The 72,089-nt window shown below is 35.0% G+C and overlaps 2 protein-coding genes and 1 long non-coding RNA gene across 3 annotated transcripts; 2 read left to right on the top strand and 1 right to left on the bottom strand.

The window, feature by feature from the left end:
- Nucleotides 1-34,350: 34,350 nt before the first annotated feature.
- On the bottom strand, nucleotides 34,351-45,148 carry LOC133335030 (uncharacterized). The gene is made up of 3 exons (XR_009754509.1): nucleotides 45,125-45,148; nucleotides 34,528-34,646; nucleotides 34,351-34,434 (listed from the first exon to the last, which is right to left on the bottom strand). It is a non-coding gene; the product is annotated as an uncharacterized LOC133335030 (long non-coding RNA).
- LOC133335031 (putative hydroxypyruvate isomerase) lies at nucleotides 40,038-40,823 on the top strand. Its single transcript, XM_061543323.1, has one exon. It carries the CDS (start codon nucleotides 40,038-40,040, stop codon nucleotides 40,821-40,823), a length of 786 nt encoding a protein of 261 aa, XP_061399307.1.
- Nucleotides 45,149-50,256: 5,108 nt separating the features above from the next.
- On the top strand, nucleotides 50,257-52,317 carry LOC133335029 (membrane metallo-endopeptidase-like 1). The gene has a single exon (XM_061543322.1). It carries the CDS (start codon nucleotides 50,257-50,259, stop codon nucleotides 52,315-52,317), a length of 2,061 nt encoding a protein of 686 aa, XP_061399306.1.
- The last annotated feature ends 19,772 nt before the right edge of the window (nucleotides 52,318-72,089 follow it).

The following is a 72,089-nucleotide window of genomic DNA, read 5'->3' as shown; positions in this document are numbered from 1 at the left end:
TATTTTCAAGACCTATAAAATCCTTATTTTTTGAAATGTTTCCAAGACCTTATAAGTCACATGCGTGGATTTTTAATATCACTTTTTCCAGAAGCTTCAGAGCGTGCATTTTTACTATTTTTCAAAATCTTCAGATCCGTAGATATGAACTTTTAAGAATATTTTAGAAAACTTTTTTTTGGAATTTTATCTGAAGCTTGGGCTGGTCTTTGTCTAAGATTTTTTTGTCTCATAGAAGGTCAGCAGGCATTTTCATGAAACTTCAAAATGTGTCTTCATAGAATGTCAATAGGTCTTCTCATAGAGGACCGGTCAGTGATGCTTCGCATTGAAAAGCACAATCTGTACTCCTAGGATGAGTTACAGAATTTATTCTAATCAAGATCAGTCGTAGATGACTATGGCACGAATTTCCTTACAGTAGGAATGTTTTCTCAATACAATATGGGTCTATTAATTAAAAGCCAGATCATCTGCTCATATAACAATAAGAAATGTTCTCTGGAAGACCAGAAGTTATTCTCATCGAATATCAGATTTATTTCCATTCATAAGAAACTTGAAGGCCTTCTCGGAGAAGTCTTAAAGAAAAGGTCTTTCATTCCACATTTTTATTTAATTATTTAAATTTCTTCCAGAAGGTATTCTGCTGGTCGCAAATATGAGTAGATATTTCCATTATTTTTCATCACTTAATTTCCTAAAGTGCCGAGGAAAGAAGGACATAAGGGTTCTCTTCATATAAATTCCAAAAGTTTTCTTGTGTAGGAAAATCAATGAAAATCAAAATCGAAACCCTTGATATTATACCCAGCAATTGGTAGTTGTGGCAGATGATTGTCAACTGATACATTTTAACAAATTATTACAACTTATTATTATTACTTAATTTGTTTACTTTTGTTGTAAAATGTAAGCTTATTCAATTTGATTAAAGCTCAGCTGACCACAAACTGCGCAAATTCCAAGCATCCCTTTTTTGAAAACCACAATTTTTGTGTGTTGTTGTAATATTTTGATCTTTATTTTGAATGTCTCCATTAGTGAAAACCAAAAAAAAGTATCGAATCAATGAAAACAAAATTGTCACCAGCAGCTAACCCCAATGCATTCACAAACATATCTTTTTGTTATTACAAACAGTTAACAATTTAATTAACTGTTAATAATTATATTGAGTTCGATTGATTGCAAAACGATGACGATAGCGCTACCACCAGCATCGGCATTGATTCTGTAGCTTTTTTTGTTTGGTTTCCGCTCGAAATGATAATTTTATTAACAGTCAACGTGTTGTTATTTATATAATTTTTGAGGTTTTCTTTGATCGTCGCTTGGAAAACCGACCGACTGACTGGCTGGCTACTGACGAGCGAACAATCGTGTAAGACATTTCAGATCATTTTGATTTTGTGGTTTATATTCTTCAATGAATGATAACAACAGAAATAAATTGACCTAAAAATTGGTTTTTTGAATTTGCGAAATTTGAAATATTTCAATACCGAAGGATGTTACATTACACTGAGAGAAATAAATGTGCGATTTGAGTATGACAAATTTGGTCTGCTGGGAGAGGACCTTTCGGTCTTCTGGGAGAAGAGCTTCTGGTTTTCTTTGAGAAGATCTTCTGGTTTACTGAGAGAAGACCTTCCGGTCTTCTAAGAGAAGACCTTATGGTATTCTAGGAAAAGAACATGTGGTCTTCTATGAGTAGAACTTTTGGTCTTCTTTGAGAAAACGTTCCGATCTTCTAGGAGAAGAACATATGGTCTTCTAGGAGAAGCCCTTTTGGTCTTCTAGAAGAAGATCATCAGGTGTTGTAGGAGAAGAAAATCTGGTCTTCTATGAGAAACCCTTCTTCTATGAGTAGACCTTCTGGTCTTCTATGAGAAGACCTTCTGGTCTTCTATGAAAAGACCTTCTGGTCTTCTATGAGAAAACCTTCTGCTCTTCTATGAGAAGACCTTCTGGTCTTCTAGGAGAAAGCCTTCAGTTCTTCGGGTCTTCTGGGAGGAGACCTTCCGGTCTTCTAGGAGAAGAAGATCTGACCTTCTAGTAGAAGAACTTCTGGTCTTCTGTAAGAAGATCTGGCCTTCTAGTAGAAGAACTTCTGGTCTTCTGTAAGAAGATCTGGTCTTCTATGAAAATTACTTTTGGTCTTCTGTGAAAATTCCTTCTGATCTCCTGGGAGAAGGACTTCTGGTCTTCCGTGAGAAGAAAACACGTTCTGGTTTTCTATAAGAAATTGTCTTCTGGTCTTCTATGAAGTGAACTTCTGGTCTTCTAGGAGAAGAACCTCTGGTCTGCTAATAGATGGGATTCTGGTTTTCTATAAGAAAACCTTTTGGTATTCTACGAGAAAACCTTAAGGTCTGCTATGGAAACACCATCTGATCTATGAGAAGACCTTCTGATCTCCTATTATACCGTCCGGTCTTCTTTAAGACATTATTTTTTCTATAAGATGACAGTGTGGTATTAAAGGCCTTCCGATCTTTTATAAGACCTTCAAGTCTTTTATAATTCCGTCTTCTCTTCTCTAAAACCTTCTGGTCTTCAAAAAAACGTTCTGTTTCTATAGGACATTCTGGTCTTTAGTCAGACCTCCTGTCTTCTAAAAGTCTTCCCAGTCGAGTGAAAATCTTTCTGGTCATCTATAGACCTTTGGTCTCCTATAAGCCCCTCTGGTTTAAAAAACCTTCTGGTCTTTTATAATCTCTTCAGATTTTCTTCGAAATATAATTTTTAGATCTTCTATAAGGATAACATGTGCTCATCTATAAAAGGCGCTGGACATTTGTAAGAAGTCCTTTCGACGACCCCTTCTATGAAAACTTCCTGCGTTTTCTTTTCATTTTTTTAGAAGTTCCGATTTTAAGCCATATAACTAACCTAAAATCTCCTCCAATCCATGAATGAAATCTTAAGGCAAAAAAAGCAAATCACCCAATATGTGCGATGAGCATACTAAACATCAGTGTCCAGTTATTTTTATACCCTAACACTGTCGTCTTCTTTCGATGTTGTCTCATATTTTACACTTTGTGTTACATCGTTGACATTGTCGTCGTCTTCGTCGCCGTTCCGCTCAATCAATTAATTAATATGCTCTAGAGGTTGGGATCAAAAGGCTTGGCAGTGTTTTTGCCTTAAGACAAATAAGCCAGCGGGTGGCATGGGCTAACAGACGGACATACGTACCGACATTCGAAGAGATAGACTGACTTACATTTCATAGTAGTCGTGCGTTATTGCTATTTTTTCCAATTAAGCACAACAAGTGTCAGTTTACAATAGAATTATTAGCAAATCAGAAACAACAACAGCACAAATTCACTTCGCTAATCAAATCAAATAGTTTTTGTTTTTAGAAAATATTAAATAATTGCTGCAGCAGCATTCCTTCCACTTAAGTATTGCTGACTCGCTTTACACTTGTTCACTTGAGCTGGGATTCGAGAGCAGCTATTCAGAACAGAAGAAATGCATAAATAATGTATTAGCTAAATGTGTGTGTATGTTTGTGGCATTGTAATGCGCTAGAATTTGTAATCGAATAGTTGTAATAAAATTCTGATTTAATTAGATTATTGATTATAATCTATGATTTAATCAGAAAACATGTAGAGATCTACATATAAATTTATAATTTGATATTTGAAGATAATGAAAGTGGTAGTAAAGGCTTATAAGATTAGCACGTAATATATTTTCGCCACTTTATGTTATTTACTACAAAAAAAATTAAAAAGGGAAAAAGGTAATAAGAAATATAAATTCGTTTTCCAACATAATTAATGGACCAAAAAACGATTGAATAATTTGTAACAATTGAATAACATGTACCCGATTGGACTTAAATTTAACCCGATCGATGAGAAGACTCTCTGGTTCTGTATATAAAGGACGATCGACCTAGTTTTAATAGAAAAATTAATTGCTCATAGGGTATTCTACAAAAAATACCTCTTAGTATATCTAGGTTTGGCCTTGTCCGATAGAAAGTTATAAATATCAATATATAAATATAAAAGGGACCAGTACCAATATTTTGCGGTGATACCAATTCTTGGGTCAAAAGAAACCCATAGACTCTCACAACAACAACAAAAGTCAATCACTGTATAATATAATTTAAAATGTTGCATAAAAACTTGGACGATGCATTGCAGGATTCATCTCCTCCATATAAAACAATATATACACGCAATCGTGATAAAACAAAATTGTAAGAGCTCCAGATATATGATTTAATGTTCAATGATCTTAATCCATAAACTACAAGTAAATACAATACCAATGTCAAAACAAGTAAAAACGTTCTTAAGTGCGGTCGGATCAAACTTTGTATTCCCTACACCATGAGTAGGAAATTTAAAATACCTGTAATCGTTTGGGATCACTATATGTGGCGAGAAATGTCCTGTTAAATGTTTATTAGGAAGATTTGAAACCCAATGAAAAGGTGGAGCTTGCTACCTATTGATAATCCCAAATTCTAAAATATAGCCAAATTGTATCCAAACTTTTAAATGACCTTATTGGTCATCTATAAGGCATTATGGTCTCCTACAATACCCTCTGGTCTTCTAGAAGAACTTCTGATTTTCTGAAAGACCTTCTGGTATTCTAAAAGACGTTCAGGTTTTCTGAAAGGCCTATTTTCTTCTTAGAGACCTTCTTGCCTTCTAAAAGACTTTCCGACCTTCTAAAAACCTTCTGATGTGTTATGAGAATAATTTATGCCCAGATACAAAAACATCCCGGTCAGAAATTCTGTTGTTAGGGAAGAAGATCTTCTGGTCTTTTAAAATATGCCCAACTGGTAATATATATGAAGACCTTGCGGTCTTCAATGAATGGAATTTCTCACCATTTATAAGAAAATTATCGGGTCATCTAGTCGTCTATAAAAAACACTGTGCTTTTCTTATTGCCTTATGAATATACCATCGTTTCAAAGAAAGAAGCTTCTCATCTTCTATGAGAACGTATAATGCGATATTTTATAATGTGATATTCTGCTCTTCTATATAAAGAGCTTCTGATCTTTACTAAAAATACCTCTGGTCAGGTCTGCCATGAGGAAGAACTTGTTATGGTCCCGTAATACCGACATTTGGGAAGAACCGTTTTATGGGAGATATCCTAAATAGTTGACCAAAATTAAGCATCCTAATTAAAGCAAACTTTTTACAACCTAATATTTAATTATGACTTTATATTGATGGAAGATGGGTCTTAGCAGTTAACTCCTTCTAGTAATTCCCCACAAAGGAGCGAACGGAATATCTAATTTCATCTAAACTTTGCACACCTTAATATTTGTAACTTTCCTAAATCGAATCCGAAAATGAGGAGTCCCATTTTTTATCCCGTCCTTCTGTTACCTCCCCGTTCTGTTACCCTCCTCCCTTCTGTATACCTAAAATATGTTGGCTGGGAAATATTGCCACGCCTTTTTAGGTTACCTTACGAAGTAAACTTTCAAAATGCTGATACACGACTCTTCTGTTTTTAGCCCCTATACAATAACTTTTTTGGAATTTTCCGATAATTATCAAAAAATTTGAAGTTTGTTGCACAGTGTAATTATATTAGGTTGGGGAAAAATAAATCGAATAGATCGAAGTTGGCCGGCATGTTAGCAGACGTAACATCGCCCAGGTGCTAAAAATCGGCCATAAAACTGTTTAAAGTTTGGGTGCCAGACCAATAAACAGAAAAAAATAGGATGGATCGAATTTCCATCTGCAAAGCCTTGGCCAAACGGAATGAGAGAGACCCATTTTTTAGACGGATGGTGACTGGAGATGAGAAATGGATCACATACGATAACCCTGTGCGAAAACGATCTTGGTCAAAGAGCGATGAAGCAACTCAAACGGTGGCCAAACCAGGACGCCAGGAAGGTTCTGCTATGCATTTGGTGGGACTGGAAGGGGATTATTTATTATAAGTTGCTTCCCTATGGCCAAACGCTAAATTCTGATCTCAACTGTCATCAATTGGACCGTTTGAAGTTAACAACGCCAGAATTGGACAACGGGAGAGGTGTCGTATTCCACCAGGACAAAACTAAGCCACACACATCTACAGTGACTTCCAGAAACTTCGGGAGCTTGGTTGGGAAGTTTTAATACATACCGGCATACAATCCGGACTTGGCACCAAGCTATTATCATTTTTTCTTGTATTGCAAAATGTCTTTAATGATAAAAAAATTGGTATCTAGAGAGGATTGTGAGGATTGCAGGACTTCTATGAGAGAGGCAATATGAAGGTACCTTTAAAATGGCAACAAACCATGACATATTTGGCCCAAATCGGATATTCCGAAGCATGTTAAAGAAGTCCTATAGTTCATATAAAAATAATGAATATCTTTATCCCCAACCTAATACAAAGGATTTTCATCATTCCTAACTCAAACACTTGACCTATGGCGAATTCTGGCTTATTAATATAATCGCCAAGGAATTTCAACCTCCTAAAGTTCTTTGTATCCCTCTGTATAAATAATAATTTTCATGGAACTTACACTCGTATTTTTGAACATAAAACATTTAATGACATCCAACGTACTTACCTAAAATAAAAAAGAAAAAATAGATTTGTAACTCAATAAATTAAATTAATATAAAATAAATTAAAATTAAAGAAATAAACTTCGATATTAAATAATCTTAGAAAAGTGACAGATGACAAACTATATGGAAAAAAGTTTTTTATATATAAAAACAATATAAATCACAATATTTATTTTATTAGTATTAAGTATATGTTAACCACTCAAAACTTCCTTGTACGCATTATTTACGGAAATTTGCAATTATTTACACGTCTTATAACTTTATTACACAAAATGTAATCCATACATTTTACAGACAACGCCAATAACAACAACATTCCTTAGCCTTAAGCCTCATGTCACTCAACCATCGCCGACGAAGACAACAAATGATGGGAATTTAATCAATCAAAATACTTTATGCTAAATTATAAATTTTTATTAAACAACAAAAAGCTGTCAGAGAAATATTTTAATTACTTGTGGGCGGGTTAATAGCCTCTAACACGATCGACGCCACTAGTGCAGCACAAGTGGACTACAAAATGTGTGACATTGTCGTCCGTCGCTGGTCGATGTGTTGTAAAACTGATTATCTCGATAGAGACAGTGTTTTTCCTTTTACATGAGAAATTTGCATATATGGTGAGATAAACAGGCTATTGATGCCAGTGAAACAAGACACAAATCAGATGACAATGTTCGACGGCGACGACTATTGTTAATAATTAATGTTGTTGTAACCAGTATTTAAATCATAGCTAACTTGTAGAATGTTTTTGTTATTTTAAGTTGCACAGTGTTTTTTAGAGAATTTTAGAAATTTACAGAAAATATTTAACAGGTCATGTAACCCGAAAATGTATAATATTATGAAAAGAATATGTAATATTTAAATTAATTTTTATATATATCTCAGAATTAAGAACTGATCTACGTATTAACAACCCCCCAGAATTCAGGATGGACTTTTTCTATAGAATAGAATTCCTCAAAAATTTTGGAACCAAACGTTGAAACCGATTTGAACAAAACACCGTAGAACCTATCTTTTCTTTACTAAGCTTAGATCAAGTCCCAAGATGGGACCCATTAGTTCACTCCTTCTGGTACCTACCCCAAAAATGGCTAAAAATTTCAATATTTATAAATCCCATATCAGCGGTTGGAATGTCGGATTTTAACCGACCTTTGTACAATATGTTATCTTTACAAAACCGATAGTACAAAATCAACGTCTCCTTGAATTTTATACAGTGGTTCCTTAGTGTTTCCATTTTCCTTTCGGTGGCGTTATTTCCTCCCATTCCTCTTTTATGTGGAGAAATATGGCCAGACTCCCGAAAATACCGAATTCTTGGAGGTACTGTTATGTGGGGGCTATCCCAAAAAGTGCACAAATATTGAGCATTGGGCTTAAACATCATGCTTGATTTGGGCTTGGTCTGCCCAACATTTTGGTCGTTGCCGACATTTTTCACTATAGGTCTATGTTTTAAATAGCCCCCTATAATGGCTCCTCTTCTATTCTAGGTATTTTTATTGTCCTAGGTGAATTTTCCAATAGAAATACTTGTAATTTGACATTACGGGTTTTTTTGTTGGTGAAAGACATCTCTGCACAAAATTTTCAATATATGTCAATATTGCTTGTAGACCCCATGTTTCTTTGGACCAAACACATTTCAGATAGTTCGGAGTCGATTTACAAATGTCCTTCCATCTGTCTGGCTGTTTAGCACGATATCTCTGGACTGAAGTGACCGAATTTATACAAAGTTCGTATTATGTTCTTCCAAACAAAAATCAAGTTCGAAGATATGGAATATCGGTGCAATCTTTTCGTACCTCCCCAAAAAAATAGTTTAAAATACGAACGGAGTTTCCGATTTGGTACCAAATATTACACAACGTAATACTTTTCTATAAAGACGGGAACAATTGGTCTAACCCTTGTACATGCGGTCCAAATTTGTACATCGTGATGTGTTTATCATGCCTGCGTAAAATCTGAAGATGGAGTCTATCGACCCACTTCTTGTTAGGCACTCTCCATACATTGTTAAATGATTTAAATGGAATATTCGATTTTGTCCAACTCGTAAATATTTTTACCACCCCTATGTATAAAATTAAGTTGTAACTATTGCACCACTCGTACCTCCCCAACAAATTTATGCATATTTTTAATATAAATTTCTGAATCACGATTTGTGCCACAGTGATTACTTTGTTTAGCTGTAAAATATATTTTTAATTTTCCAGCACAAGAAAAAAAAGCGCATGATACAAACTAAACGCTCCAACAAATGAGCAACAGTAGCAGATTGTGTTGCGATAAGATGGCGACAAAAATGCTGCATTAACGCCAGCCAAGGCACACACAACAAAAATATCTGTGGAAATTGTTGTTTGCGACAACATGTGTTGCTTATAATTTGTTGCTGCAACAGGCCGGTAGGCAGGCAGCAGAGCGTGTTATGTGGCGGATTTTCATTTTAATTACAAGACTAGCGCAATTGTAGAGTCAAGGCAAGACGAAACAAAAAAATACAGAATTAACAAATTGCTACCAAAATAAGCTATCACAATGACAAATTGCAGGCAAGCATGTTACAGATATTTTTTAATTTCAAAAAATATGCACAAGCGAAATAGATGATTATAATATAATTTTATATAATAAAAAATAAAATTTATTTTATGTTTTCAAAAATACTATTAAAACAAAGGAGTCGTGATCCTCAACAATTCGAAGAATGTATTTAGGAGTTTTTACCAATACATTATTTATTCCTCCTAGACCAGAAAAATACCAATCTGTTCTGATGTTACCAGTTGTGTATTGACATATATCCATATTTGGTTGAGTTGTCCTTCAACTTGCAACTCACGTACTTAGTAGCAGCTATGGACAAAACAAAAGATGAAGAATAGCCTTGAAGTTGTAACTCATGAAATGGGAGAAGACGAAAAAACAATGACTTATTTATCTGTTTTGATTCTTTTGTTTCCCAAAATCCCAAGTCATGAAATTCTAAGCTGTATCAGAAACACGCAACAAAGATGCGATGTGCGCATTACACCACAAATCTATAAATAGTTTTCATTATCATTTCTTTTTTATTCCAAGCATGAACAGCTTACAATGATTTTTGTTTTGTTTTGTAGACAATATTGATCATAAGTTTTAGTAGGGTTATATTTTGTAAAGGCGTACTTTAAACGTGCAATGTTATGGGTAATTCCTTGTAAAAAGAAAAAATAGAATCGAATCGTAAGATGTCTTTAAATGAAGATCAATCATTTGAAATTGATTGAAAACCTGCATCTGGAGCTATTTGTAAAAATTTAATATTAATATACAGTCGAAATGCTTATACTGAGGGTCAAGGAACCGCTGAAATAGTGGTTAAAACAAACTTTTCTCGGGACTCGGGAAATATACACTTCGTTAAGACACAAATGAGCCTCATCGAAATATCAGGTTAATACCCCATGTTTCTTTAGACCAAATTCATTTCAAACAATTTGGAGTCGATTTACAGTTCTTCCACAAAATGCTCAACATTTTGTTGACCATTAAAGTGTATCGAATTTCAACCGATGTGTGCACAACACATAATATGTTAACGAAGCTTTAATAATGCTCGAAGATAGTGCTTATCGAAACATGGCCAAAAGCATTGCAGCGGCAATAACGAATACCTTGGAGAAGTTCATTGTTGTTACAGATTTGAGAAGACGAGTCTAGAACTAATGCCAGTTGTGCATAGCCCCACAAAGGATGGAAATTTCTAAAATATGTAAATCTCGTAGAAGCTAACGGAAAACCAAGTGCATCCAAACTTGACACATCGTAATGTATTGACCAGGCCCAAAATCAAGTCTGAACCGAATTCATATCTCATTTGGTAATAACAATACAAAACACAAACCGAATCGGTTATATAGGTTCATTATCTCGGATACCTCTCCAAAAAAAGTCAGCTTTTGTGTATACAGGTTTAGTCATAGGCTGAGGGTCAAAATTTAGATAAAATACCAAATCCACAGCTACTTCCTATAAGTTTTATAATAAAGTGTAGCAATATTAAAACCCTCAAATATCATGTCGATCGACTGATAGAGTAAAAAACAATAAGTGCAAATAAAAACCTGATTTAGTTCGGCCGGAGCAAACTTTTTATTCCCTCCAAAATGCGGTGTGCATTCAAAATCCCTTTATATGGGTACTATGTTGTAACAGTAATTCAGGATGGAAAAGTTTACGAGGAACTTTAACATACGGAACGTTAAGGCTGAACTGTCAGTAATCCGATATTGCAAAATACACAAATTTTTCGATGGGAAATGATGGAACTTGGTTCGGGACCATTATGTGAAGGCCATGTAAAAATATGGATAGAAATCTAAATTGTTGGCAAAAATAGTTTTCACCCTGCAGCCACTTCTATAACAAATGAAATTTGTATACAAAGTTTATATGGAAGCTAAGTCAAATGGGCTTATATCAAAAATTTTCTGCAAACATGTTTTCCACCATTCAAGAATCCGAAATTCCATATTACAGTCACTTAGGCAGGAAAATATGGATAAAACCTTCAGAATTTCAGAAAAGGGTTTTAACTTTATATGGAAAGACATCTAGAATTTATATACTTTAAGGAGTCTCTGACTAATATTTCGAGATGTTATAGGATCGTCAAAGGTCACGATTCATGGATCTATGCGTATGAGTCGGTAACAAAATAGCAAACGACCATGTGGGTCATAGAAGACAAATAAAAAATAACGAATGTTCCTCGTATAAGTAGCAAATTGTGGACTGTCTCTCCGATTGCATGACGGTCCAATCTGGATGGTACACCACAAATTTGTTTGCCTGAAATCTTCGGAGAAATTCGAGAAACCAACAATAGAGGACGAATCGGCTCAAACCACCGAATATATTTATCAGCTAAAATTTGTAATAGAATGTGTCGAAAGTATTCCGGGTGGAACTCCAAAAAGTTGGGAACTTCTTTTCATCCACAGAATATAGCCGATACTACTAAAATTATGCAGGCTTTCTAGAATGGAACAAATGTGAATGGGGATAAAATCATCATCTATCATCATCCGACAGGTATAACTATGTTGCCCTCAAGTCCATTAAACGATTGTTCCACAAGTCTGTTGCTTCGGTAATAGTGACCGACATTTTTGCTTCTGTACGTTATGGTAGTCGAATCAACTAGTATTTTAATGGAAAGCAGACAAAGAGACAGACGTGCAAACTTTCCCAAACTACCCCAATTTTTTTGGTCCAAAGATCGGAAAAATGATCGAAGTTGACCGCCAAGTTAGCAGTCGTAACATCGCCCAGGAGCTTAAAATCGATCATAACCATCAAGCTAATATCATCATTTTCTTGCATTGCAAAATTTCTTTAATGATAAAAAAGTTGGTATCTAGGGAGGATTGTGAAAATCGACTACTAGAGTTTTTTGCAAATAGAGAGCAGGACTTCTATGAGAGAGGTATTATGAAATTACCTTTTAAATGGCAATAAATCGTACAAAGAAACGGTGCATATTTGGCCCATATCTGACATTCCGAAGCATGTTAAATGAAGTCCTATAATTTATATACAAATAATCGATTTCTTTTTCCCCAACCTAATATATACTTAAGGGGGTCCCCGTTGAATATTTCGAGGTTTTGCAAACAAAAAACAAATTTAATATACACTTCACCTTTTGTTGGTCAGACCTCGTTTACACTGCTTAGTCAACCAACACCCAAAAGTTTTTGTATAAAAACTTCACATATCCTTCAATTGTTTAACAAATCACAAAATTTCCATTAATCAACTTTACATAAATCCGCAAAACAACAACAAAAATGTTTATGCAAATATGTATACGACAAAGGAAAATAATTCAAAATAACCCCCAACCACAAATTAAACTCCCATAAAAATAATTAAACATTAATTATATTTTTGTTGTGTGGTGGTAGGTACATTGTCATTAATATTTATGAATCATTAACGCCAGATGATGGCGATGAGGAGTATTTAATTTTGTTAAAATTTAAAAAACCAACCAAAATAAATAAAAATAAAATAAAAAATTGTGCACTTAACATGCCATACAGTGACATTAACGGTGACAACTTTACAGAGTGAATGAGTGTCCGATTCTTCTCTCACACATGATATATGAGAGAAATCTGTAAAAGACACAATCAAGTACAAAAAGTCAAACATTGAACAAAATACTTCCTTGCTGGGTGATCGAAAAACAAAAACACACACACAAACCAACAACGCCTCCGCAACATCTTCATTAAAAGTCGTAGCAGAAAAGGAAACAGTTAAACAAAATAACGAAAACTATTGAGTGGATAAGTGTTGTTGCTGTTATTGCAGTCAACAACTCCAACAACAAACAAAACATTGCATGTTTAAACAGCGGTAACTTCTACAAGAAGTTATAGTAGTAAAAATGTGCTTAAAAATACAACTGTTGTCTGTCTGTTTGTTGATTTCAGACAGACATACAATGTCATAGACAGCAACAACAGCATTCGTTCGTTCGTTGTCTGTTTTATTGTTCCGTTTCGTTCATTTCAGTTCCTTTGTTCTTCGGTCAAGTTTTATTCCTTTTATGGTTGTAACAACATTTTACTGCTACTGACCAGCCAGCCAAGAGCTGCTTAGCTGAAACAATAACTACTTGTCCAACTGAAAATAACAGACACTTTCGAGGGGTATGCATACATGTATGTTGTAGTTGTTGCTGTTCAGTAAAAATTTAACGAGGATTAACTTTAAAATATTCGTTAAATCCATGATCAGATCGATAGAGGACAAATTGAGTGCCCAACTGAAGATAAACAAGTAGAACCAGGAACCAACAAAGGAAAGTCTTTGTCCTCTAAATACCAATCACTCTTGGAAGCCATCTTATTCGCTAAGCTTGTTTGTTTTAGTTTTTGCATCTTCCCATCCATGTAAGGCTATTTTGACTTCTTGGCCGACCTCGATGTTTGTGGTCCATGGGGATTCAATTTATGGGTCATTCTGGTTATGCTATAGACATTTTTAAGATGTGGTCAATCCATCTCCATTTCCTACGTTTGATCTGCTTTTGTATGAGTTCCTGGTTCGTTGGGATCCTCAACTATACATTACTTATGATGTTAGGCCAGAATACTTTGAATAAAATCCTGAGCCATTTGTTTGACTTTTTATACCCTATACAACTATGTTGTCAGGGTATTATAGCTTTGTGCAGCCCCAAAAGTTTGTAACGCCGCGAAATATTGGTCCTAGACCCACCTTTAAGTATACCGATCGTCATATCACGACTAGCTGAGTCGATCTAGGTGTCCGTCCGTCTGTCCATTATAATTTGTAAACACGCTACAGGCCACAGTTATGGACCAATCTTCACGAAATTTTGCATGTAGGATGGGTTCTGGCCAATGAAGACCCCTATTGTTTTTGGTAAAGATCGGTTAATATTAAGGGGATGAAATGGACCATAAACTTTATTTTTGTCGGTTTTTCTAGTCGCTCCAGAGGCCGCAATTATGGCCCAAATACCGCGAATTTTTGCATGGAGAAGGGGATCGGGCCAAAGAATAAGCATGCCTGTTTTGATAAGGATCGGTCAATATTTAGCGGGTCAAATGGACCCTGACTTTTGTGTGAAAAATGACAAAATTTGTATTATATAGCGTATATATTTACTCCTGAAGGACATAGGCGCGAGGAGTTGATAGTATATCCAAGAGGAGTGGTTGGCCTTTAAATTGATAATAATTATATTGCCGTATGTACTAAGATGTGGGAGTTACACGTAAATATTTACACGTGCTTACTTATTCAGATATTATTTAGTAACACATTACCACACTGGAGGTTTCAGGTGTGAAGGGAACCTGGATAAGTAATTAGAAGGGCTGTACTGAATATTGGAAATATTCGGAAAATATGTCAGTGTAAGGAAGAGATGCTGTTGACCTCTAATCGGGCAAGAGAGTGCAACTATCACGAAATATTGCCCAGGCTCGGAATAAAATTCCGCAGAAAGTTAGAGTTATGTGGTAGTTGTGTAGGGTATCGTATGGTCGGCCCCGTCCGACTATACTGCTCCGCTCACTGGTTTTGAGTAATGGTTTTAGACACATGTCAGGTTTTACTGCCGTATAGCAGAATTGATATTATACATGCTTCAAAAATTTTAAATTTAGTTCTCCTGGATATGTATGAGCTTATCCATACACCGTGCAGTCGCCCGAATGCTCTTCTCACTTTGTTTTATCTATTTATATTCCGGTACTGTTAATTTTCATGACCTCATTTTTCTTGATATTAATCTCAAGTCCAGCATTTTGGATTTCTTGTGAGAGAGAAGACTGATATCATCCTCATAATCTAAGTCTTCGAGTTGTCGGGAGAGGTTCCATATAATGTCTCTTTCCTGAGAGCAGACTTCATTCATTATTCATACAGTACAATTGTGATGAATAAGGTGTCGGAGGGCATCCTTGTTATTTTGTTAAATCATCGGTTACTTTTAATTTGTTTCTCTTTATTTCGTTCAAGCTGAGAGAGTCAAACGATATGTTCAGCGTTTTCGACGTTATTAAATTTCTTCAAAATGTTCCCTCCATTTTTGAATTTCTTTATCATTCTCTGTTAGTAGTCTACGATTAATTACTTTTGAGATTATCAATTGTCCGACGTAGCTCTTTCCATGTTATTCTGGCTAGCTACTCCTTTGGCTAAAAATCGATTGCGGAATTACAGTCACACTTCGTTTCAAAAATACGACTCGGACCTTCAAAATGCCTAACATTGAAATATATTTCAAAAGGGTTTAGACAGTGTCAATAATATCGGAATTTATCGGAACTTAGTATCCTCTTTATAACCAATGAATAGTGTAATTCATAAACTTTCTATTTTTATCCATATTGGCGCCACAACTCGATATATCGTTTTCAAAGGACTTCGTCTGTAATTTCTATTATCCTTATTGCAACACCAATGAACAGTGTTTTTCTAAGTTTTTTACTGATACCCATATTGACCGCATCGAATTGTCCAGGAATGAAAACCAACCAAGTGCATAGGAGGCGAAGGCTATACGAAGATGTGGTTTGAGAGTGTCTATCGTCGATCTTAATTTAAGTTGAGTGAACGTACAATGTGAAAATAATAACAAAGATCCGATACTATGTACATTTATATGATATACTAGCATATGCTCGCTACTTCGCTAGCGGATGTGAGAATTATTTAAACATGCCTGAATATTTTATTTTGTTTTCACAGAGAATTACATATTTCAACACTACACACTAATTCTCATCGCAACACAAATCTAGCTCTATACCATTTATTACCTTTCGTATTCATATTTCATGGTTCGAGCTCTATAGGTTTAAATTTAGTACCATTTAGTACCCCTAAGTATGAATTTCCAAAATTACATCCATACAACAAATCTACATTAGAACAAATTTCCAAAACTTCCTACATAGAACAATACAATATCCCAACAATGATTCTAATTCCAAATTTCAGGATACCAGCTCTATCGGTTCACCCAAAATTTAATTTGTACCAAACTTAGTACCATTTAGTACCCATAAGTATGAATTCTCAAAACTACATCCATACCACAATGCTAGACTCCAACAGTAACGTTGTTTCCAAATTTCAGTTTCCACCCAAATCCACATTTGGTACCATTTAGTACACATTAGTACGAATTTCCAAAACTTCCTACATACCCAAATCATACACCTTAACAGTGACCCTTACACCAAATTTCAGTATTCTAGACCTATTGGTTCACCCACATTCAAATTGTACCAAATTTAGTACAGTTTAGTATTTTTAGTAAGTTTCGGATACTTATAGTTTGAATGTCCAAAAAATCCTTTGCTACATATATTCCACACTCCACCAGTGACCCTTATATCAAAGTTCTGGCACCGCCGGTTCGCCAAATACAAATGGTACCAAATTTCTAGAATTTTCTGACCAAGAAGCAAGTGTGATCCTCATCTCAAATTTCCAAATTCTAGCTTTTGCCGAGATAGACCTTTGGTTCCTTCACCAAAGTTGCTTAGAATTGTCCATAGAATCATCCTAGGGGCTGGTTTTAATCATATTTTTCGGCTCCATACAAATTGGCCCGCCCTAATTTATATATATATATATATATATATCCAGACTGAGAAGTGAATGCCTTGAATGTTGGATAATATGTAAGATTTAATTTAGATTTCCAGTTACGCCCATCCAACCTCGTATAAACATTAAATAGCTATTACCATTGTTTGTTTTATTTAATTCTGGGTTAGGTTTTTAAGTTGAAAGCATTTATTTGTACATACTGACAGACATACTGTCATGATTATGTAAATATTGTCTTGTTTTTGGTTCCTTGTAATGTTAACGATACCAAGGGTGGTATAACAAGATCTGAATCATTCACATGGACGGTGTAAATTGTTTATACAATTTGTTTTAGGACTAATGTTTATATCTTCGGCCCAAAGCTTGGATACGAAAAAATATGCCTAATGTAAATATCGTTTTTCCATAAGTCTTTGGTTGAAAGCCGTTTCCCGATATTTACAGTCGATTTAGAAATGTATTTCTTTCTGGCTGATGATATTTATTTAATTCAAGAATATAACTGCTGGTCATTTTTTTTCAGTTGACTACAGTTGTGTTCCTGAACCAAACAATTTTGAAAAAAAATAAAAATGTCTAATAATTGCAAAATGAACATAATCTATACTAATAAAAGAGTAGTGATTGACTGACTGATTTAACGATTCATCAATGCCCAGACGAAACGGCTGAAGCTAGAATCTTGAAAGTTTGGGTGAGGGTCACTCTTGGTCCAAATGTGACAGATAAGGCTGGGTTTTTGGAAATTCGTACTATAATGGTACGAAAAGTACTAAATGTGATACCATTTCTATTTGGCGAACCGGTGGAGCTTGAATTCTGAAATATGGATTGAGGGTCACTGATGAAGTGTAGGATAGATGTACCAAAGGGTTTTTGGAAATTCGAACTATAACTATCCGAAAAGTACGAAAATGTACTAAATTTGGTACAATTCAGTAGCATTTGCACGGATAGCGTTAAAAACTTGAAGTTTGGAGTGTGAATTAAGGTTGAGATGTAGGGTTCATCTAAGGAGATGGGTTTGAATGCGCTTACTCATGTGTACGAAAAGTACTATATGGTACTATATTTGGTACAAATTTAATCTATACTAATAAAAGATTGACCGACTGACTGATTTAACGATTCATCAACGCCCAGACGAAACGGCTGAAGCTAGAATCTTGAAATTTTGGGTGAGTGACACTCTTAATGTGACAGATAAGGCTGGGTTTTTGGAAATTCGCAGGGGTGTGGGATTGGAGTCAGGATTCAGTTTACGAAAATAATACTTATGGGTACTAAATTTGAATTTTAGGTGAACCAATAGAGCTAGAATCATGATATTTGGAGCCAGGATCACTGTTGAGGTGTAAGATTGACATATGTAGGAAGTTTTAGAAATTTGTACTAATGTGTACTAAATTTGGTACAATTCGAATTGTGAGTGAACCGATAGAGTTGGAATCCTGAAACTTGGATTTGGGATCACTGTGGGGGTGTAGGGTTGGGTTAAGTAGGAAGTTTTAGAAATTTGTACTAAGTGTACTAAATTTGGTATAATTTAAATTGGGGGTGAAGCGATAGAGTTGGAATCCTGAAATTTTGATTTATGATCACTGTGGAGGTGTAGGATTGGAGTATGTAGGAGGGTTTGGAAATTGGTACTACTATGTACTAAATTTAGTAAGATTTGATTTTTTGGTGAACCGAAAGAGTTGGAATCTTAAAATTTTGATTTATGAACACTGTGGAGGTGTAGGATTGGGGTATGTAGGAAGATTTGGAAATTGGTACTACTATGTACTAAATTTAGTACAATTTGAATTGTGGGTGAACCGATAGAGTTGGAATCCTAAAACTTCAAATTCGTATCATTGTGGGGGTGTAGGATTGGGGTATGTAGGAAGTTTTTGAAATTGGTACTACTGGGTAATAAATTTGGTACAATTTGAATTGTGGGTAAATCGATAGAGTTGGAATCCTAAAATTTTGATTTAGGATCACTGTGGAGGTGTAGAATTGGGGTATTTAGGAAGTTTTGGAAATTCGTACTATTGTGTACTAAATTTGGTACAATTTTAATTGTGTGTGAAACGATATAGTTGGAATCCTGAAACTTGGATTTAGGATCACTATGGGGAAGGAGGTTTTAGAAATTCGTACTACTGTGTACTAAATTTGGTACAATTTAAATTGTGGGTGAACCGATAGAGTTGGAATCCTGAAACATGGATTTAGGATCAGTGTGGGGGTAGGATGGGGTATGTAGAATGTTTTGGAAATTGGTACTACTGTGTACTAAATTTGGTACAATTTGAATTGTGAGTGAACTAATAGAGTTTGAATCCTGAAAATGGATTTAGGATCACTGTGAGGGTGTTGGTTTGGGTTAAGTTGGAAGTTTTTGAAATTCGTACTACGGTGTACTAAATTTGGTACAATTTGAATTGTGGGTGAACCGATAGAGTTTGAATCCTGAAAAATGGATTTAGGATCACTGTGGGGGGTGTATGATGGGGGTATGTAGGAATTTTTGGAAATTGGTACAACAATGTACTAAATTTGGTAGAATTTGAATTATGGGTGAACCAATAGTGGGTGGGTGAATTTTGGCACTGCTGTGTATAAAATTTGGTACAATTTGAATTGTGGGTGAATTTATGGAGTTGGAATCCTGAAATTTGGATTTAAAATCACTGTCGGGGTGTAGGTTTGGGTTAAGTAGGAAGTTTTGGAAATTTCAATTGTGGGTGAATTATTAGAGTTGGAATCCTGAAATTTGAATTTGGAATCATTGGTTGGTGAGGGTACTTATAGAAATAATAATGTGCCAAATGGAAAATTTGTTAAAATTTGGATTTGGGTAAACCTTTAGAGCTCGAATCATGAAATTTGGTACTAAATGGTACTCAAATTTAATTTATGATCGATATTAATGTGTGGATTTTTTTTCAGACATATGCAGTTTTATCTAAAAATAAAATAATATATTAATACATTATTAAATATTTCCTACATTCGCTAACGAAGTTGCGGGCATATGCTAGTAGCCTAATAAGTCTTTTATTTTAAGTAGTTGATCTAATATTACAATTTATTTTGACACCAACGGTTTTGTGTGAAACTTAATACTTTATTAGTCATTCATCTGAATTATAATCCGCATTACAAACAAGGAAGTAATGTGATTAAAAGAAAAATATTTCCATAATAAAAAAAAACTTTGTTTAAAACTAAAATAAAAATCGACCATAAAATATCCGCACATCTGCAATCCACAGCAATAAATCACATTCAAAAATAAATCGAATTCCTTATTTCATTCTGAAAAAGTTCTGTACTGAGTGTGCCCCTCTAAGCACCATAAATGGTAAAATACCATAAATACAATTGTCAGATTAATTGTAATAATAAAAATGTTATGAAATTCCTTGTAATCCGTATCAAACAAAAGATATTAAATCATTTGTGGAAGCTTGATATTGGAAAAAAAACACAGAATGTTATTATTATTGAAATCAATATTGTGGAACAATCAAATTGAACGCACGTCCCCATGTGTAAGCCTCCAGTTGTTGTATGTCTGTCTCTTTTGTTTTCCGGGAAAATCAATCAAAATCAAAACATCATCTGATAATGGTCGATGATGGCACCCACCCACCAGCTACGCGAAAGCACAAATGGGGAGTGAATCTGGCTTTGATTTCATGACTCATGAAAACGTGTCTGAGTAATAAACCGGGCTTTTTTTTGTATAAATAGATAACAGAAAAGTATTAGTGGATTATGAAAAAATATAAAAATTTCTTTTCTTGTCCAATTACACTCGATATCGCATATATCGACGCTAACGGGACCGGTGAAATCGAATAATGATTTCAATGGGCTGGTAAATCAATACCAATGCTTGTTGAGGTTTGTAACTTCGCACATTTATCATTGAAGATTTAAAAGAGAAGAAAAATAATTTACAAAAAATTGTTGTTATTGTTTTTTGGAATTAAAGGAAAGTCCTTATTTTTGATGTTCCTCCGATGTTCCTCACTGGAACATCGGAATCCGAGAATTCCAACGATGTTAGAAAGAGTACATGTCTGGCTCTCGTATGAACTAACAATTAACAAAATGGCGGAACTTTGAAAAAAAAATATTTTTGGAAAATCGCCGATTTTTGACCAAAAACCAAGTTAAAAAATAAGGAAGATCTTCACCGATTGGCTTTATCCTAGTTCATACGATAGCTATACACTCACAGAGAAACGTGAAAAATTTGGAATCGATTGGGTTATTAGTTTTTGAGTTATCGTCCCGCCATTCGCAAAAGAGAAAAACGTGTTTAAAGTTTGAGAAGCCCTTTAGCCGTCACTTGATGCTGACACAATAAATGGGCTATATCTTCAAGAGTTCTTGAGATTTTCACTTGAAATTTTGTAGGGACATTCTTGAATTAGTGTAGATTCGAATTAAATAGAAAAAATTTTGACCCCGAGAATGGGGGGTCCCATTTAAGTAGATGGTTTTGAAGATGCAAAATAAGCTGGAATCCTGAAATTTGAAATTAACATTACCGTCGGAGTGTAGGATTGGGATATGTACGTAGTTTTGGAAATTGGTTACTTATGTGTACGAAAAGTACTAAATCGTACTATAATTGGTACAATTTGGATTTGGGTGAACCGATAGAGCGGGAACAATGAAATTTGGAGTCTGGATCACTGTAGGGGTGTAGGATTAGGGTCAGGATTCAGTTTAATAAATTAACATTTATGGGTACTAAATGGTACTAAATTTGGTACAATTTCAATTTTAGGTGAATCAATAGAGCTAGAATCAAGAAAGTTGGAGACATTATCACCGTAAGATTGAATATGAAGGAAGTTTTGGGAAATTCGTACTACTGTGTACTCAATTTGGTACAATTTGATTTGTGGGAGAACCGATAGAGTTGGAATCCCGAAACTTGAATTTAGGATCATTGTGAGGGTGAAGGTTTGGGTTAAGTAGGAAGTTTTGGACATTCGTACTACTGTGTACTCAATTTGGTACAATTTGATTTGTGGGAGAAGCGATAGAGTTGGAATCCTGAAACTTGAATTTAGGATCATTGTGGGATTAAAGGTTTGGGTTAAGTAGGAAGTTTTGGAAATTCGTACCACTGTGTACTAAATTTGGTACAATTTGAATTGTTGGTGCACCGATTGAGTTGGAATCCTGCAATTTGATTTTAAAATCATTGTAGGGGTATAGGATCGGGGTATGGAGGATGTCTTGTTGGATGGGTACTTATGGAAATAATGTGTGCTAAATGAAACTAAATTTGTTAAAATTTGGATTTAGGTGAACATTTAGAGCTCGAATCATGCAATTTGGTACTAAATGGTACTCAAATTTTATTTATGGTCGATATTAATGTGTGGATTGTTTAGTTTTTCTGACATATGCAGTTTTCTGTGAAAATAAAATAATATGTTAATATTTCCCACATTCGCTTACGCAGTAGCAGGCATATGGGCACTTCGGCAGTCCCTTACACAACTTTCAGAGGCAAAATCAAAGTGTAAATGTTAAATAAATCAAAAACAATTACATTATTTACAATTCTCCCTAAATACTTTTTTGAATAACTTTAGGAGTACTACCAGTGGTAAAAAATTTGAGAGCCTCCGGTTTTTATTTTTCCAGATAAAGTCCACAAAAGAGCAGTCACTCACGCGACTTCAAATATACATGAGTTTAGACACCATTGCTAATAATGGGAAAACTCTACGAATTGTGTGAATATTTTGAACCTTAAATATTGTTTACATGAATAAGAGATTTCAAGCATTATTATTGCACTTTCAAAATTTCAAAATTTGGCATATCCTTTATTTGCAAAGGATTTTTCTCGGTCACTTACGCGACATTACTGATTTTGCAGTTTTTATTTCTGCAGTGACGGCATTTATAGTCTTTAAAAGTAGTCTTTATTCTAAGAACGAGAAGAATAAACCAGTGAGCGGAGCAGTATAGTCGGACGGGGCCGACCATAGGATACCCTACACAACTATCACGGAACTCTAACATTCTGCTGATGTTTATTTCGAGCCTGGGCAATATTTCTGATATTTGCACGATTTTGCCGATTAGAGGTCAACAGAACCTTATCCTTACAATGACATATTTTCCGAATATTACTAATATTCAGTCCTTATAATTACTTGTCCATATTCCCTTCACCGTGGGTTGTGTTGTGATGTTCGGCTTTCTGTTGTGGCCTATAGATCGACTCAAAAAAAAAAAAAAACACAAAAAATTATGTTTTCGGTCCATTTCATCCCAAAATGATTATGATCATCACCGAAAATTATAGGCGTTTTCCTTGACCATAACTGGAATCTCATGGAAAATTTTAAAGCGATCAGCGCTATAATTCCGCCCTCTAGTGTAGTAATGGGTTACTTTTCTACACAATATAAGGCATCATGATTGTCTAAATAATTAGAAAGTATACAATAAAAGATGGCTTGGTTGTCTGCATATTAGAAGACCTTAGGGCGAGGTTAACGTTGTGATAGATAGAAAAGTTCAGGGTATTCTAAACAATAATTCCAAACTTCGGCAACATCTTGTACGCAGATTCCTCTCAGGCACAATGATTTGGATTGTAGGTAAGGGTGAGTGCGAAACAGCTACGGAAAGGCACAGCGCACCTGCAATTGGCTAAACAACTAGGTTCTATTGCGGCTAAAAAACAAACAAAAATATTTTTCATGTCGGTGATCTTCACAAGTTTGGTTCCTACATTCCTTAGTCTTGCGTAAAAAAAATTATATTTTTCCTAGGCAGTATGGCATCCCAACTGTCCTAATCGAGGACAATGAAGCTAATAAAAATGTTATCATCTATTGAAAAATATAAGTTATAAACAAGTAGGCAACATTTCCTAAGCATAACTTTTGCCAAGTCATATCATTCGTCATAGAAAACCGATTTCTCTTCAATTTTTGACAAGGTTAATGTCATGCTGATTTGAAATGTTGTTGTTACCTTTCTTATGCCTCGTTTCCAATAACAATGTAATTAACAAATTCGTAATACGTATATCTGCAGAAAGGCCCACATTTTGTTTCTGGCATTTAAGGAAGATTGCAAAATGCATTACATTATTATAACAAAGTGTGTCGGTCGTTTTTCGTAAATTCACGTAGGCATCTTTCTACAATTTGACTTTAATTGTAAAGAAGGTCATGCAACAACAACAACAACAAAGTCTTCAAAAGCCAAAATAACCAACAACAAAATTTGTTACCAACATTTTGGTGGTTGGTTAAACACCCACACACTTGGGGTACAAAAATACAATTACCGGTCTAGTGGCAATAAACAGTGAAATCGAATCGCATCTCTTCTTCTTCTTCTGCCTGTTTTGATTTTAATTTCGAATATTGTTTTCATAGCATAATTTATGAGCGTTACAAATCTCTTGAGTTGTCTTCATCTTCTGCTGCTGCTGCTGCTGCTATTTAATGACTTGCATGAAAAATAGGGAAGAAACAAGCAGAAATTTGTCCACACTCGTGGTTGGGTTTTGATTAACTTCGGCGGTGTGTAATGCCTATAGCCATAAACATCTATCCATCCATCCACATGCATGCACATTTCATGATTTTGAGTGCTAAGATTTTTATGACGAAATTCCATTTCAAGTACCCATGGTGCTCTGCTGCTATGATACATCTATCCATTCATCCGCAATGGTTTCACACTCACACTCTTGAGCTGAGTTTCTTGAAGCGCTTGACACTTAAGGTAAACGATATCATTTCTATTTCAATTAAATTCTGTGTCTTTTCTCATGATTTTATATGTCAATAATAAGCACAACCACCTACACCACCACGTACGTACTTCGATGTAGTGATCTTGACATTAAGAAAACAATGCTGTTAAATGTTTATGGCAAACATTAAAGTTTATCTTGGAAACTATTGAAAAAGAGATTTGACAGGAAGTCAAATAGCCATGCTATTCGGGGACTGAAATTTTAAAATAAGAAGCTATACACTAGGGGATCTCTGAGTCCTCACGAGTATTCCATACAATAAAAGACCTCAGGGGTCTTCTATACAATAGAAGACCTCAGGGGTCTTCTATACAATAGAAGACCTCGGGGGTCTTGTATACAATAAAAGACCACAGGGGTCTTCTATACAATATAAGACCACAGGGGTCTTCTATACAATATAAGACCACATGGGTATTCCATACAATACAATAGAAGACCTCAGGGGTCTTCTATACAATAGAAGACCTCGGGGGTCTTGTATACAATAAAAGACCACAGGGGTCTTCTATACAATATAAGACCACAGGGGTCTTCTATACAATATAAGACCACATGGGTCTTCCATACAATACAATAGAAGACCTCAGGGGTCTTCTATACAATAGAAGACCTCGGGGGTCTTGTATACAATAAAAGACCACAGGGGTCTTCTATACAATGTAAGACCACAGGGGTCTTCTATACAATATACGACCACAGGGGTCTTCTATACAATATAAGACCACATGGGTCTTCCATACAATACAATAGAAGACCTCAGGGGTCTTCTATACAATAGAAAACCTCGGGGGTCTTGTATACAATAAAAGACCACAGGGGTCTTCTATACACTATACGACCACAGGGGTCTTCTATACAATATAAGACCACAGTGGTCTTCTATACAATATAAGACCACATGGGTCTTCCATACAATACAATAGAAGACCTCAGGGGTCTTCTATACAATAGAAGACCTTCAGGGGTCTTCTATACAATAGAAGACCTTCAGGGGTCTTCTATACAATAGGAGACCTCAGGGTTCTACTATACAATAGGAGACCTCAGGGTTCTACTATACAATGGAAGACCTCAGGGGTCTTCTATACAATAGAAGACCTCTGGGGTCTTCTATACAATATAGAAGACCTCTGGTGTCTTCTATACAATAGAAGACCTCAGGGGTCTTCTATACAATAGAAGACCTCAGGGGTCTTCTATACAATAGAAGACCTCAGGGGTCTTCTATACAATAGAAGACCTCAGGGGTCTTCTATACAATAGAAGACCTCAGGGGTCTTCTATACAATAGAAGACCTCAGGGGTCTTCTATACAATAGTAGACCTCAGGGGTCTTCTATACAATAGTAGACCTCAGGGGTCTTCTATACAATAGTAGACCTCAGGGGTCTTCTATACAATAGTAGACCTCAGGGGTCTTCTATACAATAGTAGACCTCAGGGGTCTTCTATACAATAGTAGACCTCAGGGGTCTTCTATACAATAGTAGACCTCAGGGGTCTTCTATACAATAGTAGACCTCAGGGGTCTTCTATACAATAGTAGACCTCAGGGGTCTTCTATACAATAGAAGACCTCAGGGGTCTTCTATACAATAGAAGACCTCAGGGGTCTTCTATACAATAGAAGACCTCAGGGGTCTTCAATACAATAGAAGACCTCAGGGGTCTTCAATACAATAGTAGACCTCAGGGGTCTTCTATACAATAGTAGACCTCAGGGGTCTTCTATACAATAGTAGACCTCAGGGGTCTTCTATACAATAGTAGACCTCAGGGGTCTTCTATACAATAGTAGACCTCAGGGGTCTTCTATACAATAGTAGACCTCAGGGGTCTTCTATACAATAGTAGACCTCAGGGGTCTTCTATACAATAGAAGACCTCAGGGGTCTTCTATACAATAGAAGACCTCAGGGGTCTTCTATACAATAGAAGACCTCAGGGGTCTTCAATACAATAGAAGACCTCAGGGGTCTTCTATACAATAGAAGACCTCAGGGGTCTTCAATACAATAGAAGACCTCAGGGGTCTTCTATACAATAGAAGACCTCAGGGGTCTTCTATACAATAGAAGACCTCAGGGGTCTTCTATACAATAGAAGACCTCAGGGGTCTTCAATACAATAGAAGACCTCAGGGGTCTTCAATACAATAGAAGACCTCAGGGGTCTTCTATACAATAGAAGACCTCAGAGTCTTCTATGTATAATAGAAGACCTCAGAGTCTTCTATGTATAATAGAAGACCTCAGAGTCTTCTATGTATAATAGAAGACCTCAGAGTCTTCTATGTATAATAAAAGACCTCAGAGTCTTCTATGTATAATAGAGACCTCAGAGTCTTCTATGTATAATAGAAGACCTCAGAGTCTTCTATGTATAATAGAAGATCTCAGAGTCTTCTATGTATAATAGAAGACCTCAGAGTCTTCTATGTACTTCCAGAAGAACTGAGGTTTTTCTGCGTATAATTATTCGTTACACATTAAATCTTAAATACATCGAATCCATTTACATCGAAATATTATCTGACTTTATAAAATTGTACGTTATTATAATTAAAACAGTGATAATCTTAACTTTCTCCTCCCATCCTCCAATTAAAAAGATCCCACACAATGTATTTCAACTGAACTAATTTTATGCATTTGAGCTTTAATGCAGAGATCCATAAAACTCCGACCATTAATTTTAACGATTTATTTTATATTGATGAATATATAGTTCGAACCACACACTCATTGCTTTGCATTTTCATGTTTTGAAGACAAAATATAAAATACCCTACAAGTCACTTCTTAAGTGCAGTAAAGAAAACTTGTAAAACACCTACACACCACCGACACCGTCATCATGATGCATCACACCATATAACATAACTTTCTATAAACTGCATATCTCTTGTCAAAACAGAACAAATGGTTTTGGTTGTTTGTATGCAGTAAAATAAAATACCGTTAAAGTCGTACTACTTCGGTGAAATACGCATCATCCTCAGGTGTAGTTGTTGGCTCGTTTCCCAAAAATGGCAGGACAAGGAAGTTTAATGAACTGCAACAAGATGTCTTTCTTGAAGCAAAAACAAAAAATCTGCTTAAATCATGACTCTGCCCTAAAAGGATGAAATTGTAATAAATTCGTTTTCTTGTGAAAAAAGCGTCCACCGTTGAGTGGAGGATATAAAGTTTATTTTTGTTGGTATGGTATATTCTGATATACAAAGTAAACTATATGTATGTCAATCAGGTTGTCCATTCTCCTAAGGGATTTACGGTAATTTCAAGACGATGTAGGCGATTTTATTATTTTTTAAAGACTTTGTTAATGTATTTCCCAATTTAAGTGTGATCTTGATAATATATTTTATTGGAGTTTAGTAATGAATGTACAATTGAGTTAAGAGAGTATTGGGAAATTAAAAACACCAGGGACCGTAACGGTTATAACTTATATCAAATCAGGTAAAAAATAACTGTTATTATGTGACCTAAATAAAAAAAATCCACAATGATTAATTATTTTTTAACGGAAAAAATAAACGTTGATTTTTAACTGTTAAAAATGATTTTTATTTTTTCCGTCAAAAATAAAAGTCTTTTTGGGATTTTTATTTTTTCCGTCAAAAATAAAAGTCTTTTTGGGACTTTTATTTTTTCCGTCAAAAATAACAGTTTTTTTGGGACTTTTATTTTTTCCGTCAAAAATAAAAGTCTTTTTGGGACTTTTATTTTTTCCGTCAAAAATAACAGTTTTTTTGGGACTTTTATTTTTTCCGTCAAAAATAAAAGTCTTTTTGGGACTTTTATTTTTTCCGTCAAAAATAAAAGTCTTCTTGTGATTTTTATTTTTTCCGTCAGGAAATAAAAGTCTTTTTACGTAAATAAACATATAGAGTTTGGTACCAGTTATATAACCTTTGACCTAATAGTCAGGGGAATGATTCTTTAATTTATATTCATGATTTGGTACACTAGACTATTTTTTAAAAATTTATAACAAATATTTTTTTCCTTTGATCTTGATTACTTATGTGTACACTTATTGTAATAAGGACAGAGATTTATAAATTGTAATTTTATAACAGATTACAAGTTCTATAAACTTTTTTACATAAAGAGAGTTTTATTTCCTGACGGAAAAAATAAAAATCCCAAAAAGACTTTTATTTTCTGACGGAAAAAATAAAAGTCCCAAAAAGACTTTTATTTTTGACGGAAAAAATAAAAGTCCCAAAAAAACTGTTATTTTTGACGGAAAAAATAAAAGTCCCAAAAAGACTTTTATTTTTGACGGAAAAAATAAAAATCCCAAAAAGACTTTTATTTTTGACGGAAAAAATAAAAATCATTTTTAACAGTTAAAAATCAACGTTTATTTTTTCCGTGAAAAAATAATCCTTAACATGGGAACTGAGAGTGTTTTCTCTAGATCACTCAATAACCTTAATGGGCTCCTTAATACGAATCTATTGGTATATGACACTATTGGTGTCCCATGTCTCTAACATGAAGATTTTTTTGTTCGCATTTTAAAAAATAACTGTTATTTTCGGTCCCTGAAAAACACCAATCGCAAAGTTAAAATTGAATGCGTGAGACAATTCAGCCTAAAAGTATGCTTTATATTGTATACTTTTCACCTTCAAAATCTACAAAGTTAATTAATATCAGCATCTAACCTCATCTTAGCTAGATTGTTGTCGTTTTAAATTTCAAATATTCCAAAATGATATAAGTTTCTTCCGAGCCACGCTATGAATGAGTCTGACTGGCTATGCTTATATAAATATGCAGGCTTATCTCTTAGCCATTTATGGCATCGGTTTCAGTCGTCCCAGAGCTCTTTCAAAGTACGCTTCGTTGGTGACAAAGCCTCTTTTAAATTTTTTTCCTGTCCCGTTCAATATGAAGAACCAAAAGAAGCATTTACAGCATTGCTTTAAAAAAGGAAATAGTGCAAAGTACAATGCAGACGAGATTTGCACAGTTTACGGGAGTGGTACTACGACCATTAGGACCGTCCGCAATTGGTTTAAGAAATTTAGAGCCGGCAATCCGGGAAATAGTTTGTGCGAGATAGGGGATGACACTAACATACCCAAGACAACGGTACATAGGCATTTGATCAAGATGGGATATGCAACCTAATCGATACAATGTATCATTCGGCATTGTCGAAAGAAGAGGCATACTATACACCGAAAGACCTCAAGAGGTTTCTATACAATAGAAGACTTCATAATGCTATTATTTTGGACATCTTTGGGGACGTCTGTGAACCTGTTGTGGGAAATGTACCAGATGTATTATATCTGCAAACTTGATTGCAAAACTTCTGCGATGTTCAAAGGTTACCCCTAAAAGGTGCGAGGTTGCCTCATACACATACATTTTCAAAATGTTGACACATTTTGGGGGAGGTACCTGAGGGAATGGTCCGATGTTTCCAATATTCAGACCTATTTTTAGTAAACATATTTCCGAGGCTATGACATAGCTGACATCAAATCCTCACTGCAAAAACTTTCTAATGAGCCGACATTTAACACATCATGGCCACATAACTCTCGACGATGTCAACTCAAGCCTGGAGAGGACGGTCATTTATAAATCGGGTCACAATTGTCTGAAACGGATTTGGTCAAAAAACTCTTGCATCCAGAGTATATGCCCTCATTAGTCTGAGGATAAACCCCTGTTGTTTATTGTAATTATCGGTTAATATTTAGGTAAACGAACAGACAACTTTATTTTTACCCATTTTTCTAGACGTCCAAATTTTGCATTGAGGAATATAAATAAAAATGAATGTTTTCATGATGATCGCCAATATTTAGCGCGTCAAATAGATCATTGGTGTCAAAATTTTTAAAGTTAAATTATGGCTCCTATAGCCTTCGGTTACGATCGGTTAGTTTTTTGGGAACAAATGTAGTCTAACCTACAATTATTATGTATGCATAAAAAGGTCGTTTTGGAAGGCACCAAATTAGACATAATTCGGTTGAATTTAGGGGGAGCTGCCCTAAAAAGTGGACCAATATTTATAATTGTTGTTATGAAGGTGGAACCTAAAATTCTAAATCACAATCAATTTGTTTAAAAAAGCGTACAAAACATACAAAAAAAAAAAAAAAAAAACGCAGGTCTCATCTTATTCTAATCATGAATATATTCTTTATCGAGTCACCGGTAAATATTTTGGGGTGTTGCAAACTGAATGACAAATTGTATATACACTCCAGCCTATGGTAGAGTGAATAAAATATCGCCGATGGGTTATATTAGGTTACAGGATGCGCGGGTGTCAAAAAGGCGACCGCTCCACTCGAAGACGTATTGTTCATTGTTATTATTCTAATAGACGTTATAGAGTAGTGAAGCAGAAAGAAGTAAAGATGACGACGATAGAAAAATCTAGTAAGGTTAAATATTTAATTTCATTTATTAAACTTTTGGCAACCAAGACTAAAAGGCTGTCTTTGTTAAACTATTTTAGTTGCTAAACTAAATCTTAAAACTAGATATTGGAATACAATAACAATATTCTTAATTTAACCGTGTCAGTTTCCTAGCAAAGCTGTGAATGATTTTGAGGTCTATTTTGGAGTAAAAGGTTCGAGTTTCTACCTCCCAAAAAGTTTATGCCTTCTGTATCGAAGCGTGGGGCATCGACAAAGTAGATGTTCGCTAGATTCTGTTTTCTCTTCATCATCACATAGTTGGATATAATCCACCTCAATAATCTCCAATTGAAAAAGATTCTGTACTGACCTGTTATGATCCGTGGTGGTCTTTATCTCTTTTCTACTTATAGAAATTAATGATTTAGATCTACGCCTAGAAATTACAGGCCAAATATTTCCCATTCCATCTTGTTGTTATTATCTCCTCGTAAAGCTTACGGATTTTGACAAAAAAAGAAGCTAAGTGAAGGTCTAACAGTGTCATCATTTGTTAAATCGATTGACTGCGGTCGAGCAAAGTCGTCAGCTACATCATTTCCGATAACATCGTTATGCCCTGGAACCAAAAACAAAGCATAACAAAATTCCGTATATCTCACAGAGCTGATTTACAATTATCAATTACCCTAGAGTTTACAGTCTACGACCTTATTGCTTTAAGTGTCGATTGAATATCGATAAATACCGAATACCGACTCACAAGTACACAGTTCCTTGACTACCTCCGTTGCTTTCAGGATTTCTGGAGTCTCTGCTTGAAATACGCTACAATTATTGTTTGGTTTGTATGAGTTCTTAATTGAAAAATCCTCCCAGATAACTCCCGCACGTGTGTCTTGTTCCATATCTCAACCGTCTGTATATACTAACAATCAAGAGGAGGAAGCTCACCCGCCTAGGAGTCTCTGTTCGATATTATTTTAAATTGACGTATCAATGAAATTCCTATTGTAACAGAGTACGTGGGGAAGAATTATACATTTCCAATGGGAAATTTGAGGCCTCCAAGCCTGAATCGTGTCTTTCCAGCGAGAAAGTGACAATTGTTAAAGAAAGCAAATAATGTTATATATTTGCATCTGGATCACTTTGGAAGTAACCAGAAAGACAATTCTTAAATGCCAGGTTGAATAGGATTATTTTTAGGAATGCCAGCAGATCTTCTCTAATTGAAACTCATGTATATTAAGATCACCATTGTCTGAAAGCTTCAGAGCTTCAAGCTTTACTAACACCACTGCTTTCAGGATTTCTAGAATCTCTGCTTGAAAAACGCTACACAATTATTATTAAGTTCATATAAGTTATTAAGTGAAAATTATTTCTTTCATCTTTGAACCTACTGCATATATTGACAGACCGTCAAGAAGTGGAAGCTCACTCGCCCAGGACTCTCTGCTTGGTATTGTTATTTTATATTTCTCAAAATTAAATATATACCCACTTGAATTTCAATTGTGACAGAGTTCGTAAGGGTAGAATTATACAGTTTGAATAGAAATTTTGAGGTCACCGAGCCTCAATCGTGTCTTCCCAACGAAAAAGTGAAGTTTGTTAAAGAAAGCAAATAATGTTTGATATTTATCTTGGGTTGATATTTACATCACGATCCCTTTGGAAGTAACCAGAAAGGAATGCCACTTTGATCTGCCATAATTGACACTCAGGTATATTAAGACCGCCATTGTCTGAAAGCTTCATAGGGAAAATGATCGACTTTGATGCATTATTGATTGGTTGCACGATGTCATTTCAACCCTTTCATATCATATTAAGACGACGAACTCTGCTGAGAATCTGTTATAACAACAATTTTGGTTCTGTCTACTCACATACTTTCTTCCACACATGGTAGAAATTTGATATAACGCAACAACAGTTGTTGTGTGCCAACTACGCTTGTTGTTGTTTGTTCAAAAAAGAGACTTTGAGACTCTCAAGAGAGAGAAAAATAAAAACATGAGTTTCGAGGATTGAAAAAAACCCGAATCGAGCTTATAATGGACAGTCCGTCTATAGTAACCCAAAATTACTGGTTCCACGTTTTAGACGCTTAATGTGAAAAAAAAACTATTATCCGATTAGATGGTCGGTAAAAGAGAAGATGTTCAAATTTATATTCCATATTTTAATTCGTTAAGATTGTAGGATATGGAAGATACATATTTATGGAAATTCTGCATATTCAAATATTATTTAATACTATCACACTAGTGAGCGTAAAAATATTCCTGAAAAGATTATGGGAATTTAACTCTACTGAAACTCCTAAGGGTACAACTTTGTCCGCTGCGACCGACTACTCTGGCATTTCGGCAATCTGAGTGATATTTTGCCAATGATTCAACAAAATTATTGAATATGAAGTATTTGCTTAATATCATCTCAGGTATATGAATGAGCGACCTTGATGCAATTTTAATTGGTTGCACCATGTCATTTCAACCCTCTGACATATTAACACTACAAACTCTGTAGAGAATCTTTTTTTCTTACGCACGTGAAAGAAATTTGACATAACACAACAGATGTTGTTGTGTGCCTGCCAACTGCTATTGTTGTTGTGTCCTTAAAGTCCACATCCTTATATCACTACAAAACTTACGTTGACTCCTTCGAGACTCTCAAGAGAGAGGAAAATGGAAATATAAGCTTTCAAGGATTGAAAAACCACATAATGGGCGGTTAGTCTATAGTAACGTTATATTACTGGTTCCAGGTTTTTGTCCCTTGATAAGTCGGAAGAAGTTCAAATGAATACAGCAAAATTCTCATTCCATTTTTAATACGGGAAGGTGTTATGTATTGATATCAATTGTTGTGAAGATTGTAGGATATGGAAAATACATATCACACTAGTAAGTGTGGAAATATGAGAAAATTTCCCTTAAATGATGATTATGGGAATATAACTCTACTGAAACTCTTAAGGATACAACAAAGGGTACAACGACTGACTATTTTGGCTTTTCGGCAATCTACATAATATTTTGGCAATGATTCATACAAAATTGTTGAAAATTAAGCATTTGCTTAATCTCATCTCAGGTATATAAAGGTTGACATTGCCGGAAAGGAAATGTGTAACCTTCATGCAATTTTAATTAGTTGCACCGTGTGAATTCAACCCTCACACATAACAAAAATAATAATTTTGATGCGTATTTGTACATTTTCTTTCGCACATGGTAGAAATTTGATATAACCCAACAACAGTTGTTTTGTGCCAACATATATTGTTGTTGTTGTGTCCCTAAAAATCTACATCCTTATATCACTACAAAACTTACGTTGATTCCTTTGAAACTCTTGAGCTGGCATCTGAATCATGACGACGACGTTTGGCATCCGATCGATTATTTTTATAACGTGGCCTATACACACAGCAAAGAAAAATAAATATGAAATATTGAAACAACTGTTCTAAATATGAATATAAAAATAAATACAATCCAAATCATACTCACGGTGAATTAACATCTGAGGCTATGGGCGAATTTTCCTCAGAATCGACACGTCGACGTTTATCACGCATCCCACCGGATGAACGATCTCTTGAATGATGGCGTCTACGTGTGCGGGGCATCTGTAATGGAAATTGGAAAGAAAAATTGTGATTGATTGATGGAATGCAAAAAAAAAAAAAATAATAAAATTAAAAATTGAATTAGATTTAGATGTTTGATTAAATTCTGCAAATCCAATTGAAGGGAGGGGAACCAAAGGGTTATACTACTAGTATTAGAGGTTTCAAGTAATAGTAGTTGTAGAAAAAAACAGCCACGAAGACATGCCAAGAAAACAAAAGGAAAATGTGAAGAAAAACAAACACTTCGAAGATATGTGTTGGTAATACTTCATAAATCGATGTATTATTTATAATAAAAACAATTATGGATAAATGCAGTAAATCATTCGAAAGGAATATTAACCACCATCATTTATGGTTTGTGGTGGCCACACAATTGAACAAAAATAGCGCAACAACAATTCATATCAGTTGGAGCGGCGCCCATTCCACCACCCCACTATTTGCAACATTATGTAGTCAATACTTTTATAAAACAAAACAAAATTTTACCTTTCGTGTTAATTAATTGAATACAAAAGTGGATTTTTGTTGTTGTTGGTCGTGGGTCTCTAGAATTGAACACACCAAATAGTTGTGCACCACTTATGGTCGGTCGGGTTAGTTAGGTTTGGTTAAATAGTTGCTGTTTTGTTTTTGTTAGCTTGGGGTTTAGTTGATTGTTGGTTGGAAAGGTCAGCACCACCCGAAAACGATGTCCATAGATAGAATATTTTTTTTCAGAATTATTTGTTAATTCTTGTTCTTCTTTTTTGATTGTTTGTTTGTTGGCTAGCAGAGACGACGACGTAGCGAGAGTTATAAAAAACGTGAAACAAGTTTTTTTTTGTGCGAAATGTGAATTTTGTTGAAGACGACAGACGGCTGGGAGTCTTAAAAACAGCAGTCCGTATTAACTAAAAGCAGCATCACCGCACTCCTCCACCGTAAAATTGTATGGAGCAATGGTCAGATGGATGTATTTAGAAATAAAAAAGTGTGCGCAAAATTGATTTTTCTTTTTTCCTCCGTGTTTCCTTCGTTCTTCAGTGTTTTACAACGACGACGTTGTTGTTGTTGTCGTTGGTCTGGCCTGTCTTGTTGTTTTTTGAAGAGGTTTTCCTGTTTTTTTTTTCTTTCTGTCTTCTGTTGATTCAATGAAATTTTCCAATTGAATTTTCCCCCAATTTCACGTGTTAACTTGACGTATTTGAATCGATCAAAGGCAATATTTTAATTTATTTTTTTAGTTGTTTGCGATTTTCTTATTGAAATTCATTCGAACAGTAACATATAAAAAAACACTTCCAAACAGCTTCAAGTAAATCTGCAAACACACACAAATCTTTCAACTTTGTTCACACTCTCATCTGGTTTGACGTTTTTGTTTGATAGCCATTGATTTAAATGGCGCGAAAATTAAAAAAGAGATGCCATATCTGTTTGGTAAGCTTAATGAAAAGAAATAGTTTAAGATGGCGTTTAGATTTGTGAAATCCACGCGATCCCAAATTTAAAATATAATTAGACCTTGGATTTTGCATATTCGCATATTTTTTAATAATTAACATATCGAAATTCTGATTGGACACAAAATTCGTTCCAAACGACTTAGAATTAATTGAAGGGGTCATGTTATTTTGAAATCGAGTAGATTTTGTAATCTAAACGTGCTCTAACAAGTTTATCAAGACTTTCAATGGCTTGAAATGGGACAATAATACAATGTAGAGTACATATACACACAATTGACAAGTACACTACTTTGAAGGATGTCAATAAATAAAAACAAATGGACTAAGTTGTGCATATAGAACTATGGATCAGAATCCGATTTTTTGACAAAGGTAGAACCGATAAAACGTATTTCAAATTTTTAAGTGATTATTTATACTCTTTCGAGTCGAGCTTGATGATCTAAGTTTTGCAATGAAAAGGAAAGCCAGGAGAAGAACCTACGTACCCACCATTATGTGACGCGTTTCGCCGTTGGTTAAGCGGCTCATCAGGCATATTGGGCTATGTGGCTTTACAAAGGTCGTACCGTTGATAACTTGTATTTATTCCGCCCTGATGCGAAACTTGCATATGCGAATTAAATTCAAATTTGTCAAAGTTTGACATTTGTCTTCATTCTAGGAACAGTCCTTTTCAAAGCAGATTTTTGTTGTAGCGATGGATAATTATTCAACACACCTACAATTGCTTCCATGGTATACACATGTTTTTGCGCATCCGTTTTGGAAGTGTATTGATGGCTCAGAACGTTAAGTGGTCTGGCAAATTTTGTGTTGCTCCGAAGACCTAGGTTCGAGCCCTAGCCGTGCTCAGCTGAAATTAATTTTTGTTATTTGAATTTTGCCTGTAAGGGCAGTGATCATTTGAAAGTAATTTTTAAGTGATTATTTATACTCTTTCGAGTCGAGGTTGATGATCTAAGTTTTGCTGGAAAGTTTAAGATTTGCATCGGTAAAATATTATATCATTGTGGGTTACGATTTATAAATGACATGGTGTCTAAATCAAAATTTCATATTTTTGTAAATATTATTCATATTCATGAAAAATGTTATATAACACACATGACACATGTCATAATATTAGAATGAAATGGCTGTCAATTAAAAAGATGGAACTGGTGTTTATAATGACATTGACAATTATGAATAATTTGAAGATTATCAAAAGTTTTGCATATAATAAAAATCAATTTGATTTTCTCCAAAACATTTGAGTTTCAGAACCTAGTGCCAAGAAGTGTCAGAGAATACTTTAATGGTTATAGCACCAATTGACGCCTTGATATTTTCTTTGTCCAGAATTATGTGACCATTTATAAACATAAGATTTATTGTCGATAATATAAACATAGTTGTTGAAAATTAAACCGCTGCTCTAGAAATAATGCAACCTTTTAGGGTAGTTTCTACATATTAGAATTGTCAGATGGCGAAACGCCATTGGATCTTCACTTTTTTAAGCATAAACGTGTTCACTAAAGTTTGACGTACGATCATGTGTTGTGTTTTTACGGTTAGTTGAAAAATTAAATTAAAAAAAATAACTCATTCATTTTGATATGGATTACGACGACAAAAGAGCTTTAATAAAGAAAAGAGTGCATTAATTTGCATTAAATTGCAAAAATCTGGTCCATAGGACTTAAAGGTTTGAAATCTCAAAAAAGACATCCAAAGAAATTTTGAAAAGAAAAATACGATCGCGGTGCTTCGTATAGGTGATGAATTATGGAGTATATATGAGTCCGAAAGAAAAAAAGTAAATGACCGAGTGGGTCTTCAAAGACTAGCCAATTTAACGAAAATTGTCTTCGGTGAAACTGGCGGATGTTCCGCCTGAACAACGTAAAATTATGAAAAGGCTTATTTTTATACCCTACACCTCATCCAATTCTCAATTTTTTAAAGCTACTGGGGACGCATTTCAATCAAATGAGCTGTAGTTTAGTATTCGAAGTTCGCCCTAGGTAAGCAATTTTCTTATGAAAATCTATTAGTATTAATCCACTTCCAAAAAAACTTCCTAATAAAAATAGTTAATATGAGTGTAGCCCCCATTTAATGGTACTTCTTTTATTCAGTATTTTAGGGAGTTTGGGTACGTGTTTTAACCAAATTGCTTGTAATTAGATATAGTGCGTCCTCATGGGGTGTCAAATTTTCCCGAAGAAATAAAAATACTAGTCAATTTTTTTTCGCATAGCTCCTTTATTACGACCCAACACCCATTTTCGCTATTTTTAAGGGTTTTACCACCAAAGTAACTGTAATTTCGGATTGCGCGCTAACTAAATTCTTTAAAAAATTGTCAGATCTAAAACTGGATTTGAAAGGGATAAAGGTACGAAATACATATCGACGCCTCCGAACCATAGTATGCTAAGTCGACTTAGCATGTTTTAAAGTTCTTTACGTTTTTAGATACTATAAGCAAAAATGAGCAAAAGATTAAATAATCTTCCATACTTTGAAAGCTTCTGCTGAAAAACTCACTTTTCAGACTTAGCATACTATGGTTCGGAGGCGTCGATATGTCTATTTTTTGACATCCAAATTGCATAATACAGTTTTTTCCTACCGTAGTGAATATAATTTGAAAATATATATTTGAGTCGTTTATTTTGAAAATGGTTTAAGTCCAATTTTTACTAGAAACCAAGATATGGACTTAAAACGCTAAAATGGACTTAAACCACTTTAAAAATAAACATCTCATTTGTAGATTCATATTGATGTAGATTCGTGTTTTGACATAATTCCCATATAAAGAGCGACGCGACTTCCCATACCAAGGCACTGCATTATTTGATCAGTAACTTGGTTTTCCATTTTCCCAACTCAACAACCTACTAGAGACAATTTAAAATGACAAAATCACAATATCATGTTCCCGATCTGTTAAAAAAGTCCAGGTCAGTCGTACATGACGACATTTTTTCTTGTTATTATTTTCGTCTCCAAAAAATGTTGTAGAAGCGCTGAAAAACCAAGTTTTGGAGGCATCTCAATTGGAGAAAGTCCATAATTCGTACATTTCTTTTAAAACTTGAAAATGTGTATAAATCATGCTGGAGAATACATCGGAAAATAAAAAAATCGAGCTATTTACCATAAATTCATTCATGACACCTCGTTTTGTGCGAAATTAATTAGTATATTTTTAAAGAACAGGTGTTTGTTTTTTCGACGTATGGAGAGGAAATATTGACCAGCGACATGGACGTTATAATAAATAATGCCAATGTGTATGCAAAATGGTTTTAAAGCAATGTCAAATCACTGACAACTTTATTTAATTTTAATATTAGTTTATATAGCTTTAATTTTATTCCACCATGTACAAATTGAGTCGATTTAGAAGTTAAAATCTAAACGCGCGTTTGTCTTCACAGTTTTACACTAAACACAACAAAGTGGCAACGTAACATACACTCATGTTTTAGTAGAGAGTGGTGGCAACATTATGAAAAATGCAACATATGATGTTTCATTCCCGGGCGTTCCGTGCAAATTATTTACAATTACAGTCTAATTGGAAGTCAATTGCAATAACCGGAATTCTATGAATGTTTATTGGACAATTGGTATGTTTATTAACTATTTATTATAAACAATAGAACTGATTATTTGAAATAAAACAATATTTTGTTAAAATTTTGCAGAAAAGTTTAAAGAATAAAAAGCCGAAATAATTGACCTCCATCAAAGACAAATACGAAATACATCATCAAAACACTTGAAGCTAAAACAAAAGTAAATAAATAAACAGCAAGAGATAAGCTTACTAAGAAGCACTACTGGCATAGATATACCTACATACAGACAGATAGACAACAAGTTATTTGTTAAAATTGCACTATCATCACGTGGCAAATCGAGTGAAGAAAAAATGTCATTGAAATTTGCAGCAAATTTGAATTTCCTCTTCACAGAGGCTCGCACAATTGCCGAAAGAATTGTCCTGGCTCACAAAGCAGGATTTCGTGCAGTGGAAATACCTTACCCCAAATCAGAAGAAGAAGCTGTCGTCAAGGCAAAACAAGAGACCGGCATACATGTCTCTCTGGTGAACATTGCATTGGGCAGCAATGAATTGCAGTTGGGTGCAACAAGCATTCCCGGCGCTGAAAAACACTTCCAAGAGCATTTAAACGAAACCATACAGTTGGCCAAACAATTGCAATGCACTAAAATACATTTAATGTCGGGATTGGTGGGCAACCATTCCCGTGAAGAGCATTTACATACGTACATTGCGAATCTAAAATATGCAGCCAATTTGTTGGCTCAAGAAAACATGGTGGGTGTCATAGAACCAATCAACAAATATTCCGTACCATCGTATTTTATGAATTGCTACGATTTAGCAGTGAACGTTCTGAATGAAGTGAAAAGTGACAATTTGAAAATGTTAATGGATATCTTCCATCGTCAATTGATTAGGGGTGATTTGGCTAATGGTTTCACTGAACTTGCTAAATATATCGGACATATACAAATTGCCCAAGTGCCACATCGTCATGAACCCGACCAAGATGGTGAATTGGATTATCGTTATGTTTTTAAATTGATTGAAAGGCTGGGCTATGATGATTGGATTGGTTGTGAATATAAACCGAAAACAAATGCCGCGGATGGTCTTAAATGGTTATCCAAATATAGTTTACATCTTTAAGGAAATGGGCGTTGTTAATGAATTTTGTATAAATTTGAATTTATGTTAACTTGTTAAACAAGAAAAATACAATGTACCATCGATATTTTCAAAAGAAAACTATTTTAAGCACCACTATTCGTTGTTAAATGCGATAAGATGCACAATTGTTGCCTAATTAATATACACAATTAAAATTATAAACATTGGCTTTATTTTTTGCAATTTAAAATATATATTAATACATAAATATAAAGAATGTTTATTAAAACAGGACAAATAAGACTATTATTTTAACACAACTATTTCAGTTCTTATTTTTTAAAAATCTTATACTGCGCGTTGAACATTTGTGTTGGTGTACGAGAATATTTGGACGGATAGTCTTAGTCTTCTATTTTCACGTTTTTAAATAAAATATTACATTGGGAACCCACTACCACAATAGGCTCTGCGAAATTTGGTTCAAATCGAACATTCCTTTCGCCTGATTCTGAGAATAGAGAGTCGACCAATTAGTCCCATATTCTGACTTAATCTAGATTTGGTAAAGATAATAGTTTACCATTTGTGGGGAGGTCAAATGGGTGCCACCTTCGGACATTATCTAGCTTTGGTAAATATAATAGGTTGTGCAAAATTTGGTTCAAATATTGAAAATGTTGACCCCTTGTGGGGAAGGTACTGAAGGAGTGGACCAATTGGTCCCAACTTTGATCTTGATCTAGGCTTCGTAATGATATCTGGTACAAAGTTTGATTCAAATCGATTAGTCCCTTCGCAAAATAATGTTTACCATTTTTGGGCGAGGTACCAGAAGGGGTGGGCGGATATTCCCCATCTTTGAACTTGAACACGGAGAGTTATCGTGGGCAGGAGCCGGCCGGACGGCCGAGAATCAGTATTTTTATAACCACCACCATAAGTGGGATGTAATATACCATCCCATTTGTCATATCATATTTATCATTCCGTACAGAATGGCGGGCATATATATCTCGAGAGGAATAAAATTGAAATCTCCATAGAGTCCGTAATATTATATATTTTGCTAATATATTACTAAACTGATGAGACTATACCACGTTTTGATCCGATTCGAAGAGAATTTACACAGCATAACGTATTGAGCATTTAATGACGTGTGATAAGATTTAGTGAAATCTGTTCAAATTTTGATATAACTCCCATATATACCCATATATTCGTCCGATTTTATAAAAATGGTGTACCAAAGACCCTTAGATTAATTCTAGCTAAATTGTGCATAGCTTTTTAAATTGGGCATAGATTTATGTGTCTATGTTTTTTATCGGTTCAGACTTTGATACATCTTTTCAGATATTTAATTTAGTCCGATTTCATGTGGTGAAAGGTACTTTCCTAACAGTTAATTTTATTATTTCAAATTTGGCGTAAAATTGTATAATGATTTTGCCTTGTCCGTCTGTTGTAATCACTCTAGTCTCTAAACACATTGAGATAGATCGCCAAAGTTTGGCATAGAGTCGTCTTTTGTCTGCAGAACGTCAAGTTCTTTTGTCTGCAGAACGTCAAGTTTGGCATAGAGTCGTCTTTTGTCTGCAGAACGTCAAGTTCGAAGATGGGCTATATCGGTCCACGTTTAGGCATAGCTCCCATATAAGGGTACCCCAATTTTCTGTATTTTGATGTTCACGAGAAATTCCGTACTCAAACATAATTCGATTTGTTTGAGTACGGAATTTCTCCACTAAAATATATCTTTCTTGTAGCCTCCATATAACTGTACCCCCATTTTTTTAGTATTTTAGGGGGGTTTTCAACCGAATTCGCTTGTACCAAAAATTATTAATATTCGCCCCCATTTTAGGGGTAGTCCCCATATTCCGCTCTATTTTATATTAAAATAGTTATGTTATTTGTTCCCCGTTTTAGTTTTGTCCCGAAAGAATGGAACTCTAAGACGATTTAGTCATCTGTTGTAATCATTCTACTTTCGAACATCTTTGTAATCGGTCCGCATTTAGGCCAAGACGGATTTTCGTTATTTTTAACATTTAGAATGAAGTACAATTGTTGGTATAGTTATACTTTATGGTATGTTCCCTATATTTTCATTTCAAGTAACTATCATTATACCTATGGTGGAGGATATCCAAAGTTCGGCCCGGCCGAACTTAACGCCTTTTCACTTGTTGTTAATTGAGAATGTTAGTCATGTTTTTCAATATAGTTGGATCTGATTTAATAATTTCAGTTCTATTGAATGGCAAAACTTTCTACCAAAAATTATAATTATCGGTCGATCTTTGGGTACAGATCTCATATAAAAATCTAGCACCTGTATTTTGAATATAAGTTCACACTTCTACAAAGACCCCATACACAACTCAAGCGACATATTTGGTATGTTCGTTTTTGTGAAAGGATAAAAAACCTCCAAGCTCAATTTACCATTTAACAATACATTTTCCCCATATAAAAGACCAGATTGATATTTAAGTCGTTTTCTTTTGAAAGTGTTTTAAGTCCATTTTTTCACATATTGAGATATTTAAAGGTTTAAGATTGATTTATTTCAAAAACATTGTTCGGTGGTTTTTATTTTTTTATTTATTTATTTATTTTTTTTTTTTTTGACTTTGTGTACTTAAACATGATAGAATACATAACGTAATATGTTTTGTAAACTTTTCTAGAAGAAACAAGATTTGTATCTGAACCTAAAGTGTACTTAAACCACTTTCAAAATGAAAGACTTATTAAAACAATTTTGGTCGGGTCTAACATAACGACTTTTTTTCATTTTTTTATATCCGCCTCCGATATATTCGGCAGTAGTATGAGTAATTCATACAAGATTTAGCATACAACTGTCGACTAATTGTTGATAGGAAGAGGATTACGTTCTTAAATAGAAATAAAATCGATATCATTTACATGAATGATTGCTAGGTAAATTTAAATGTATTTGTCGAAAAATATTAAATATTTGATGATACTGATTACAACAGAATACTTTTATTTTTAATAGAGGGGAAATCGATTCTTCCTGAGATATTGGATATCCGAGTTTTCAAAAATACCCAACTTTGTATTATACATCAAAAAGGTTAAAATTAGAAACCTTTAAAATTTTCTGCACATTTTTTTTGTGTTTTTTTTTCTTCTATACTCTCCTAGCTTCATTTTAGGAAATGCAAAAATGTTTACTACTGCAGCTCTAAATCCAAATTGTATGAAATTTAGTACAATTTAGTACCCATAATTACAAATTTCCAAAACTACATGCATCTCCCAATCCTACACCCCAACAATAATATTATTTCCAAATTTCAAAGTTCCATGTTTATCGGTTTACTCAAATCCAAATTGTGCCAAATTTAGTACCATTTAGTACACATAAGTATAAATTTCCGCAACTTCCTACATAACCCAATTCAACACCCCAACAGTGATCCTAACGCAAAATTTCAGCGTTTCAGCTTTATCGGTTCACCCAAATCCAAGTTGTACAAAATATAGTACAATTTTGTACTTTTCGTACACATTAGTACAAATTTCATATTTTAGGATTCCAGCTCCATCCGGTTATCCAAATTCAAATTATACGGCATTTACATTAGAACTTTTTACCGGGTTAAACTACTTTATGAGGATTTATTTGGCATATATTCAAAGGAATTGAAAACTTAAACCCACTGGGTTAACCAAATCCGGTTTAATGTAAACGACCTTTAATACCAAATTGAGTGCAGTTGAGTACTTTTCGTATACATACATGCTTTCAAAACCACCTCCTTATATCGATCCTAATTCTCAACCATAATTCGCATTCAAAATTTCAAGTTTTTAGCTCTATTCATTCATATGCTACGAAATTGTACAATATTTAGTACATTTTACTACTTTTGGGATACTTATAGTTCGAATTTCCAAAAAAAAAAAAACCCTTTGGTGCATATATCCTACACTCCTCTAGTACGGATTTCCAAAAACCCAGCCTTATCTGGCACCTTTGGACCAAGAGTGACCCTCACCCCAAATGTCAAGATTCTAGCTTCAGCCTTTTCGTATGGGCGTTGATGAATCGTTAAGACGGTCAGTCAATCACTTTACTCTTTTATTAATATAGATTATGTTGCTATTCACTATCTAACTGAGTTAAAAAATTATTTTTTAGTTATCCTTAAATACATTTAAATTCAACAATTTATAAATATATCCAACATATTTTCCTCTTGTTTTATATCAAGAAAAAAAATAGCTGTAATTAAATTCAGTGAAAGTGTTTACATTAATTACAAGAAAGAAAAATAAAAACACCAACAACAACTCACCTCTCCTTTAGTAGCTGCTGCCTTTTGATTGACCTTATTACAATTAATATTGTTAACCGTTGTTGTTGCTGTTGAGGTATTGCGATTTTTATCCAAATTATTATCCGCGGCTGTTAGTGGCGTATACGTTAGGGCTAACAAAGGCGGCGAATTTATTGGCAAATTAAGTCTATTCCAAAGGCCGTTAAGCAATGTTGATACGCGTTTCCAAGTATTATAGGCTGGTTGCAATTTTATGTACATGTTCCCCACGGCCAGCTGGTAATTGTTCGTACATGGATTCACTTAGTTGGCCAGATTCAACAGCAATATATAAACAAATAATTATCAGAAGGCGAACAAAATAAAAACACAAGTGCAAAACAACCGCAAAAATATACGAAGAACACTACGGCGAGCGATAAAAAAAAACAGCTTTATGTTTTTTATTTAATTCTTTTATTTCACTACTTCGTGGTCTATTGTTTTTCTTTTCGTTTCTTTGCGCAACGAAAGACAACAACAAAAACACCGTTTATTAACAACAACCAAAACAGCGAAGAAGAGTTAATAGCATAAAAAAACAGACACTCGGCACACAAACACCGTGTGAGAACGCGTCAGAGCATGGATGAGAAAGGGAGAGAGAGAGACAGAGTCAGTTGTATGACAACTGAGTAGTCAAGATGAGGGATTCTCTTTTTTCGCGAAGGAACAACAACAATGCAATGTATTCTAGCAAAACAGATTTCAATGTTGCAAAATTGTTTGTGTTTTTTTTTAGGCGAAGAAAATTGTTTTTAATTGAATTTCATTTGGATGTTGTCTTATTTCTTATATTGTTTCACGTTTGAAGTTTATTTCAAAAATTATTTTACACAATTTGTATTTTTTTGACGACTGCTTTCGTGCGTAAACTGTTTTCTGGCGCCCGTTTTGAAGTTTGTTTTCTTGTTTAATTGGACTGGTAAACTACAGCCAACTTCACTCCAATTAGAATAGTGTTGCCCTATGGGTAAAATTCAATATGCAAATAAATTGTTGGATGATAAATAGTTCAGTGTTAACCGCCACTCTCGCCACCATACCACCATCCTCGTTACAGGGAGTTAGACTGACCACAATCCAACTCGATGTAGTGAGGCTGGGGTTTTGTAGCGCCAGCATCTTCAGCAGGAGCTCCTTATACAAAGAAGGTGGGGGAACCCAGGCCGAAAGGACCCGTCTTGTTGGGATATCTGCTAGGGAGACCGCTGCAAGGTTAGCTCCTTCCCAGGGCGCGCCAAAGCCAATAACGGCTTCCCCAAGGAAATCCTTGGATTTCTTGTTTAAACAGTTAATGACTTTGGCACCCTTCTGCATGAAGGCACTGCCAAACTGTCGGTCCCCTTGGTCCGTCCCACAGACGATAGCCAACCGAAGGGCTCCTTGAAATAGCAACCAATGACTCTCACTTCTTCTGATTCTACCCTGATCCTCAGGGTAGAATCAGAAGAAGACCACAAGAAGGTCTTCTTCGGTGGCTACCTTAGTTGGTCTATCATGCGGCTTACGCTGTCGTTGACTACGAGCCTTGGAGGTCGCCTTTCCAGAGGAGGTTGAAGACTTCTCCGCACTTGGTCGTTTCTCCGCAGTTTGTTATCCAACGCAAGCCGAATAAGAGGTAGATCTACCAGACGAGAAGTCATCGTCTTCTTGGGTGAGGGTTGCGGACCATCTGAAGAGCGGATTCGCTTCACAGATTTATTCTGTGGTGCGACATCTGCTCTCCCAGGAGACGATGGTGACTTGGCTGAATTCCCCTTCTTCCTGCTTCGACCACTTTTGGATCCACCCAGAGCTTTTGTCTCCCCCTTGTCGTTAGGCGCAGAATTGTGCTTTGAGACAGAGCCCTCTGCAGGTTGATCACCCTTATGGGTGACATTCTATTTTGGGATACTCTCAGTTACCTTTTCCTGTGCATTCTTACACTGGTTCGGCTTGGAACTGGGCTTCAGGTCAGAAGTCGGCTTAGCACCATTGCCAGAGACAGTGGGCTTCGCCGATTCTACTACTTTTGTGCGAGCAGTGAGATTCGGGAGGGAGATCTTGTCCATCTCGAGTTCGCGATGGAGAGCGTGAGGATAAATTCCCTCGAATTTCCTCACATATCTCATCTTACCATTGATGAGGTGAACCTCCCTCTCCGAAATCAAATTCGCGTCTCGCCCCACGAATTTGCGAAGATACGAAACAGCACGTTTGTAATGTTTCGCATCGGTCACTTCTCGGACCTTCCCAACCTTCGAGCCACTGTCCGTTTCCGGGGGATCAACTGATTCCCCATCGTCGGACATCACCTCTGTTGCAGATTGCCTCCGAAGTTTGTCGGCTGTGGCCGACACAGGACCTGTTGAGGACGGACTGGAAGTCGGTCGGACAATAGGGTCCACACTTCTTTCGTTACTGCTATGGCAATCCCCCTGTGTAGACTTGGCTGGGATCACAAAACACATTTTGTGTAAACGTATCATAATAATTTAAATGACGCTTTCATAGTTAAACACTTTTTATCTAAACATAGTATAAAAACTATGTTGTCATATGGTACCATAAACATCGATTGCATTTTACCTTTTTCTTGGTTTATTCCCATTTTCATTCACGCTTTTATATCAAAAGATATTACACTGCCATCTGGTGACAAAATAAACAACTACTGACAAACAACGCTACAATGACCACACTGAACAAAAGCTCATAAGCTTTGACATAAACAAAAGATGGCCATATCGTTCACTACCTCACAGATGACGGCATTGCCATCGTGTGTGCTTCGCTACATTTTTGCGCGCAAATGACTTAGTTTACCTCCGGTTTCCTTGTGAAACATTTTGTATTTGTGTCGTCTTTTGTTCGTTGTCAAAATTAATTTAATAAAAAAATTTTCGGAAATTTAAATCTTGTTAGTCTTAATGTAGTTATGCTTATTTTGTGTCGGCGAAGTGTAAACCACAGCAACAACAACAAAAATATTGGCAAATCTATTTATTCAATAATTTCATTAGATTTCTGCAATCCTGCCTGCGCGTGTGTTTGCTGAGTGTGTGAGTCTTAGTGCGTTAGTGTCTGTTTGCTTGCTTGCCTGCCATAAAAATAGAAAAATATTACTGTGACGTCACAGTTTGAAAGACAAAGAAATGTTTTAAAATTTAATTTGTTTTTTTTGTCATTTTTGTTCTGCTCGCTGCATACATAATTCTATTTAACAGAATTGCAAATATGTTTGGCTACACGTGAGAGGGCGTGTGAGTGAGTGTATGCAAATATTATGTGAGTTTGTGTTGTTGTGCAAATTTCAATATATAGTATTGAAAAAAGAAAAGAAATGATTTAGTGAAATTTCTTGTTTTTGGCAAATGTTTTAATATGAGAAATTGATCGTTTAACCTTTTCACCAAAAGAATTTATGAGAATGCTGCTGAATATTGAATGGGGGCTGAGGAGAATGTAATTTTTTTGTTATCAATGAGGTAAGTCGTTTTAAAATACCATACGGTTTCTATGCATGCCATTATGTAGATTATTGACCTTTTTGGGAAAATTTAAAATTATGAAAAGATTATAGTGACCAAAGTCGTCTACATAAGTCCTTTAAAATATTTCTTAAAAATAAAGTCCTTAAAAATATTTCGTTTCAAAAAATCCAAGCCTTAGGCTGTTGAAGTCCTTAAAAATATTTCGTTTAAAAAAATCCATGCCTTAGGCTGTTGAAGTCCTTGAAAATATTTCGTTTAAAAAAATCCAGTCCTTCAAAACATTTATTTAAAAAATCCACACCTTAGGGGGCTGAAGACCTTCAAAATATTTATTTAAAAAATCCACGCCTTAGGCTGTTGAAGTCCTTAAAAATATTTCGTTTAAAAAATCTACGCCTTAGGCTTTTCAAGTCCTTAAAAATATTTCGTTTAAAAAAATCCACGCCTTAGGCTTTTCAAGCCCTTAAAAATATTTCGTTTAAAAAAATCGACGCCTTAGGCTTTTCAAGTCCTTGAAAATATTTCTTTTAAAAAATCTACGCCTTAGGCTTTTCAAGTCCTTAAAAATATTTCGTTTAAAAAAATCCACGCCTTAGGCTTTTCAAGCCCTTAAAAATATTTCGTTTAAAAAAATTCACGCCTTAGGCTGTTGAAGTCCTTAAAAATATTTCGTTTCAAAAAATCCACGCCTTAGGCTGTTGAATTCCTTGAAAATATTTCTTTTAAAAAAATATTTCTTTTAAAATTATTTCTTTTAAAATTAAAAAATAAAAAAATCTACGCCTTAGGCTTTTCAAGTCCTTAAAAATATTTCGTTTAAAAAAATCCACGCCTTAGGCTTTTCAAGCCCTTAAAAATATTTCGTTTCAAAAAATCCACACCTTAGGCTGTTGAAGTCCTTAAAAATATTTCGTTTCAAAAAATCCACGCCTTAGGCTGTTGAATTCCTTGAAAATATTTCTTTTAAAAAATCCACGCCTTAGGCTGTTGAAGTCCTTGAAAATATTTCTTTTAAAAAATCCGCGCCTTAGGAGGCTCAAGTCCTTCAAAATATTTCATTTAAAAATCCACGCCTTAGGCTGTTGAAGTTCTTGAAATAATTTCTTTTAAAAAATCCACACCTTAGGCTGTTGAAGTCCTTGAAAATATTTCATTTAAAAATCCACGCCTTAGGCTGTTGAAGTCCTTGAAAATATTTCTTTTAAAGAATCCACGCCTTAGGCTGTTCAAGTTCTTGAAAATATTTTTTTTTTAAATCCACGCCTTAGATGACCTTCTATAGATGAATTATGTTTAAGGTGTTGCATTTCCCGAATTAATATTCAAAATAATTTATAAAGATTAGGAATTAGTGGCCCCATGCTTTGCGATATCAAAACATGCATTGAATTGGATTTAATATTCTTGATGCGAATTTGTAGTATTTAAAATGAATAGGTTATTCTTATGATAACACAGAATGGTCATTGACCGAACTTCGAAATTCTAATGTGGCAAAAAATTTTGATAACCTATTTACCTGAGACTTTGAGAATTCTTTGGGATCCCAATTATTATAAATAGCCATAAACGAGTGTTGAAATATCAGTTCTCAAGTTGTCCTACTGGACAACACATTCAAAATCCGCAGTCAAGATGATTCGCTATTCCCTATTTTGTTTTCTTCTACTCGGTTTACAACACCAAGGATGGATGCTGTCGACGGGCGATCTGACGCCACAACATTCACCGGATGTAATACAACGCACCAAGTCTGCGGAAATGTTTAAATACATGAATCTGACGGCCAATCCCTGCGAGGATTTCTATCAGTATGCCTGTGGTAATTTTGCCAAACATAATCCGGTGACGGAGGACAATCCTGCCATTGGTATTGGTGAGGTATTGTCGGAGAAAATGAATGAACGTGTTCGTGGCGAATTGGAAACCGACTATCCCAGCGATACGAAGGCCTATCGGAATGTGAAGAATTTCTTTAAGTCCTGCCTTAAAATTCAACATTCCTTAGATAAGGAATATAATCAAGATCTGAAAAATGTGGTGGAACAATTCGGTGAAATGCCCCTCCTCGTGGGTGAGTCATGGAATGAACACGACTTCGATTGGATCAAGACCCTATCGAAAATGGTGTATACCAGTGGTCAGGAGTTGTTGTTGCACATTGTGGTCCTGCCCGATTTCAGTGATAACACAATTAATCGTGTTGTGTTGGGTGAACCTCGCCTACCCATGCAAAATCCCGAAATCTACATCGGTGAGGCCTTTGCCGATGATCGTGAACGGATCATCGAATATTCAACATATTATTTGCAGAACTATTTCGGAGTCAGTGAACACGAAGCAACCCAAATCGCTTGGGAAATATTGAATTTTGAAATCTCCCTGGCCCATGGTATGGATGATCCCAAGGCGGGACATCAACCGGCGGAATTATTTACCCTTATGGACATTGATGAGTTACAACGCAACTATCGGGATATGGGTGATTTAAAGCAACTTATTTACGACACCATGGACAACCGGTCCATTCGTGAGGTCTACATCCAGGTGGGTTATTTGGATCATGTCCGTGATGTTCTCAAGAAAACACCCAAACGAATTTTGGCCAATTATCTCTATTTCTCATATATGGCCGAGTATCTTGTGGAACCGAAAACCAAAGATTCCGAAGTGGTGGAATATTGTATTGAAAAATCGAAATCCTATTTCTATAAAGTTATGGACAACATGGTCTATCGTAAATATATTCCGAAGAATGCCGAACAGATTTTATATCAAATTTGGCGAGAATTGAAAACCGCCTTCCAGGATATTTTATATTCGCCGCGTTTAGATTGGATTCGGCAGGACACCAAGAAGGAGGCAATTCAAAAACTCAAACACATGAAACTGAAAATTCTCTCCTATGAACATCCCAAAGATGTGGAAGAAGTGGAACAATTGGATTTGAGTGACCAGAATTTTGTCGAAAACATCGATGCCATAAGACGAGTCAAAGGTAATAAGGCTCGGGCTAAGCTAAATGAACCACCCCAAGCCATGCAAATGGGTGCAGAGTCATCCACCACACCCTATTACAATCCATTTGAAAATATGGTCTACATGCCGGTGGCTTTCCTACAACCCTATTATGCCTGGTCCACCGATTTCCCCTCCGCCTACAATTTCGCTTTCCTTGGGTTCTTTGTCTCCCATGAATTGGTGCATGGCTTTGACAACAGTGGTCGTAATTATGATGCCATTGGTAATGCCCGTAATTGGTGGGATTCCAACACAGATCAAATATTCCGTGAACGCAGCAAATGTTTCCAGAATCAATATAAGGAGTTGGTGTATTTCGGCCATCACCTTCCCGAAATGCCTTCACAGGCAGAAAACATAGCCGATGGTGGTGGTATCCGTTTGGCCTATGAAGCATATGTGAATTGGTATCGCAAACATACTCAATCGGAGGAATTGCTTAAATTTCCAGATCTACAAAATTACAACTACAAGCAACTGTTCTTCGTCTCCTATGCCCAGGTGTGGTGTTCCAATTATGCCGAGATGTATATTGCCAATCAGCTGGCTGATACCCATACGCCAAATCAATTGCGTGATATTGGGCCCTTGGCTAATTTTGATGAATTCGCGAAGGCCTTCAATTGTCCCATGGATACGTATATGAATCCAACTACGAAATGTATGATTTATTAATAAAATAAAATTTTCAGATTTCAAAAAAAAAACAGATTAATTATTTTCAAGGACTAAATGTAGATTTTAAATGACAAGAAATAATTTCAAGGACTTGAACAGCCTAAGGCGTGGATTTTTTAAAAGAAATATTTTCAAGGACTTGAACAGCCTAAGGCGTGGATTTTTTAAAAGAAATATTTTCAAGGACTTGAACAGCCTAAGGCGTGGATTTTTTAAAAGAAATATTTTCAAGGACTTGAACAGCCTAAGGCGTGGATTTTTTAAAAGAAATATTTTCAAGGACTTGAACAGCCTAAGGCGTGGATTTTTTAAAAGAAATATTTTCAAGGACTTGAACAGCCTAAGGCGTGGATTTTTTAAAAGAAATATTTTCAAGGACTTGAACAGCCTAAGGCGTGGATTTTTTAAAAGAAATATTTTCAAGGACTTGAACAGCCTAAGGCGTGGATTTTTTAAAAGAAATATTTTCAAGGACTTGAACAGCCTAAGGCGTGGATTTTTTAAAAGAAATATTTTCAAGGACTTGAACAGCCTAAGGCGTGGATTTTTTAAAAGAAATATTTTCAAGGACTTGAACAGCCCAAGGCGTGGCTTTTTTAAAAGAAATATTTTCAAGGACTTGAACAGCCCAAGGCGTGGCTTTTTTAAAAGAAATATTTTCAAGGACTTGAACAGCCTAAGGCGTGGATTTTTTAAAAGAAATATTTTCAAGGACTTGAACAACCTAAGGCGTGGATTTTTTAAAAGAAATATTTTCAAGGACTTGAACAGCCTAAGGCGTGGATTTTTTAAAAGAAATATTTTCAAGGACTTGAACAGCCTAAGGCGTGGATTTTTTAAAAGAAATATTTTCAAGGACTTGAACAGCCTAAGGCGTGGATTTTTTAAAAGAAATATTTTCAAGGACTTGAACAGCCTAAGGCGTGGATTTTTTAAAAGAAATATTTTCAAGGACTTGAACAGCCTAAGGCGTGGATTTTTTAAAAGAAATATTTTCAAGGACTTGAACAGCCTAAGGCGTGGATTTTTTAAAAGAAATATTTTCAAGGACTTGAACAGCCTAAGGCGTGGATTTTTTAAAAGAAATATTTTCAAGGATTTCAGCCGTCTAAGGCGTGGATTTTTGTTAAAAGAAATATTTTCAAGGATTTCAGCCGTCTAAGGCGTGGATTTTTTAAAAGAAATATTTTCAAGGATTTCAGCCGTCTAAGGCGTGGATTTTTTAAAAGAAATATTTTCAAGGATTTCAGCCGTCTAAGGCGTGGATTTTTTAAAAGAAATATTTTCGAGGACTTGAACAGCCTAAGGCGTGGATTTTTTAAAAGAAATATTTTCGAGGACTTGAACAGCCTAAGGCGTGGATTTTTTAAAAGAAATATTTTCGAGGACTTGAACAGCCTAAGGCGTGGATTTTTTAAAAGAAATATTTTCGAGGACTTGAACAGCCTAAGGCGTGGATTTTTTAAAAGAAATATTTTCGAGGACTTGAACAGCCTAAGGCGTGGATTTTTTAAAAGAAATATTTTCGAGGACTTGAACAGCCTAAGGCGTGGATTTCAGGATTTCAGCCGTCTAAGGCTTGGATTTTTTAAAAGAAATATTTTCGAGGACTTGAACAGCCTAAGGCGTGGATTTCAGGATTTCAGCCGTCTAAGGCTTGGATTTTTTAAAAGAAATATTTTCGAGGACTTGAACAGCCTAAGGCGTGGATTTCAGGATTTCAGCCGTCTAAGGCTTGGATTTTTTAAAAGAAATATTTTCGAGGACTTGAACAGCCTAAGGCGTGGATTTCAGGATTTCAGCCGTCTAAGGCTTGGATTTTTTAAAAGAAATATTTTCAAGGATTTCAGCCGTCTAAGGCGTGGATTTTTTAAAAGAAATATTTTCAAGGATTTCAGCCGTCTAAGGCGTGGATTTTTTAAAATAAATATTTTCAAGGATTTCAGCCGTCTAAGGCGTGGATTTTTTAAAAGAAATATTTTCAAGGATTTCAGCCGTCTAAGGCGTGGATTTTTTAAAAGAAATATTTTCAAGGATTTCAGCCGTCTAAGGCGTGGATTTTTTAAAAGAAATATTTTCAAGGATTTCAGCCGTCTAAGGCGTGGATTTTTTAAAAGAAATATTTTCAAGGATTTCAGCCGTCTAAGGCGTGGATTTTTTAAAAGAAATATTTTCAAGGATTTCAGCCGTCTAAGGCGTGGATTTTTTAAAAGAAATATTTTCAAGGATTTCAGCCGTCTAAGGCGTGGATTTTTTAAACGAAATATTTTCGAGGACTTGAACAGCCTAAGGCGTGGATTTCAGGATTTCAGCCGTCTAAAGCTTGGATTTTTTAAAAGAAATATTTTCGAGGACTTGAACAGCCTAAGGCGTGGATTTCAGGATTTCAGCCGTCTAAACCTTGGATTTTTAAAAGAAATATTTTCGAGGACTTGAACAGCCTAAGGCGTGGATTTCAGGATTTCAGCCGTCTAAAGCTTGGATTTTTTAAAAGAAATATTTTCAAGGACTTCAGATTTTTTTTTTTTGTTTTGCTCTGCCCACTGTGCCAAACCACAAACTAAGCCAAAGCCACTCGTAACGTGACCTAATTTTATTTATTCTAAGTACGACCGCGTTGACACCCTGTGTTTTGCAACTATCAACAAATAAACGTAACAAATAATGAACACAACCGAGCGGGATGATGGTGGTGGGGTGGGGGTTGGAAACAAAACATACACCTTCGCTTCACGGCTAGCTGTCACATGTAATTGGCACATGCGCTCTAATCCACTAGACCATGTGCATTTTTTAAACAAAACACCTTCTTAACTGCTGAGAATGCGGAGCAAAAATATTTTACCGCAATTTTGACCTCCTCACCACACCCCCCCTGAAAAAAATAGATACGCCGAAGAGAACAACATTCACGAAGGGTTTTTTCTGTCGGTCATCCCTTGTGTGTGTGCCTCTGCCAGAGAATTTGCTGGGCAACTCAGTTCGACTTTCACACTCAGCGTTAACGGTAATCGCGCGGTTCATACGGTGTCGTCTCGCTTTTCGTTCATTCCTTTAATACCAAGAAGCTAACAAATATAGAAAGTGTCTTGTTGGTTGGTTTGCTGGTTCTGGTTCCGTTTGGCCAAAAGAAAAAAACGAATAATATATAGAAAAAAATTGGAAAATCGAAAAAAAGGCCTGTGAAAAATCTGCAATTTGTTTGGGAGAAGAAAAAAATAAAAAATTCGAAAATAGGAAATTTTCAAAACGTTTTCACAACGTTTTCACAGTGGTGTTGTTTTGAGGCGAATTGAAAAATAAAAATTAAAAAAAAATCCAATAAAAAATTCTAAATTGTATTACAAAAGGCGCCTTTTATTCATTGAAGGTGAAAACGGTGGAAAAAATCGACCAGTTAAAAAAAAATAAATATTGATTTTGTGTTTAGCCAACATCTTAAGAAAATTGAAGAAAAAATTTATCACAACCTCAACAACAAAAAAAAAAATGTTCCAGAAAAATATCATTGGATAATAAAAATTTATAGGTGGAATTCGAAGAGTAAGTCATGTCCCCAAGAAATAATTTTTTTTCGGACCAAAATAGTTTTTTTTTTCGATTTTGGTCTCCTCTACAAAACTTACGTTATCATCATTCAACATCAACATAATGTTGTTGGTTAAAGTCTGAACAAAACCTTAAATGAAAAAATCGCGTGATTCATCTTGATTTCTTTTTTTTTTCGAAGGAGCATGAGCCTTGGGGTGTGGGGTTTTTTTTATTTGCTGGAGTAATAGTAGAATTTGCTTACTCGAAAATACAAGAACAACTATTATAATTTGTTGTTGTTCGTTCGTTCGTTTTTTTTTTTTTTTTTTTTTTGTATAGTACTTTCTTCTATTTGGACTCCGTTTTTTCTCATCTATTTTATTTTTATTATTTTTCGTATTCTCTTATTTGTATAACTTACACACACATGCAGATGTTTTGCGAATTGTAGTTGGCCGACATTGCCCTCAATACGTGGTTGGCATGTTCGTAGATGGTGTTTTTTTTTTGTTTGTTTTCTGTTGTTCCTTTCAAATGGATTTTTGTTTGGAGAACGCATTAGGATATGCGGTATGTTATGTGAGGGAAATTTGATACTTCGAGGTAAGTTGGCGGGAGGAGGAGTATATCGATTGAATTTTGATTCAAAAATATTCATACTCCGAATTTATATAACCTAATGAAAACAGATGCAGATATACAAGGATGACATATTTCAAACATCTTGGAGTCGATTCAGTAATGCTTGATTTTTGGAGTTTCGGACTTAAGGTTACGGAAACAGTAAACAGTACTAAATTCAATGCAGCACATATTAAACCAATTTGATTGAAAAATGTGTCCAAAATCCCAAAAACACTAAATAATGGGGGTGGGGTTGCGTTATATAGGGGCTAACCCGAAACTTTGGCAAACTTTGATAACACATCGTGTGATGGATGATATAATAGATAAAATTTTGATATGAATTGATGTATAGGTTGTGAAAATTCGAACTATAAATGTACGAAAAGTGGAGGTAAAAATAGTACAATTTAGTATTTGGTGTTTATGTAGTACTTAATTTAGTACAATTGATTAATGAATGATTCGAGTTGGAACCTTGAAATTTAAGGAGAATATATAGAATGATTAAAAATAACCTTTAAAGTCAGATAATAAATGAGTTCAGATGATGATGATATAGAGTTCCGTAGTCGAGCGCAAAAGTCGTCTTTTTGAGGTTTGGATTTCTACTTCTAATCAAAAAGTCGATTTTGGCCTTTGACTAAAAAATTGACTTTTAGATGTTGTCAAACCTGTTCAAAATCGATTTTTCAACTTTTATAATCGGCTCAAAAATTGATTTTTTATATGAATGTTGTTAACAGATGAAATGTTGTTAATAGGGCAATTTGGGCTTTGTGATAAAATATACCAAATGTTTATGAGGAAAACCGAAAGTCGTCTTTGCGATTTCCTCAATGAGCAAAAGTCGACTTCGATTAGTCGAAATTCGATTTTCTTGTCCCTAATTTACATGGAAAACATGGACCTATTTTGAAGTTTTTCTAATAGCATTTTCACCATTTTCATAAAACCCGAAATACCATACACTTTGTTGGGAAAATTCGACTAAAATCAGCAAAATGTCTAAACATGGTCCATATATGCCAGCCTCCCTAAACATGGAATGCCAAATAACAATCCATTCGGAATATACATACTATATCGGGTCCATGATGAATATTTCGAGTCTTGTAAACAGAAAATTTTATATACATTAATCGAGGATACCAAAGTATGTATACAAATGTCCCTCAGTTTATTAACTATTATTTGAAATCCAGAGCTAGTCTTGTGTAACCCAAAGGGTGATTTACTGTACAATATTGTCAGCCAATGAGCTAACCTACAAAATATTCGAGTTTTATTTAATTCGAAGCTAAAATAACTAAAGAAATTCTCTTATAAATTGTAAGGAACAATTTCAAACACTCTTGAAGATATATCCGATTTATGTTTAAGTTCGAAGATGGGAAATATATGTCTAAGGGAACTGATGAGAATCAGTGGCGAGATCCGAAACTGTAGTCTTCTTTGCCTTACTCTTTGGTGGACAATACCATACTTTCCCCACTAATAAATAGTTGTTTTTATAAAAACAACAAACTGAGATTCAGCCGGACTAATTGGCAAACACAAAATACAAATGGTATCCCAAATAACCCGTCAACACTTTACTTACTTATTTACTTACTTAGCTGGCTTATTACAGAACTGTTGTTCCAAAAGCCGAGCTTAAAAAAGATTCTCCTCCAATTTGAAAGACCACGTTCCAAGATGTTGTTTTCTACTTGGTCTTTCCATCTAATTCGTGGCCTAACCCTTCTACGCGAACCATAAGTAGGCTCGCTTTTGTATGCCTTTTGAGCTGGGGCATTCTCATTCATTTGCACAACATGGCCTAGCCATTGTAGTCGCTGCAGCTCAATACGACTGACTATGTCGATTTCCGCGAATAAATTGTAAAGCTCGTGGTTCATTCGACGCCGATATTTACCGCCGATCGGCCCGTAGTTCTTTCGGAGAATTTTTCTTTCAAATACCCCAAGAGCTGTCTCAACACTACTCCAGAATTTTTGCTGAAAATTAATTTTATAATATCATGCGACGGAATATCAGATTTGATCAAAACTGTGCACAACATATTGTCTTTACCAATCCTATATCAATTCCGAAATGGGACCATTGGTCACTCCTTCTGCTAACACCCCCACAAAGTGTCAAAATTTTCAATATTTATAAATCCAATATAAGGCTAATGGAATATCTGATTTGATGCAAACTTCGGTTCACTCTCACTCGGTTCTTGTCAACATTTTGGTGAAAATTTATTTGATTATATCATGCGGACAGACTATCCACTTTAAACTAAACTTTGCACAACATAATATTTTAACCATACCTGTATATTGTTGGAATATGAGACTTTTCGTCTCACTCGTTCTACTACCTTCCCTACAATGGGTCTATATTTTGAAAATTTGTAAATCTCATATGGAGCGAACGAAATATCCAATTTCATCCAAACTTTGCATATGGTTATATATTTTTTACCTTACAAGCTTGAATGTGTGACACGTTGATACACTCCTTCTGGCATCTTTCTGTCTGATTTGATCCAAACTAGAACAACCTCTTCTGGTAACTCTCCAAAGATGGTCAACTCTTTGAAAAATCATGTACCTTATATAATGCGAATAATAAAACCTGTGTTTTATTCCGTAGGCTGCGGCATATCTCTGCCTACAACACTGGCAGACACGTTTTTACATGTTCGTATTATATTTAATCACAATTTTGTAGATGAGATACCAGAACAGTGAACCGATAGTATATTTCTTCAAAATTTGGAGTGCAATCCATTTTACTTATGTCGTTGTGTTTTGTATTAAAAATGGAAAATAAAGGTTCACGTTATGGTATAGCCCCCCATATAACAATATCACCATATTTTCTATATTTTGAAGGTATTAGCCGCACTTACTAAACTGTTGCTGGTGTTTGGAGCTTGATACACATTTTGGAAAAAATCAATATAGGACTATATTTTGACATAACACTCTTATAAATGTTCCATCTATTTTCGGTATCTTAAAGGTCCCAGTCTAATTAGCAGCTTGCTTGTCCGCAATTTCCTACTTAGTTTTCACATTGGATAATAATCTTCCCGGATTCAAATATTAGCATATTTTCCATGTAAGACACTCGACCGACTGATAACATTTGATGGGGTGATTTGCGATGAAAAGCGTTTCCAAGGTTGCGAAAATTTAATTTACCATTAAATGCGGCCTATACCTAAAAGAGACTAAATTGATTTTTTGTCAAAAACATGGGGTTATATCTAAAGGCAGATTAAAATGGTTATTATTGGAAAGGAAATGTGACAACTAATCAAAAACCAAAAATGTTAAACTATAACAAATTCGGATAACACACCAGTTCAGAAAGAAAAAGGGAAGATCGGGAAATTCCGTTATATGAGAGTTATACATTAACCTGAACATACACCAATTTTTCAAAAACACTCTAACCACGTCGCCCAAGAACAATTTAGAAGGAAATCCAGGTTTGTTTATTCCTGGTCGTTCCTTGGAATTATGCATTTCCCCAACGCCTTTACACCGTTTCATACACAAAGACCAATTGGGTATTATGACATAAAAAGACAACAACTATTCAAGCCGACATTTCAACAAAAACGTTCTGTATCATCTGTATTATCCGAAATTTCATCGAAAAATCATCTTGACTGGGCCTCAGAAACCCAAGAGTCATTGTTATGAAGCCTATTTCGAGTGGTTTACAGTCGATTGAACCTTCCTTTTTTTTTTGGAAATTTGGTTATATCAACAGTTACGGTGAATGGATTGTTATCGAATGAATTCCTCAGCTCCTGAGGGATGTTAGGTTAGGATTCTGAAGAAGACTATTCGTATTGTAAACAAGTGTCTAAGGTACTGAGGAAGACTTTTTCCGAAAGAAAAAAATCCTCAGCCAACGAGGAAGACCTTTTTCTTTAAAAACATTGTCTCAAGCCCTGAGGAAGAATTTTCCTATAAAAATTTTAGTCAGGCCCTATGGAAGACTTTTTATATAAAAATTCCTAGGGCGTTGAGGCCGTTTTTTCTATAGATAAATTAAGACCATCAAGAAAAAATTGTTCTAAAAAATCTCAGTTCCTGAGGGAAACTTTTTCTATACATAAAAATTCCACAGGTGGAAGATTTTTTATAGAAAAATTTCTTGCGTCCTGAGAACTTCTTTGTTTTTTGTTCTTAAGAAAAAATGTCAGGTCCTCAGGGATCTTTACAGAAAAATACACAGGTCCTGAAAAAGAGGATATAAGAAATGAAGAAAAGACTCAGTCCTTGTGGAAGGCTCTTTCTCAGAAAAAAATTTTTTTGAGTCGGACGTAGGCTTTATTCTATACTTGAATGATTTGGAAGCTGGAATAAATATATTTCAATGTACTATGTTTATTAATTGGAAACCCCTATGTCTTGGTCGTGGCGATTCTTCTTGACAAGTCCTAGATTAATTGTTAATTGAACTCGAACATTCATTCTTGGAGGTATGAGCGGCATTGTGAACTTAATATAGCAAAATTTTGCCCTTGTAATATTTTTCACTATTTTGTTATATATAAAAAAAACTCCGTCTGCTGTCTAAACATTTCTTGCTTCCAAATAAAATATATTCGTATAGTTTTTGGCACATGACTAATGTCAAATATTGTCGTCTACCTTCACATGACTACTGCCAAAAGACCTTCGAGGGCAATTCAGGCAACCGCCACTAGGCACATTCCATAAATAAAAAGAAATAAAACAACAATAACAAATTATCCAACTCTAAGGGTAAAAGAAACTATTGCAGACATTTTGTGTGTGAATGTGTCTGTGTGTGTTTCGGTGTCCGCTTGTGATTTAAGTTAATCGTCTGACGTCATCCCCTTTTTTATTTTTGGCAGTTAACCGCCTTTTTAAAGCGGCCTCATACTTTGGAGGCGAATTACGACTTTTGTGTGTGTGTGTGTTCTCGGAGTTTCAGTTTTATTTTGTCATTTTTTTCGTTTTCCTTTTTCCAACTGCGTTTGTGGTGGAATTGTATTGACACGACGAAGAGCAAGCACGTGCTAGTTTACGATGATACTGTGTTTTGTTACATAAACATTATGTCGTCATTGTTGCTGTTGTTGTCGCTGTGGTCGTTATTTGCTGCTGTCTTTGTCGCGCGCCGAAGACGACGGCAAGTCATAACATAAAAGATAAATACTCTCCTCAACTAACGGTTTTCTACGGTGTCATTTTTCTTCTCCGGTTTTATTACTCAGTAGTTATGGATTTATTTTTCTCATTCTCATTTGTTGTTTCTCGCCATGGTGTTTCTCACCATGTTTCGGATGCTCCCGCTACTCTCTGTCTCCTTCTCACTCATCAAAGTCATTTCCTTCCTCTGCCATGATGAAATGATGTGAAAATCAAAATCATTAAATGGGCAAAAAAATAATGAAAGTCAGGGATATTTCATTTGATTTTAGTTTTCTTTTGGTTGCTTATGTGTGTGTGTGCGTGCGTTTGTGACACCGGAAAAGATGGGGTTGTTTTGTTGTCGAAATTATGCTAAAGTGAGACGAGGTACAACAACAAATTCCCCTCCCCAAAACACTTTGTATTGCCACCGTTTTTCCCAATTTTGTTGTTATAAGCAAAAATTATATCACACAATCTCGCTCTCACACTATTCCTCTCTCTCTCTATAACATTAAGAGTGTGAGAAGATGATACTTTCTCATCAGTAGTACACCATGTTAAAAAGGCATTTTTTTGAATAGGATTGTGGGTGGGTTGGTCGGTTGGCGGTTTGGCTTGGAGGCAAACAAAAATTTTGTGGTTTTTCTTTAATAACTCACAAACAAATACAAGAAGAAGGCGGAGAGGAAAAAACATACATATAAAGATATTAAGCATAAAGAAATGCTCACATGTGATTATATTGGCAGTTATGTTTGTTATTTCATAGCTATCATGATTTTCTCTGCTTTATTAGTAGAGGGTGGTTGGGTGGGTGAGTGAGTGTCACTAAGTTATCGTGGGACATGAGAACTACATTAAAGATTTCTCAATTTCAATTACGAAAAACGAAATGAAACTAGTTTAAATCCCAGAAATTATTAACATTTAGTGTCCGACGAAGAATGAATAGGCATTCGTTAAAATTTAAGGCGGTGTAAGAATTAGGCGGACTAAGGAGGAAGATATATAGGTGTCCATTGAAACTAGGATATCAAATACTTCAGAGGTGTTATTTTGGTATTTCCTAATAATATTTTCCATTATTAACGGCATTATTGAAAATATGTAAAAACGTCCTTTTGTTCGTCTGGGCTGCTTTTTTATACTCTCCACCATGAGTTGTAATTGTTCGGGACATTTTATATGGCGAAGTATTCCCCGGTAAATTTTTGGTAGGAAAATGTAATAGAGTAACTTCTGGTAATGTGGACCATGCGTCAAATGTGGACCACCCCCCATATCTAAGAAAATGCTTGAAATATGTCAATGCCGCCTTGATAAATGTTTTCGCAAACAAATCTACCATGTTGTGAAAACAATTTGTTTTTATTTTTTACCTTTGTTACGCCCACAATATAAAAAAATGAAAATGTTGGTCCACATTACCCGAAGTTACTCTACCCATTGGTAACCAAATTACAGAAAATTTGCCTACAAACGTGTCAAAACTATCTAAAATACCGAATGAATGGGAGGATACATTAATGTGGAGGCTATCATCAAAATTGTACCAAGACCGATACTTTTTGGTAGGAAGATTTGGTAACTCAAAGTTCGAAATTATAGTAAATTGTGTTGTAAAACGTGCTCAAACTCCCCAAAATACCGAAATTTGGGATACACTGTTATATGGGGTCTATTTTAATAAAAATGAACCAATATTCATAACTTTTGGTAGAAAGTTTTGCTATCAAATGGGGATACAAAATATTAAATTATAGTGAAATTGTTTGAAAACTTAGCCAAACTCCCCAAAATACCTAATAATGGGTGTACCGTTATATGGGGGCTATCCTAAAAAATAGACCAATATCGATACTTTTTGGTAAGCAGATTTGCTACCCAATGGGTAATAAAAGTACAAAATAACAGACAATTATGTTACCGAAATTTGGGGGTACCGTTATGTGGAGGATGCACATGGAAAACGCGCCCAAACTCCCTAAAATACCGAATAATTGGAGTTACCTTCACAGGAGGGCTAACCAATATGGATAATTTTTTGTAGAAGATTTGCTACCCAATGAGAAGAATTACAGCAATTTTGTTGAAAAAAAGTGTCAAAAAGGTACACGTACATACATAAATCGATCAAGGGCTCTCCGGTGAATATTTCAAAGTTTTGCAAACGGAATAACAAGTCTTATAATTTTATCAGGCAAATGTTCACTACGAGCAAGCTTACATAAATATATTTTTTTTTTGCAAAATTTGCTATAACAAAATTACAAAGCGGCTGTTATATAGCCTCACCGATTCTGAATCAATTTTAACGGAGCTATGTTGCTTGTGGCTCTGTCCAGTTGAAATTAAATATTGCCTCTGCCTATGATTTGTATAGGTCTTCTGAAACGAATTCAAAGTCTTCATTGACTGTCAAATTTATTATTTAAAGAATAAATAAAAAGTATTTTTATTCGAACCACAATATTTGTGCACATTACTAGAGTAACTTCTGGTAATGTGGACCATGCGTCAAATGTGGACCACCCCCCATATCTAAGAAAATGCTTGAAATATGCCAATGCCGCCTTGATAAATGTTTTCCTAATTAGTGAAAACAAACATCAAACTTGGTTTTTAATAAATAATTGCAATGTTGAAAATTTAGTAGGTGAAAATGTAGCTCTGATTGCAAAAGTGTGATTTGAAAATTTTTTAGCACAATAGTCGAACGATTTTGTAAAATAGTCGAACATTTTGTTTTTCTCGAATGTAAAGAGGTTATGTGGTTTTCTTGTTTTCTTTAACAAAAAATACACGTTTATCTGTAATTACTTTCGGTTATTTTTAAATTTTTATTCATTTTTGAAGCCGATAATTATTTTTAAATAAAAATATTCAATGTCGGGTAATGTGGACCACATTAAAAAAATGGGACATTTTCATGAGGACGAGTTCGAAACAAGGGCGCATTTAATCTGCGAGGAGGTATTCAATCCTCTGAAAACTCGATATCCGAAATTATAGGTGCCTCGGTTGGATAATGAAGCAAGGACCTTCAAATTTATCACAATTAATCCACAATCTACCTTTATCTCACTGATCCTCATTACCCACACATACTGGTCCACATTACCCGCCAAGTTATTTTTATTTGTAGTTTAGAGTTTTTTGAAATATAATGCAATAACATTTTTATGGACAAATATATATAATTTTTGGCCTGGAATATAATTAGCCAACAAATCTACCATGTTGTGAAAACAATTTGTTTTTATTTTTTACCTTTGTTACGCCCACAATATAAAAAAATGAAAATGTTGGTCCACATTACCCGAAGTTACTCTATCCATTGGTAACCAAATTACAGAAAATTTGCCTACAAACGTGTCAAAACTATCTAAAATACCGAATAAATGGGAGGATACATTAATGTGGAGGCTATCATCAAAATTGCACCAAGACCGATACTTTTTGGTAGGAAGATTTGGTAACTCCAAGTTCGAAATTATAGTAAATTGTGTTGTAAAACGTGCTCAAACTCCCCAAAATACCGTAATTTGGGATACACTGTTATATGGGGTCTATTTTAATAAAAATGAACCAATATTCATAACTTTTGGTAGAAAGTTTTGCTATCAAATGGGGATACAAAATATTAAATTATAGTTAAATTGTTTGAAAACTTGGCCAAACTCCCCAAAATACCTAATAATGGGTGTACCGTTATATGGGGGCTATCCTAAAAAATAGACCAATATCGATACTTTTTGGTAAGCAGATTTGCTACCCAATGGGTAATAAAAGTACAAAATAACAGACAATTATGTTAATAATGTGCCGAAACTCCCCAAATTACCGAAATTTGGGGGTACCGTTATGTGGAGGATGCACATGGAAAACGTGTCCAAACTCCCTAAAATACCGAATAATTGGAGTTACCTTCACAGGAGGGCTAACCAATATGGATAATTTTTTGTAGAAGATTTGCTACCCAATGAGAAGAATTACAGCAATTTTGTTGAAAAAAAAGTGTCAAAAAGGTACACGTACATACATAAATCGATCAAGGGCTCTCCGGTGAATATTTCAAAGTTTTGGAAACGGAATAACAAGTCTTATAATTTTATCAGGCAAATGTTCACTACGAGCAAGCTTACATAAATATATTTTTTTTTTTTTGCAAAATTTGCTATAACAAAATTACAAAGCGGCTGTTATATAGTCTCACCGATTCTGAATCAATTTTAACGGAGCTATGTTGCTTGTGGCTCTGTCCAGTTGAAATTAAATATTGCCTCTGCCTATGATTTGTATAGGTCTTCTGAGCAAACCAAGGTTTATTCATAAGGCTAACAAGGAAACGAATTCGAAGTCTTCATTGACTGTCAAATTTATTATTTGAAGAATAAATAAAAAGTATTTTTATTCGAACCACAATATTTGTACACATTACTATCCTTACGTTTTTTTGAAATATATTTGGAGTTTTTATCCGGTTCTGGTTTGTATTTCGCGATTAAAATGTTGACAGCAAGTGAAGACTAATCCATGAATTCGCCGGTTAACCTTACCAATAAACCTTGGAGCAAACAATAAATCAAATCGGCTACTCAATTCGCTTCAAATGAATTGTACATGTTTTTAAAAGCGTCAAGACTTTGTGAGGGTGGTACCAGTACGAGTAGACCGATAAGTCTCATTTTCGAAGTTAAACAAGGTTTGGTAATTTTTTGTTTACTATTTTCAATGTTTGGATCAAATCAGACATTCCATTAGCTTGAAATTGTATACGGCTTTCGCTTCATATGAGATTTACATGTTTCCAAAATGTTGATACTTTGTGGGGGGAGGTACTTAAAGGAGTGGACAGATAATATCCATCTTCCAACATGTACATGCATGGATAAAACATTAAGTTGTGCAAAGTTTAGTTCAAATCGGATAGTCTGTTCGCATGTTGTTATAAAATAAATTTTCAGCAAAATGTTGACAATTTTGTGGAGGTACCAGAAGGAGCGGACCAATATCCTACATATTCGAACTTGAAGTTTGGAATAAATTTTACGATGGGCAAGATTATACATGCATGGTTATAATATTAACTTGTGCACAGTTGGGTTTCAACTCGGATAGTCCGCTCGCATCCTTTTATAATATACATTTTTCGCAAAATGTTGACCATCTTCGAACTTGAATGAAGTTAGGAATAAATATTACGACGTGCCAAGTTTAGATGGTATGCACCAGCCCGCAAGACAGACGTACGGACAGACATTTCTAAATCGATTTCAAATATTCTGAAACTGATTTGGTCCAAATGATATTTCATGAAGCCATGAGTTATTGGTTACAAAATCTCCCTACCAAAAATGTTCATTATTGACTTAAGATGCAATTATTATATTTTATATTTTTATTGGGGGTCAAATATTCATATCGATTGGACCGCATGATATGTGAAGTGACTCAATGGCCCCATCTTAGAATTTGATGAGATCGGGTACACCATACGCTTCATGTAAAATTTACCAGTTATCCAAATATTTTTAGGTTGCGGTGGATGGTACAAAAATGGAATTAGACGTTCCCATTTTTTGACTTTATCTGGGTTAATATTACGATGAGAAATGTTTGGATAAACCCGGATACTCAAACATGATTCTCATGGCAGTCTCCTCTAACTTTGGTTTGTCTCAGCTTGTTCCTTATATCAGCCGAAGGAATGCTCATTTTCTTATTTGTCTTCGCCGTTCCATGAATGTGGAGGGAAGGTCAAGTTTATAATTTTGGGTATAAGTTTGCTGTTCGCTCTTGTTTCCACCGTCCACCCTGACCAGTTTCCGCCTTTGTGTCCTAGATAGCTGATTCTTTCATGCTGCCACTTCGTTACTCCGGCATTCTAAGACGATTATGTTGCACTTAATTCCCTGTTCAGACTGCTCTTACTCTTATGTTCAGAATTTGAGTCCCCATTTTCTCGGAAGATTGGGTCGAAATTGCTCTTCCTCGGTGGTTCATAAAATCCAAATCCATTTTTGTTTGTAGCGATACTCTCGACCACAGATGCTAAGTCACTCACTTTTGTAGAAGATGTTTGCTCACGACCACAGGATGAGAACGGGACTTGAGTCGTGGCAAGATCAACCAACACCCGCCCATACTGTGTTATTTAGGTTGTACACCGTAACTTCGTTGTTTTTGTGCAGATTTTTGCTACTGTTTTTGAGAACATTCACGTAGTCCGTTTTGGTCCATGAGGACAAGGCTATAAATATGGCTGGGTGAAACTATTCCATTAGTACCAGCATTAAATGTTTACCTGATTGTAATAGATTAGCATGAACATCCATCTTCGCTCTAACCTCCAACTAGAGACCCGCGCAGTATGAAACTGTCAACTCCTTATAAGACTTTACATAATTTATTTCGTATACAATACGAAATGTCTATTCATCAGGAAAGCCAAATTACATGCCTTAAGTTGAAAAACGGGGCTAAAATTCTGACAATGGAGGCGAGACCTATCCTTGGAAGCTATGTTATGATCTAATACCTTCGTAATAACGAAAATGTGAGAGACCCTCATATGGAAACTATGCATAAATCTTTAAGAATCCAAATCACAACCACTTCTTTCGACAATGTGGCTAAAATTACAAAATACCGAAAATGGGACGGTACTTTTATATGGAGGCTATAGCCGAACATCAACCGATATATCCCATTTGCAATACCAAACATTTTGGAGAGTGAATAAAAATTATTTGAGTTATACGATCTATTATAAAAATTACATCGGTTTGCTGCTCATCGATTTTTGAAAAATAAGCAGGTAAAATGTCGGCCGAACTTTTTATACCCTCCAAAATTAGGTAGACATTTAAAAAATATAAAATTGGTTTGTATCCTTGAATCGGCTCTATGTCAACGTATGCACTTACCTGCTGTCCGGGTCATTTAACATATCGAAAATGGGCTGAAAAGAGTTTTTACATATTATTGAAAAACTTGAAGATATAAAATCGATAATGGGGGGTTCGCCCACCAAAACTCGGAATGCCCACTTAGGCAATACAAATATCTACAACTTTCAAACAGGTACCTATATTGAAAACATTTCTTTGAAGAGGTTTCTTATCCACAATTTGGAATTCCACTTCAAAACATGGACCATCAGTCCAGAATGCCAACTTATATCAAAACGTGGACCAATATATTTAATTTAAAAGAAGGCATGAATATGATGCCCCGCAATTAGACTGTCGTCGAACCGTTATGAAGTCATTGTTAATTAAAAATGATTGTAAATTGGAAGGTCCCTGAATATTTTAAGAAACTGCCATGTATCTCGCATCTGTAAAGATCTAGAATACATCAAGATTCTTTACTAGATAATGTTCCGCTTTTAGACCGTCGTCGAATCATTTAGGAGTGGCCGTAAATTAGAATATCCCTGAATTTTGAAGAAAACTTTTAATTAACCACCACCCCTCAACGATTTTCTAATAAAGAGAGGAAATATATCTTTGAACTTTGCATATTCGGGATATAGATATCCCGAATAAAGATATATTTGCTCTCTTTATTAGAAAAACGTTGAGGAGTAGTGGTTAATTAAAAGGGACCATAAATTAGAAGGTGCCTGGATTTTTTACGAAAATTGCATATATCCTGAATCTACAAAGATCACGGACATATCTGCTTTCTTTACTAGAAAGATGATTTCAAGACCTTTTCAGTGATGCCCCGCTGGTAGGTCATTGCCTAGTTCTTTACAAATGGTGGTTAATTAAAAAATTCCCGTAAATTCGAATATCATGGGATTTTTCGCGGATTTCCATATATCACGAATTTGAAAAGATTTAGGATACATCTGCAAGATAATCAAATCGTTTTCAACAGATAGGTGGATGTTGAGCGATCTATGTGTGTTGGTACTGACATTTCTCCATTTAATGTACAAAATTACAAACAAACTTTCCACTTTCATTTTTAATTTTTTGAAAAGTGAAGCTTCCAAGATCCTTATAAATTAAAAACAAAATTCTCACACCATATTCTTGTCCCTGTCCTAAGCATGCTTAAAGGATTATAACTTTTGGCGTACACATTCGCACAAAATGAAGTCTCTCATTAGCTAAAACAAAACAACAACAACATCAACAACCAACCACAACTTCGTTTACATATCAAAAGTATATTTTTAGGCTGTTACAAAACATCTGCTCAACCGTCAAGTCAAGTGTGAACCGTGCGAACGAAACTTCTTTAATGGGTTGGAATTTTTAATTGAAAAAGGATTTGCTTTTGAGAAAGTGTGTCGTGTCTGTCGTCGTCCTTTGCATCTGTCACAATTTATTCGTAAAAACTAATTATGTTCTTATCAAAGCCATCCCGAATATGGAGTTAATAATAATTTATGTTAATGTGTGTATGTCGGCGTTTTGATATTAGTACAAATATTTATGTAGTGGTATGTGAAATATTAATTAATTGACAATGTAATCGAAACTTAGTTGTATGTTGGATAAGGTTTCTGTTTTAAGGTTTCGCTCATATTGTAATTCGTTTATGATATGATTTCCGCTCCAAGTAGATTACAAATGAGTTAAGCCATTTAGGGTATTACAAAGTATAATTAAAAATTACTGGATATCAGGTGATGGAGGATTAGTTAACGAGTGTGTGTATGTGTAGTTGTATTGTGGCCACATGTGCAAATTTCGATAATGTGTTGATGTTAGCAGTTTTGTAGTGGGGATTAGGTAGCAGTAAATATGGGTAATTAACGGTAAATTAAGGGGGATACAGTGGTAGTAAATACAAAATCGAAAAATATTTAAAAAATCCAAATCTATTTTTGGTTTAAAAAATCCAAGCCTTTATAAGGACCTCCAAAAATACCCTTTAAAAAATCCTCGCCTTTAGAAGGACCTTCAAAAATATTATTTAACAAATCCACGCCATTGCAAGAACCTCCAAAAATATTCTTTAAAAAATCGTCGCCTTTAGAAGGACCTCCAAAAATATTCTTTAAAAAATCTACGCCCTTGGAAGAACCTCCAAAAATAATCTTTAAAAAATCCACGTCTTTAGAAGGACCTCCAAAAATATTCTTTAAAAAATCCACGCCTTTAGAAGGACCTCCAAAAATATTCGTTTAAAAAATCCACGCCTTTAGAAGGACCTCCAAAAATATTCGTTTAAAAAATCCACGCCTTTAGAAGGACCTCCAAAAATATTCGTTTAAAAAATCCACGCCTTTAGAAGGACCTCCAAAAATATTCGTTTAAAAAATCCACGCCTTTAGAAGGACCTCCAAAAATATTCGTTTAAAAATCCACGCCTCTTATAGTCCTTGAAAAAATATTCTTAAATAAATCCAGGCTTATTGTTTTTATGAGGAAGGTTAATCTTGGTCCCTAAAGGGTTAATGGTAGAACTTATTTAATTAAACTTTTTATTCATAATTTACCTTGTCATTTGAAAAGGCCTTTAAGTTGGTGAATATCCATCCATTAAAAAGATCAGAATAGGAGTTGTAAAAGTTGTCACTTTTAATTACTGTTTTTTTTTTGTTCGTCGAACTTGGTTGGTCGGGATGAGAAGGATGCTGGCCTTCTATGCAAATTATTAAACTACCATCATAGTTTATGCCACTCTGTCGAACAACAAATATTGTAATAGAATTCTGTATTTTATACCCTCAGCATATGCCGAAGTGTATTCTCTTCTATACGCTTCATTGGGGTCATAACCTGAAATTGGCCAATAAACTTCTTATCTTAAATATGTTGAACATTGTTTAATTGTGTGTGTATTTTTTTTGTCTGTGTGTGCGAATTATAATGACAATGTAATGTTTATTAAAAATCTTTATTGGACACGTTTCGGTTGTTAAAATCTTATGGTGTGTGATGATGATGATGATGACGTTAATGACGTCGGGACCTATGATTGAAAGGAAAGCGGTGAATACATTACATTAAATTATGCGTATACTTAATGGGAATATTAATTTGCGAAATTACTGATACGTAGGTGTGGGCGGGAGGCATACACTGCTTTGGAAACTATGCAGGTTAGACTTCATTGGAAACTAATTCATCTGTGACGAGTGTTTGCCCTGCTTACGCAAAACAATTGAAATTGAATTAAATTCCTTCGAACAGAAAAAAAGTATTCTACTGCGTCAGCAGCTAACCCCAAAATAAATATGGGAACCTCTGCGACGCAAATTCGGTTTAATATTTTGCCGACAAAAACAAATTGTCCAACACTTGCTGATTTTTGCTTCTGCTCCTTCTTTTTATATTGAATTCCAAAAACCTTGAAACGTCACTAAAACTTGACACACAATTCTTAGACTCTGCAATGGTTTTAATCGAAATTGCCCAGGCCCTCACATGTCTGGCATTCATTTCTTTATTTCTTTACGATTTTGTTGTC

Source organism: Musca vetustissima, unplaced genomic scaffold (genome assembly GCF_032173495.1).
Source record: "Musca vetustissima isolate MV318-11 ecotype Yass unplaced genomic scaffold, APGP_CSIRO_Mvet_v1 utg513, whole genome shotgun sequence".
Lineage (NCBI taxonomy): Eukaryota > Metazoa > Arthropoda > Insecta > Diptera > Muscidae > Musca > Musca vetustissima.
This window is presented reverse-complemented; position numbering and strand designations above follow the sequence as displayed.

Excerpts from the sequence above, each read along its gene's own strand:
- LOC133335029 (XM_061543322.1), top strand. The coding sequence starts at position 50,257 with ATGATTCGCTATTCCCTATTTTGTTTTCTTCTACTCGGTTTACAACAC.
- LOC133335031 (XM_061543323.1), top strand. The coding sequence starts at position 40,038 with ATGTCATTGAAATTTGCAGCAAATTTGAATTTCCTCTTCACAGAGGCT.